General features: G+C 46.6%; 1 protein-coding gene across 3 annotated transcripts; it reads right to left on the reverse strand.

Annotated features, from left to right (window-relative positions):
• Positions 1-333: 333 nt before the first annotated feature.
• On the reverse strand, positions 334-40,931 carry LOC147098607 (ferroptosis suppressor protein 1-like). Of its 3 annotated transcripts, none has more exons than XM_085970519.1 (10): positions 40,708-40,926; positions 32,089-32,144; positions 27,747-27,928; positions 23,928-24,043; positions 20,591-20,683; positions 14,619-14,727; positions 11,462-11,614; positions 6,634-6,834; positions 3,229-3,401; positions 334-3,017 (listed from the first exon to the last, which is right to left on the reverse strand). In XM_085970519.1, the coding sequence occupies exons 3-9, from the start codon at positions 27,919-27,921 to the stop codon at positions 3,247-3,249; spliced, it is 1,002 nt and encodes a 333-aa protein (XP_085826645.1). In that variant the 5' UTR covers positions 27,922-27,928; positions 32,089-32,144; positions 40,708-40,926; the 3' UTR covers positions 334-3,017; positions 3,229-3,246. The 3 variants fall into 3 exon arrangements, with proteins under 3 accessions (XP_085826645.1, XP_085826647.1, XP_085826644.1); XM_085970521.1 differs by lacking the exon at positions 334-3,017 and adding an exon at positions 23,663-23,782 and having other exon boundaries at positions 3,203-3,401; positions 40,708-40,931; XM_085970518.1 differs by lacking the exon at positions 334-3,017 and having other exon boundaries at positions 3,203-3,401.
• Between the last annotated feature and the right edge of the window lie 20,277 nt (positions 40,932-61,208).

A 61,208-nucleotide genomic window follows, 5' to 3' on the forward strand; every position in this document is an offset into this window, starting at 1 on the left:
GATATGCCGGCTGGGATCAGGTGAGCACTGTGCAGCCAATCAGGGGAGGGGAAACTTCATTCATGAGTTTGATAGTAAGAACTGTCAAACTCATGAAAAGTACAGGCGCCCAAAAGACTAGTTTAACTTTAAATAAAATTTTAAAAAACATCCCAATAATTAAATAAACTATAAATAACTTTAAAAAACTATTTTAAACAATTAATCAAATTTTTGAAAAAAATAATTTTTTTTAAAATCAGGTCTAAAACTACACTTACCTTACTGTAAAGTCCTTAAAAACAATAAAGCTGTGGAAAAAATGTTATAATTTTAAGTAATAGGCCACTTACCTTAAAGAATGAAGTCTTTACGTCTCCTTTTTACATTCATAAAAAGGAGAGGCCCTTACACACGCGCAAACCTGTGGAAAAAAAGGAATTTCAGCGCGCACGCGCAGACTCCTGCACGCACGCGTTCGTCCTCTGAACCCCTTGGTTCAGAGGACAGGAAATGCTGGTTTCCCGCGCATGCGCTGTGCATGCTGAAAACTGGCACTTCCAACGGGCCCACGCGTGAGTACCCCGTCCGTACTCATGCGTTGGGACTGGAATTACTGCCCCAATATGTTAGGAGTAGCATTAGAAGTATATCATGACAGTATAAGTAGTAGCAAAGTATTAGCTGGAAGTAAGGGAAAAGAAATGACTGCTAAACAATAAAGGAGAAAGAAGACTACAGATGATAAACTGATAATGTACCCTAGAGGGCAGAGCCAGTGCACAGCAGAGGAAGATGGAACTGTTTTGACATAGTTAAACTGCGATCTACCAAAGAGGTCATTTGTCTTTTTATTAATGACTTAAAAAGGAAGAACATGATTGCTACCTGCCAACTTGTGAACTGAAAAGGGTTAACTTTGTCATACTGTAAACCACAAAAGTAAATGTTAATGAACCAGGCTATGCTCAATTTAAGAAAGAATAAACTTGCATTTATATAGCACCTTATCACAACCTCGGGACATCCCAAAAGGACTTCAGAGTCAATGAATTACAGTGCAGTCACTGTTTTTATGCAGGTAAATGGGATAGCCAATTTGAGCATAGCAAGATCCCAGAAATAGCAAATGAGATGAATGGCCAGCTAATCTGTTTTTGTTGTAACCTAATTAATTAAATTTAATCCAACTAATGCTATTATTTTATTTTCAAAATTAATAGATTTGTTCTGTTTGTGATGATTATGTTAACAATTGACTATGTAAAATAAAGCAGTTGTTCATAAAACTGTTCCTTGTTTTATGAAACAAATGTGAACCTGATCAATTACTTCCACTACATACTGCAGGAGCACAACTCCCTCGGGACCCTGGCAATAGCTTTCTACTTCCCAGAGTAGGCATGTGATTTCCAAATCATCAGGTTGGGTATTCTGCGGCAGTGGCTCACCCCGACTCCCCAAAGCCTTTCCACCATCTACAAGGCACAAGTAAGGGGTGTGATGGGATACTCTCCACTTGCCTGGATGAGTGCAGCTCCAACAACACTCAGGAAGCTCAACACCATCCAGAACAAAGCAGACCACTTAATTGGCACCCCATCCACCATCTCAAACATTCACTCCCTCCACCACCGGTGCACCGTGGCTGCAGTGTGTACCATCTACAAGATGCACTGCAGCAACTCATCAAGGCTTCTTTGGCAGCACCTCCCAAACCTGCGACCTCTTCCACCTAGAAGGATAAGGGCAGCAGGCGCATGGGAACACCACCACTTGTAAGTTCCCCTCCAAGTCACACACCATCCTGACTTGGAAATGTACTGCTGTTCCTTCATCGTCGCTGGGTCAAAATCCTGGAACTCCCTCCCTAACAGCACTGTGGGAGCACCTTCACCACACGGACTGCAGCGGTTCAAGGCGGCGGCTCACCACCACCTTCTCGAGGGCAATTAGGGATGAGCAATAAATGCTGGCCTTGCCAGCAACGCCCACATCCCATGAGCGAATTTTTAAAAAACAGTATTAGTGGTGTCCACAGCAGTAAATGGAGGCAACACATATTTGTGAGGTAACAGTAAGAGAGAGAACCTGAACTAAGAATATGAATTAAAATTACCCGATTGCCCGGCATGCAATTCTCCTGTGTTGAGTTATTACCATACAAAATAAAAGTATTTTTTAATGTTTTAGTCCATTTTGTTTGTTTGAAATGATGTAAGAAATGAATGTCTTATGTAATAGAAGAAACATTTTTGTCAGCTGCATTGTTAAAGTGAATGTGATGCAAGAAGACAGATCTGACTGAGAGTCAGCAAGGTAGGAGATAATGCTTAGTATTAGTATTGATGTATTAGGCGTGAATTGATGGGACATGCAGCTTTGGCTCAGTTGGTAACACTCTCGCCTCTGAATCAGAAGGTTGTGGCTTCAAGTCTCACACTTGAGTACAAAATGTAGGCTGGCACTTCAGTGCAGTGCTGAGGGAGTGCTGCACTGTCTGAGGAGCCGGCTTTCAGGTGAGACATTAAACCGAGGCCCCGCTTGCTCCAAGTAGACATAAAAGGCCCCATGTCAGTTCTCCGGGCATGTACAAGGGAAAAACCGACAGGCAGCTTTCCCCTCATCTTCACTCTTACCCGTGCAGGAGACACCATAACTAGACAATGTAGGAGCTATGTGAGGTGTGGGGGATGGAATCCATTCCAGCAGTCGAAAGCATTGCACATTGATGCTCCACTACCTTGCCTCCCCATCTACAACATATTAAAAATCTTACATCTACACGTATTTCCTATCTAGAAAACCTTTATTCTTGCACTTTGTCACTTTTGTATCACTTTTTTCCAGTCGAATTATCCATGCCCATGCTTATAATGCCAATGTAAACTTCTCGCACTGTAATTGCATCCTGCTGCCAGTGGTGACAATGAAGTATCTCAGATTTGTGTTTCCCAGCTCTCAATCCGTGGAGATACTCCTACGCTCCAACCAACTCCATCCACTCTGCTTCCCAAATTGTACAAGTTTTGCTATTACTACAAAAATACAAAATGAATGTCAGGACGGACTTTAAAATAAGCACTGAATTATGTCTGTATGTTCTGGCCCAATTATCCCTGACCTTTATTATACAACGCAAACTTTAAAAGTATATATAGAAATGAAAAGGATTCAGAAAGGAATATAAACGTTAGGCGCTGGGTCATTGACTGAGACACTCTAGAATGGGAGAATATATTTATATACTGTAGGGATTAAACTTCATCAGCGTGGCATCTGTTGGCCCATTTTTTTCCAGCTTGTCTTAACCAGTAGGTCCTTGCTTTTGACGTAAGTCACAATTAACTTCCCAACGTTGCAGCCGCACATATGGCCAACACCGTCATTCCGGCCCATCGTCACCAACATATAAGGAGCACCTAAGGTAAAGAAGTGCAGATAGAACCCAACATCAGTCACTGAGATTAGGAAATACATTCTTTGCATTGTTCATTTAAAAAAAATATTTTATATTCATAGGTCATTGTGAACACTTTGACAAGGCCGGAAAGACTCGAGCAAAAAAAAAAAGGGTGGTGAATGAAGTGCGGAATGTTTCCTGATGCAGAGCGACATTAAAACTTTGGGTGAGAAGAGATCATTTTCTTTCATGGCCTTCAGAATTTTGTGATCAACAATATGATGAATGTTGGTATGACTGGTGGTGAAACTGAAGATCTTCCTACACTTGAAACACAGTCTGCATTGAGCAGTCAGAACAGCTGCACAGCAAGATGCAAGGTAAAGTTCCCTCTATTTTGTCCGTTTAGCAGGAATAGGCCTGTATGGCTTCCTCAAGCACATAAAGGAAATCTTCTCTCATGGTTCCTTTAACCCCAGCCTCAAAAGTATCCCCTCCTGCACCAGTGTGGCATCTCCATTTCATTTACCACCCTCTGTGTGAAAAAATGTCTTCTCATCTCAGTCATGAATGGCCTACCCTTTATCCTGAGGCTGTGGCCCCTGGTTCTAGACTCCCCAGCCAAGGGAAACATCCTCCCAGCATCCACTCTATCAAGCCCTGTAATGATTTTGTATGCTTCAGTGAGATCAACCTTTCATTCTTCTGAATTCAAGAGAATACAGGCCTAGTTTACTCAATCTCTTCTCATACGACAGTCCCGCCATCCCAGGAATCAATCTCGTGAACCTTTGTTGCACTCCCTCTATGGCAAGCACAGTATATCCTTCCTTGGTTTACTGCAATATTTTGTACAAACAGAACAATAAATAAAAGGTTTGTGATAGGCCAAAGCTCCTGGGCAGTGTTTGAATCCTCAGACACCTTGCCTTGAGTACCCTCATAACATTTTTCTCAGGTTGGAAAGTCTGCTTATGGTCTCCTAAGCTCAGTAAGATTGTCACTGACAAACAGCAATAGATATCGTTGAATTAGGAGTAGTTTGTCCCATGATCTGGTACACACTGGGAACAGGATTAAACAACTCAAGATCACCGAGGATCTTTCCAGTTGTCAGATTGAGATGTTCATCCAATATGATGGCGGTGGATTCAAACCCAGATTCCAGAATTGAAAGGACTGACTCTTAACTCGTGCTCCACCCAGGGCCAAAAGACCTTGGACTAGAAATTCAGTAGGCTTTGCGCCCAGTTTTCGCCCAAAGAGGGCTTTTGCGCCACTTGCTGAGCTTTCCCCGATATTCAGCGCTGCGGTAATGGCGGCGTTAGCCAGTAGCGCTGCACCGCCACCGATGATGTCATCGGTGTGCGTAGTGCCCCGCTACCGCCCCGCTACCGGCCCGACCGCCATATTGAGTTGCGGCCGCCTCTTCCGCGGCAGCCGCAAACAGCGACCAGAAAACGGGGCCGAACTGATGCGGTAGTGGGGCGAGTTAAGGCGGAGGTGCAGCCGGCCGCTTTTTCGGCGGCCACCTGCCCGCACCTCCTTCCCCGGCCTCCTCCACCCCCCCCCCCCCGCGGCATTGCCGGCTGTTTTCCGGGAGCCCGGCACTTCTCCGTGGTGCCGGGCTCATTTGCCGGCACTAGCGAGCGGCGATCTCGCTGTTGCAGGCACCTCCCCCTTAAGAGAGGGAGGAAGGCCTGCAGTACCGCAGCCTGCCGCTCCGCAGCGGGTGGCGCTGCGGCACTTAGCGCGCCGATATTCAGTTTCAGCGCCCCAAGTGGGGGCGCCGAAACCCTTGATTTGCGGCCGGCTTCGACTTGGGGCGCTGAAACTGAATTTCCGGCGGGCGCAAGTGGCTCCGTGCGCAGCGGTAATTTCTGGGCGCGAGCGAGCTGGCTGCCCCAAACTCAATTTCTAGGCCTTTCCCTCTCTCTTTTCAGTACATGGAGAGAATATAAACTCCTTGAAATCCATATTTTTTTATTTTTTACAATGTGTGAACTTAATGAGACTTGGAATTGTGCAGTTTGCCTACTTATACAGCCTTCTGTGGAACCATAGAACATGGAGCTAAAACTATGAATCACACCTGAAGTCTACTGAAAAAAGATTTACCTATAACATATTTTCTATGACCACAGCACTATTTCCTCACAGAACTGATGATAAACTGTGCAATATGACTGGTATTTTTTTTGATTAGAATTTTTTGTTTAACATTCTCCCGTCTAGTTTTTTTCCCCTCGTTTCCTAATGATGGGCAATGGCTCCTCCCGCTTTGGCAACCCTCTAGTAGTTTGTCCAAGTGACTATTCTTCCTGTGTAAGCTTGGACACAGAATACTGGCAATCTATGTGACTCTAGTGAAGGACCACAGAGGAGTCCAAGCCTATTCACACTGGCCAGCAAGAGATTGCTAAGTAGTGATCAGGAACAGAAACATTGGCTGCTTCTTCCCTAACCCAGGTCAAATTTATCACACTTACTAAAATCAACCAATTAAACACAGAAGAGGAATTCAGACTCACACCTTCCAGTCTGTATGGCTAGGTTCCATATTAGGTGGTGCACTCTCCTCTTCCATCTCCATAACATCGCCCGTCTCCAATCCTGCCTCAGCTCATCTGCTGCTGAAACCCTCATCCATGCCTTTGTTACCTCTAGACTTGAGTTTCCAAAGCTCTCCCAGCCGGCCTCCCATTTTCCACCCCCCATAAACTTGAGCTTATCCAAGACTCTGCTGCCTGTATCCTAACTCGCACCAAGTCCCGTTCACCCATCACCCATGTGTTCGCTGACCTACATTGGTTCCCGGTCCAGTAACGTCTCAATTTTAAAATTCTCATTCTTGTTTTCAAATCAATCCATGGCCTCACCCCTCTGTATCTCTGTAGCCTCCTCCAGCCCGACAACCCTCAGTCCTACAAATCTCTGCGCTCCTCCAATTCTGGTCTCTTGAGCATCCTCGATTTTAATTGCTCTACCACTGGTGGCCGTGCCTTCAGCTGGCCATAAGCTCCGTAATTCCCTCCCTAAACCTCTCTAGTTCCCTCTCCTCCTTGAAGACGCACCTTAAAACCTTCACCTGTCCCAATATTTCCTTTTTTGGTTCGGTGTCAAATTTTCACTGATAACGCTCCTGTGAAGCGCCGTGGGCATTTTACTGTTAAAGGCGCTATACAAATGCAAGTTGTTGTTGAACCATCAGGAAAGCACCATCCTAGAATTTGTGCTTGCAGCATATTTACCTGGTTTGTATACTTCCATAGGCTCATTTTTAAGTTTATGGATGATATTTTTCACACATGCCACTGCTTGGAATTCAGCAGTGTAGGCTGACTTATGTTCGTTCACATTTGCACAGTCTCCTATTGCAAAAACAACTTTCATTCCCTTCACGTTCAGATGTTCATCGACCATTATTGCCTCATTTTCAGTGAGTTTATCTTCTGTTAAAAGAAACAAAGATCGCACAACTTACTCCTTTCAAAGGCAGCTGCCCTATAGTATGCCCTAATGGTTATTACAACACTTTACTTTTAAACATGGGGGATAGATTATCCTGGGTCTGCACTCAAGTGCACTGGATCACCCGGGCACTGGGAATATCCGAAAATTGGCCGGGTTCCATGAGGTCCAACCTGCCCGATATATTCAGATATTTGCTGCACCCAGGTAATGCAGTACAGACCCAGGAACATCTCCCCTTGATGTTCAGCAACAAGCTCTTGCTCTTGACTTGCATTCTTTCTAGTTTAGTCTGTTGGTCAAAGAGTAAAAGAAGGAAAGAAAACACTAGCATTTATACAGTGACATTCACGACCTCAGGATGTCCGAAAGTGCTTCACAGCCAGTGAAGAAATTTTGAAGTGTAGACACTGTTCTGATGTAGGGAAGTGCAGCCGTCGATTTGCACACAGCAGTGAGACTAATGATCAGTTAATCTGCAACAGCGATGTTGGTTGAGGGATAAATGTTGGCCGGGGCACCGGGAGAATTCCCCTGCTCTTCTTCGAAATAGTGGCGTAGCTGCACAGTCAGATTGGTAATGAGCGGTGTCCGTCCTCGATGGGTGCTCTTTGTATCAACTCCTCTGCCCAGCAATGAAAAGTTGCTTGATGGCTCGGAAAGGCTGTAGGTTAACAGACCAAGGAATGGTCAAATTCAATGACTCAAAATACTGCACCATTAAGAGAGATATTTGCAGGAAGACAGTAATCCCACCATTAACACTTTGCCCCACAAGGCACAAGTTCTATTATGCTCTCAGGTTGCTTGTGGTTTTCATGGCATGGTTATAACTTGAAAGGATTCCCATGACAACAAATCATCGCTATTAAGGTGAAGTATGTGGCTAACAAAGGCCTGGTTAAAATTAGACTATAGACACGAGATTAGAAGGGATAGAAAAATAAGCAGGAGAAACCTTTCAGACAGTAGGGAAGTATACAGTCATGTCCCTCGGGGGTATTAGGACCACTGCTCTTTTTGGTATATATTAATGACCTGGACTTGGGTATACAAGGCATAATTTCAAAGTTTACAGATGACACAAAACTCAGAAAATTAAACAGTGAGGAAGATAGTAACAGACTTCAGGAGGACATAGGCAGACTGGTCGTCGTCGTACGTGTCTTCATACTGTTCCCTTTGGGGAACTGTATGAAGTGGTGGAAGGATTTCTGATCGCGATTAACGCTCCTTCCATGACCGTAACCATCTTCGTACCAGCCATTAGGGTGGTTAGTCCTATGGCGGGAGGGTTTTACGGGCTCCCACAACCCATACGAGGGGGGGGGGCCACCCACACCCACGGACGCAAGTATCCCGCTGGATGTCAACCCAGAATTTAGAGCCGGAGCACCGACTCCACTTGCCGGGACTGTCTGGAGCAGGGTTCGAAACCCTATGCCTTCTGGCCCGGCAGCGGGGATGCTACCGCTACACCAAAGGCCCACTCCGGGAGACTGGTGAAATGGGCAGACACATGGCAGATTAAATTTAACACAGAAGTGTGAAATGATGCACTTTGGAAGGAAGAATGAAGATAGGCAATATAAGCTAAATGGTACAACTTTAAAGGGTTTTGCTGGAGCAAATGAGGAGAAACGGTTTCCAGTGGCAGACGGGTCGGTAACCAGAGGACACCGATTTAAGGTAATTGGCAAAAGAGCCCGAGGTAAGATGAGGAGTGACATGAATCAGTCATTCATGAAAGAAAGACTTATGAAATAATACTGAGCGGCCTGCGGGTGGCGCTGTCCAGGGAGAGTATAAATACTTGGGCACGGGCCCAGTTTGCGCAGGACATTCTTAACAGGAACTAGTGAAGGACACAACTAGACCTCCATGTTGTAAAACAGTTGATTAAAGCTTTGTTTAACGCTTAGACCAAGTGCCTAGTAGTTTCCTTCCGTCAAGGAGAATTTTTCTTCTTAAACGCAGCATGTTCTTCTGATCTGGAACGCACTGCCTGAAAGGGTGGTGGAAGCAGATTCAACGGAATTAGATAAATACTTGAAGGGGAGAAAGTTGCAGGGCTATGGGGAACGAGTAAGGGAGCGGGACTAATTGGACGCTCTTTCAAAGAGCCGGCACAGGCACAATGGGCCGAATGGCCTCCTTCTATGCTATATGATTCAATGATCCTATGAAACACGACTGTCAGGTTACCCGTAACCTCCTCCGTTCTAAGGCAGAGGCAATGGAAATCATTCAAAAGGAGGGCGACAAAGGGGTTTCCAGATTTGAGTTTGTTGAGCCGTGAAGAAAGGCAAAAGAAATTACATTGGGACAACATCTCAGTTTCCTGAATCAGAAAGGGAATCAATGGAATGGGTTGTAGAGGGATATTGTGAGCAGAAGGAGGAGAAGAGAACCAGGAACAGGATTAGTAGCAAAGAAAGTAACCGGTTAAATGCAAGTTAAGAATGAACTTATTTATAAAGAGCTGTAAACATCTGGAATTGGCAGCTACTTGGTTCAATAAAAAATGAACATTTAAATAATTGAAAAAGGAAATAAGCAAATTCTAATGCACTGTCCAAATATCTCCATTTCCCACACCAGCGATCCTTATAGCCTTCCTGAGTGAGCCTGTTAATTTATCTTGAATCATGGTTCATTTTGTGTTATGGGTTCATACTTGCTAAGAGTTCCTACAACCAACAGGGTCGGGGGGGGGGGGGAAGATATCTATGGAATGGATTGGAACTCAGGTCTCACAGGTGAAAGGACAATGTTCTAAGTCACTCCACTTCCCAGTCCCTTGGTGTAAAATCGTTAAAAAATTTAATTTCTCATCAAAATTTACAATATTTGTTTTAGCATAAATGTTTGTCTGAGTTAAGAAGCTAAATGCAAGGATGAACCCCTGTTGGTAGTGGTGCCAAGTGTCAGCACCTTCTGATAAGGGAAGGCTCAAACGAAAAGTGTGATCAAGTCAATATCACCACCGCTGATAGGTTAATGAAAGAAACTTGATATAACCCATCAAATTTCAGGGAAATAATTAGAGCAAAAACTATAAAATTGCAAACAATATAGTGACAATTTTAATTTCCCCTTCAAGGCAGGGTGAACAGTAAGGTCAACCATGCTAGAGGCAAAAAGGCAAACCACCCTGGTAAACAGGAAAGACTGCTCCGCTTTGGTCGTTCTGTATGTCTTACCATTTCCATGGACACAGGATAAAACAATGTATTAAAGGCTACTACCGGGGCTACGAGAAAAGTTAACTATTTCAAAATCAATCTGCTTCTTGCAGTTTGAGTGGATAGGTAGCGATGACTGAAATAACAAGATCAACATTCACCAACTGGTTGTCCCTGAGAGCAGTGACCCCCAAGGTTGTTTGGGAATTTAAGAACTTTCGTATCTTCTGTAACAGGATAAGCTTGAACAGGGGAATACAATTGGAATTATTGTGCAATAAGTACGTTACTAGGGCTATCATGTATCTATTCCAGAACAGGAAATAGAATCCATTTGCAAACAATATTTAATAATGGCATAATCGGTAGGGACTTGGAGACTGGAAATAGTCTCAAACAAAAGGTGGATGAGATTGGTGGCTCCATGTATCCCTAACTAATCAGGTGTGTGTTACAAAAGAAAAGGGTTGTTAGCATTAGTTCCAAGAACGCTGGTGCAAGTTGTAAAGTCTCCAGTCAGTGTAGGAGCTTATTGGATTGCTTTGATTGCCTGTATATGGACTGATCTCTGGATTTCAAGGCAGGAGCCAGAAGAGCTACAAGGTAGACCATTAATTTTACTGCCTCTTCCTCCTTCAAAGTTTCCGTCCATTTAGGACCTATTGTTTAAATTGGGAGAGTTTCAAACTAGAAGGCTGTCTTGTCTAATATCTAGCACCATTGAGCTTAGCGGGGCATCTGAACATCTGGCTATGATAACTGCTCTTCTGCTGGGTTGACTGCAACTCGAAAGGAGCGGTGATGACCTGAGCCATCATAAATCGGTTTCTGGGGTAACAATTGCAGCGCAGCTGTGGGATGGCTTCACGAAATAGTGACAAACAAGCAGAGGCAGTCTCATAACGTCAGCTATATTGTACGGAGATATTCAAAGGGAAAAGTCACATTCTTTATCCGGGTGTGCATACAATCCATGAATATTTTGTGCTTAATCAACTTCTCTTGATAAGTAACTGTGGGAGTTTTAAAAACTTCAAAGTTGCTATGGCTTCAAAAAATTGGAAATGTAATAACTCAATATTTGCATCATATACATCCAATTCAGGGAATACTTTTGCGGTAACATTAAAAGCAAAAAAAACCACACAGATGCAATTGTGCTGATAGTAAATAGGGAAACCATTAATATTTGACAAAGTTACCTTTTATACTTCAGAGCTGCTGAGGTTTTGATGGAGCAATTCCTCTCATATGTTTGTGGCAATAGGGCAAGTCACATGCAGCTAAGACTCTTTATTTTAACAGTAATAGTCAGCCAGTGCTTTGCACATGAGAGTGGAGTGTGCATCACCATGAAATAAAGAACAGAGATTCAGAAAAAGAGAACTTTTACAAACTATAACATAGCGTAATTAGAACTTACTGAGGGCGTTGGCATATGCGGAGGAATTAATCTTTATTCCAGTACAACAGATGACCATGTCTGCTGTGATCTCCTGCCCCTTGCTTGTCAGCACTTTAATGTCTTTCTCTGCCTTATTCACAACTAGTTCTGTCAGGTTATTGACTTTCTGTCCTTTTGGGAAAGAACAAAATGCAAAAAAAATATGCTGTGATTCGGATTGCCAGACAATCTTGCTTCTCGCAGCCAATTGTCATTTCCTGAACCAATACAAGATGGGAGTTATTGTTGGGGATATGTGGCAGCTCTGTGGCATAGAGTGGTGGGACACAGGTTCATGGGCACTACCCTCCATCAGTTGAGATACCAATCTCAAAAATGTTACCGCGGGAACATAGAGTGGAGGCCGGTGCTTCCCCAAGAGGAGGGAAGGAAAACCCGAGATAGAACCATCCTTGGCCTGTTGTCACGCACATACTAGTGGCCAGCTTCAAGAGTACCATTGAAAGAGGCATGGAGACAGTCATTCATCATCCTTTATGGCCAAGCATGGTACATGGTGCAGTCAAACCCAACTGGATCAAAACTGGCTTTAAAAAAAAAAATATATAGAAACAGCCATTATGAGGGTGTGGTGACACGCCACCACTGGACACAATCCGCTCACGGCGGTACGGACAGTTTAAGCAGACGCCCCCAACCGGGGGCCCTTTCCTCCAGCAACTTGTTTCCCACAGGGACAGGCTGCCGGGAGCACTTCCTGTCTGGGGAGTATTTAAGTCAGGCGCGGGCTCTTCCAGTTCCTGTTTTGCCATGAGGCTGAAATAAAAAGCTGTTCTGTTTTACTAGCTCTGGTCTCGACTCCCACGTTTGCCGCGGTATCTCAACACTGGTGACCCCGACGCTCAGGACGAATCCTAAGCTAGCATGGCGGATACAAATGCAGTCACGGTTAAATTACCAGACTTTTGGGAAAACTTGGCCGAAGCCTGGTTCGTTCAAGCTGAGTCCAGATTCCGGCTGAAAGGCATCACAGGCGACACCACAAAGTATGACTACCTCGTCTCCTCGCTCACGTATGCTACCGTCCCCAAAGTTTGGGCAGCGCTGCAGGACCCACCACAGACTGGCAAGTACGAACATCTGAAGGCTGCGCTCCTAAAAAATTTCAAACGTCCTCTTACCAGCGCCACTGCCAACTCCTTGACCTCCCCGGTCTCGGTGATGCTTCACCATCAGACCTGCTTTCCCACATGCTGTCCCTCGTGGACGACAAGCCCCCCGGCGCCCTCTTTCGCACGCTTTTCATTCGGCAGCTTCCCGCCAGCATCCGCCCGCTCATTGTGGAGTCCGGCTCCACGGACCTGAATAACATAGCAGAAAAGGCCAACCGGCTGCTCTCTGCACAGTCCGCGCGCGACGTCACGCCCGACCTCGCGGCAATGACCACGCGGTCTCCCCGGCCCATCAGGCCCGCCCGCCCTACCACTCCGGGCCACTGTTACTACCACACCCGTTTTGGCACTAAGGCCCAACGCTGCACACCACCGTGTACCTTCAATTCCCCCCCCGCACCGGCCCCCGCGATGGCCGTGGGGCAAAAGGGGCCTCTATTGTACGTCACTGACAACAGAACCAACCGCCGATTTCTGTGCGACACAGGGGCCCAGCACAGCATCACCCCCGCCTCCACCCTCGAAATCCAACGCGGCACACGAGGTATCACGCTGGCCGCCGCCAATGGCTCGGACATCCGCACATATGGCACCCGCATGGTCACGCTCGACCTCGCGGGCCGCCACTACCGCTGGGAGTTCCTCACCGCCGAGGTCCTCTGCGGGACAGGCTGCCGGGAGCACTTCCTGTCTGGGGAGTATTTAAGTCAGGCGCGGGCTCTTCCAGTTCCTGTTTTGCCATGAGGCTGAAATAAAAAGCTGTTCTGTTTTACTAGCTCTGGTCTCGACTCCCACGTTTGCCGCGGTATCTCAACAAGGGGATCTTTACGTTGTGGGTAGAAGGGGATCTTGTTAATGGATCTTCAGTTGGTTCAATCACCCCTACAAACAATTTTACAAAGAGAATAGCTTTTGAACGCAGAGCACTCTGAATAGCAGGGCAAAAAAATATGAAAAAGATGTATTTCTTTAAAATTTATAGCTACTCCATAAACCACCAATAGATCTCTAAGTCACAGCATTCCTCTCCTTCCCTATAGTATGCTACTCTGCTTACTTGTAGACACAAAACTATTTCCATTCATAAAAATACACACAAAAAGACAGGAATTTTTTTTTTTTTAAAGAGCATCTAATCAATTATATTGTGCTAAACGCCAGGGTTTAATTTCCTCGAAAGGGGAGGAGATTAACCTTTTGCTATTTAACTAAATTTCTCAGTTTGAAAAGGAAGGTGATACAGATCAAATTTAGGATAAAAGCTCGATCGAGATTGTGAGGCGAGAAGAAAGGGCACTGCAAACATAACTGCTCAAAATCTTTGTATAATTACAGTGGACCAGATACAGGAAACTCTTCGGTATCCGGCACCGACGGGACCGACGTGTTGCCGGTTGATCAAAAATTCCGGATGATGGAGAGGGTTATCTACCGAGGCCATTTTTAACAAAGAAAAATTAAAAAATCAAGAAATGTGCAGTATACAGTAATTGGGTACTCACCTACAGAATGTTGTGTTAAATGGATGGTGGAAGATGCTTGATTAAGTACAGTACTGCCAGTTGAGGGTAATGCAATGCAATGACTACCAGCAGCGTGGGAGACACACAGTACCCCTGTAAAATGGTGGATCAGAAGAGACTACCGGCAGCGCGGGAGAGTCAGACTCCTGTTATTGAGGTGTTCCGACTTCCGACAGCGGCAAGAAGCCGAGTAGTGGCAGTTTGGAGAACTACCCCCACTGACTAACTCGGCCACCGCGGGAGACTCGGACTCGGCAACATTGCCGGTTATTGAGGTGTTGTTTTCGGAGTGAGAATTTTGCCGGTTAATAGAGAATTCTGGATATATAGGTGCTGTTTAAACAAGAGTTTCCTGTAATAACTTCAGATTACAACAGAAGATCTAAGTTTCAATACAGCCATCACACAAACTGATTTAACCACTCCCCAAAATAGCAGCTTCATTCCTACAATAAGTATTGCTGACTAATGCGACTTTACCTAATAGAAGATGGGCACCTTTATTGACAAGAATTTCCTTTACTCCACGTCTTACACTAGGTAAAACCTCAGAGTCACCTAGAGTATAAGTAGAATGAATCAAGGTTACCTGGAAAAAAAACAAAAGAGGGTTAAGTGAGTTCTGTAACCATTAACCAGTTTAATTTCCTCTAGGCAGTATTTCGAGTGCGCTGGTTAATGGATTCACATTAAATTCCCGTCCATTATTTTAAATGGGCTCTATGCCTGCTAAAATCATGCAGACAGGAATTCAGCACAAAAGCATTAGTCAGTGCACTAAAGCTAGCACATAGAGGAAATTAAATCCTGAAGTTTAACACGTTAGATGCTCCAAAAAATGCTCAGAATTTTTTCCTGCTCTTTTGTGTGTCTTTTATGAATGGAAATAATTTCTGTATCAAAGTAAGCAGAGTGGCACACTTTAGGGAAGGAGAGAAATACATCTTTTCCCTTTCTAATGCCAGTATTCATCCCTTCCTTCTTCCCCTGAAGGCACTTTCAGCAGATGAAGGGATAGGTATGGTTTCACAAGTGCCAGATGTTCTCTGTTACCTCAGCTAAGTGGACCTTATTCATGTGGTGAGCCTTGACAGCGAGGATTGGCAGGGTATTCAGCTACTGGCAGGTATCACAGCTGAACCCTAAACATTGCACCTGACTCACATGGCATCTTAAAATGGCCTCTCCATCCCTCCAGAGATGGATCTGTTACCAGCAATATTGGAGGGTTTTGAAGCTGAAGGGAATACAAGAGCTTCAGGTTGTATTTCAGAGGAGGATTTGATTAAAACAAAAACACATGAATGGAAACATGGATGAAAAATATCGTCACTGAACAGATGTCCCAAAATTTGTCTGTTGACACCCATTCTGGTCAGGAAGCAGATATGGATCAGATTAAGAGATGGAGCAAGTGGCAGCTGAGAAAGTTCAGAAGGAATTGTTTTTTGCCAAACGAAACTCTACGGAGTAGAGATTTGTAAAATTTACCGTTGCCATGTGATGTAATAAAACTCACTACGCACTTGGTTCGAGTATAAAGCAAGGCTTTAATCAACTTGTTTCAAAACATGGAGGTCTAGTTGTTCTTCACTAGTTCCTGTCTTACAAAATGTCCCTGGGCCAGCTGGCCCACGCCCGAGTATTTATACTCCTTGGACGGCACCACCAGCTGGCCGTCCAGTGTTATTTCATGAGTCGTTTCTTCATGATGATGAGATTTATAACACCATGTCTTAAACCTTGGACCAAAATTAGCCAATTTTTCTTGTATGGTGGTGGAGTGACACCCTCACTCACAAAAAGACAAGGTACTAGAAATTTCCTTGAAAGTCATGGGAGTCCTTGTTTCTGGAAGAATTCCAGGTAGCATAGATAGACTACTTTTAGGAAGAACGGTTCCCATCCAAGTTCCCTCTTTCAAGGTTAGCGAGAAGAGCTTGTGCCCAATCAATTGTTTAACCCTACCAGCTCAGGCAACCTGTACTGTGATAAAACATTAGTTAAGTTTCCCTCTGATTTCACTAGAGCAAGATTTCACTCGTATTTTAGGTCGTACCCATTCTGCTGATGTGTATTGGTGTGTGCAGTAAAACATTAACCATGTGTATTGTTCCACAGATGTCCTGAGGTAAAGTGGTGGGTTATCCCAGAACAAGGCTTAAACCTGAACACTTGGTAAAAAATAACCCTAAGCTCGACGACTTTGTGCAATAGCAAATGATAAGAGGTATGAGCTGTGGCATCGACGTGACAAAGCCGCTGGAGGTAGGTGGAGCAGGTCTTCACCCCATGCCTCAACGCCTGCAAGAAATTACAAGAGAAAGTACAAGGAAGGTGAGCCATCTGGAAAGCCGAGTTAGTCACCAGCAGCTACAGGCACCTTCGCAAAAAAAAACCAGTCCCTAATCACTCTGCATAGTCAGGCCATTTGTGGTTGCATGCTTGATGTCATAATGTGGAACATATGGTACAGGGAACTCAAAGAACATTCATGCTGACTACATCTGCGCTGAAGCTGTCAGAGCTGAAAATAGTTGCAGTGATGGCAGCCCTGGCGTTAATCAGTGCTGCTGTTCTCTGTAATAACAACAGAAAACGCTGGAAAAACTCAGCAGGCCAGGCAACATCCGTGGAGAGAGAAACAGAGTCAACATTTCAGGTCGAAGACACTTCATCAGAACTGAGAAAAAAGCAGGAAATGAAACAGATTAAAAAGCCAGTTTGGGGGCTGGGAAATGGGGGAGGGGATGAAAGAACAAAAGGGAAGGTCTGGGAGGTGAAGAGACATTAAGAGATATTCAAGGTGAGACGAGATGGTAATAGGACAGGTAAAGAGACAAAGGATGACTCTAGATGAAGTGTGAAATGCGCTGGCAGAATGAGAGACAGCTGCCATGTGGGAGAGAAAAAAAAAAAGGAAAAGGCACAAACCAAAAGTGTGGATAAAAAATATATAAAAATATGATAGGGGCCGAGGTTATGATTGGAAATTGTTGAACTTGATATTGAGTCCGGAAGGCTGTAAAGTGCCCAATCGGAAGATGAGGTGCTGTTCCTCGAGCTTACGCTAAGCTTCTGTGGAACAATGCAAGAGGCTGAGGACAGTGAGGTCCGAGTGGGAATGGAGCGGTGAATTAAAGTGACAGGCGGCCGGAAGCTCGGGGTCACCCTTACGGACTGAACGGAGGTGTTCCGCAAAGCGGTCACCCAATCTGCGTTTGGTCTCCCCAATGTAGAGGAGACCACATCGTGAGCAGCGAATACAGTATACTAAATTGCAAGAAGCACAAGTAAATCGCTGTTGTTTGGGGCCCTAGACAGTGGGAAGGGGGGAGGTAAAAAGGCATGTGTTGCATCTCTGTGTTCTCTGTGTCAGGCTTACAGAGCTGATGGTCTCTAAGTTCCATGGAAATCCATTCATGGTGCCATAGGTTGACACCAATGGAGAGAAGCAGCATGTTAGTTCTCAACGTCCATTGTTGTGTACCTCAATACCAAGATGAAATGATTAAAACCCACAATTAGAGATATATAGACTGAATTGGAAACAGAAAATCACTCCATCAAACTGGGCAGGGTTCATGAAAATTAATGGAATGATCAAAATCAAGGTATTTTCACTGCTAGAGGCAATTAGGGAATAAGGGCTGGATTTTCATTCAGGAGACATGATGGAGGCGGAACTACAATTTTTGGGGTTGTAGTCCCGCCTCCATCGCGATGCGGCCAATCCATGCGATTTTAACTTGATTGACCTTGTTGAGCCCGCCCAGCGGGCTCAGCAGGCCAATTAAGGGCCATCCGGCAACAGGTGACGTCACAGACTGAAATTTCATCTGTCAAGAGCTTTTGACAGATGAAATATCAGCGTTTGACAGCTGTTTGAAGCTGTCAAACACTGAGTCTTCTAACCTGAGTCCTTCTCCACAGACTCAGTTAGAAATCTCTCCTGCACAGAAAGCTGCAGGCTGTCACTTTTGACAGATCGCAGCCATTCTGCTTTCTGTGCCAGTGAGATGAGGAACTCCCCGAACCTAAAGGAAGGAAGGCTGAAAAGGTAAGAAAATGTAATTTACACTTCTTTAATCACTTTAGCCACACCAAACACACTTACCTTTGCACTCATGCACACATCACTCACCTGAACACCAGCATCTCGACCCCTCCAAGCCCGTCAACCCGACGGCCCGACTCCTCCAACTTGGCGTGGTTTGGAGCCATCGGGAATCCCACAGTTCAAGTTTAAAAATAGGGGTTAGGCTAAAAACTGCTTGTTAACTACCTGTTAACAGGCAGTTAATTAGCACTAATCCCTTCCCGCCTCAGGGAGGCGGGTCCCAGTGCGGGGCGGGTACCCGCCTCCTTTGAAAGTGGCATGGAGGCGGGTTGGGGGCGGGATGGTGTCGGGACCACCAATTTCGGGAATTTAACCCCCCGCACACCTCCAATCCCGACTCCGCGGAACACTGAAAATTGAGCCCTAAGAGTGTATTTAGAAGCTTTGCAATGATGCTACAATTGTACAGTCAATGCAGCCTGAATCCAGTGTCAGGGGTCTATACAACTGATATTGGGACATCTGTTCAGGGGTTTGGCACATGGGTGATTCAATAGAGGGACATATCACAATCAGAACTCCCGGCTACACGGTTCTGATAACTCACAGTCACTCCCATATAACACACAAATAGAAGAATTAGATAGGTCAGCATTAGTAGCTTTTCATTTTTTTATGTAAACGGGGCAATTTTATGCCTAGCAGATGGATGGAAATCGGGTGGGCGGGCAGTTAAAATCAGCCAGGTGACTTACCCGCCGTTGTCCCATCTGCATCCCGCTATCTTCCATTTTAACCGGCTCCTGAGCAGGCGGCAAACGCACCCACCTGAAACCGACGGGGTCTTTCTTTAAATATGTAGATTGAGGTCCGATGACATAATGTGGGCCCAATCTGCAACTTTAACTCTGGCCTGAGTGTGGAAGCCGTTGTGGCTTTCATGCCTGACATAGACAGTGGAAAGAGGATCTAGGGGCCAAAGGAGGCTATTTAAGGTAAGTTAATTTTTAACTTTCCTTGCCAGGCCCGGAGGAACAGGAGTGCTCCTATGAGCCCCACACGGAAAGTTTAGGCTTTGCCTGCCCTGGACTCACACTCTTCTCACCTGTGAGACTCTTCCCGAAACCCCCTCCTATGGGGCTGGCTGGTGAACCTCCTGCTGTCAAACTTCCACTCGGTCCCCAGGTGCCGTTTTGGGTGGGCAGCTGACTGGCGGCTTGCAGATGAGGCCCGGGAAATAAAAAAATCAGCAAAGTTGGGCATGTTTGGTGCTTGCCCTCACCACCGCCCGCCTGAAGCCCACGCCCAGTTAAAACATAGAAACATAGAAGATAGGAGCAGGAGTAGTCCATTCGGCCCCTTGAGCCTGCTCCACCATTTAATGAGATCATGGCTGATCATCCAAATTCAGTACCCTGTCCCTGCTTTCTCCCCATATCCCTTGATCCCCTTAGCCTTAAGAAATATATCCAACTCCTTCTTGAATATATTTAATGAATTGGCCTCAACTGTCTTCTGTGGTAGAGAATTCCACAGGTTCACCACTCTCTGGGTGAAGAAATTCCTCCTCATCTCTGTCCTAAATGGCTTACCCCTTATCCTTAGACTGTGACCCCTTGTTCTGGACTCCCCCGCCATCGGGAACAGCCTTCCTGCATCTAGTCTGTCTAGTCCTGTTAGAATTTTATAAGTTTCAATGCGATCCCCTCTCATTCTTCTAAACTCTAGCGAATATAAGCCTAATCGACCCAATCTCTCCTCATACGTCATTCCTGCCATCCCAGGTATCAGCCTGGTGAATCTTCGCTGCACTCCCTCCATGGCAAGAACATCCTTCCTCAGATAAGGCGACCAAAACTGCACACAATACTCAAGGTGTGGTCTCACCAAGGCCCTGTACAACTGTAGCAAGACATCCTTGCTCCTGTACTCGAACCCTCTTGCTACGAAGGCCAACATACCATTTGCCTTCTTAACCGCTCCAGTTGTGCTATATGACAACGTTATACTTTTCCCATTAATATTGGGCACGTTAATTTAGAAGGGACTGAACAGGTAAGCATCTGTTGCTAGATAGGTGAAGTGCATGGGATGAAAAGTGAACATGGCTCATCCCACAGCATGTCTGTTGTCATCTAAGCATGGATCAAGGTTTCAATCCACGTTAAGGGTTTCTCACTCACTTGGCACTGAAACAGGCGGAGTAGAGGTGAAAAGTGGACCTATTTTTTAAATGTCACTGCGCCAATGAAACGCTGAAGGCAGCACCTTCTAAGCTAAGGTGTGCAAATGTATCAACACACACTTATGTTGGGAAACAACAAGTACTGCTGTGAGGTACTGGATCATCAAACAGAAGATCTATCTGAAACTTTATACAGCACCATATTACCTTTTTGCTGGGGTAGTCAGTCCTGATTTCTGCTGCTAACTCTACGCCAGCAAGCCCACCTCCAACCACGACAATTGTTTCAGCTTTCTGAATCTATACAGAAGAAAAAGAAGGAACTTGCATTTATATAGCACCTTTCTCGACCTCAGGACCTCACAAAGCGCTTTACAGCCAATGAAGTACTTTTGAAGTGTCGTCACTGTTGTAATGTAGGAAACGCACAATTTGTGCACAGCAAGGTCCCACAAACAGATCATCTATTTTGTTTTGTGATGTTGGTTGAGGAGAACCCGCCTGCTCTTCTTCGAAATAGTGCCATGGGATCGTTTACATCCACCTGAGAGGGCAGACGGGGCCTCGGTTTAACGTCTCATCTGAAAGATGGCTCCTCTGACAGTGCAGCACTCCCTCAGCACTACATTGGGGTGTCAGGCTTGATTATGGGCTCAAGGCCTGGAGTGGGGTTTAAATCCACAACCTTCTGACTCAGAGGCAAGAGTGCTACCCACTGAGCCACGACTGACACTAATAAGTACAATGTACCAGGGAAGACCACACCTGTAATATGACAAGAATAAACTGTAGTACAGGAAACTCTTTTTTATCCGGCACCGACGGGACCGGCGTGGTGCCGATTTATCAAAAAGTCCAGATTACAGAGAGTTATAGTTAAAAGGTACGAGAGCTCCGTACACAGCAACAATTCCAGGCTTCCCTGTTGCTTAGCAACAGGTGCAAGAAGCCCGGCCACAGACCAAGCGTCCCTGTTGCTTAGCAACAAGTGCAGGAACCCCCAGTTACACAGCCAAGAATCAAGAAACGGCCACTAATATGAAGAAAAACTTAACTGAACCTACTCCCGAATTTTGCCGGTTAACCGAGATTTCCGGTTGTTTGGGTGCCGGTAAATCAAGAGTTTCCTGTACCTCAAATACTTTGCAATAGTTTTCATACAGCTCATTTAAACCACTCCATGAATCACCACATTGTAAAAACTGAACACTACGGATAAAAGTTAACATTTTGTATATACTGTACTGGGAAAAGTTGACATGTAACCTAGCTGTATCGGCATTTATTAAAATATATATTTTAGCGCTCTCAAATTCAAATTGGTGAGACTGAGCCAGAAAGTAGTTCCGCACCTTGTGCAAATTAAGTGTGAACTATCAGTTTCACGCCACACCTTGCATACACTCTACTTGTGAGAATAAAAACATTTTCTTACATAACATATTTGGTGTGAATGGATTGAAGTCTGAACCCTACTTTTCTGTTGCAGTTTTGCAACTGAGTAACAATGTCTCAGTGGGAGAGCTCTATCTGTGCACCAAGCTAAAAAAGGAACAGGAACATTATAACGGGACCAGCTGTATTGCTTGTTTCTTCAGCGAAAATGCCAAATAATTGGCTCACATGTGACTAGTTCAAGTTCTGTCAAATTCTTAATCATTTTTGGAATGAGAATAACCGCACATTAGAAAAAAAATGAACGAATTTACTTTACAGATGAGGATAGGTTAACTAAACCACAGTAACCAACCTAGTTGGTGGTGGACACGTCTCAGACTCCCACCAAAAGCAATTGATGCTGTTTCAATTAACTCACAAGAATATAAGAAATAGGAGCAGGAGTCGGCCATTCGGCCCCTTGAGCCTGCTCCACCATTCAATAAGATCATGGCTGATCTTCTACGTCATCTTCACTTTCCTGCACTATCCCCATATCCCTTGATACCCTTAATATTCAAAAATCTATCGATCTCTGTCTTGAATATACTCAATGACTGAGCCTCCACAGCCCCCTGGGGTAGGGAATTCCAAAGACTCCTTCAATAAAAGGGCTTGATAAGCAGCTGATTAATCCTACAGATCACATTGGCTCCTACAGTGCTGGAGCTCAGTGGGGGTGGAGGAGAAGTTGGGGGGGGGAAAGAGGGAGAAATATTGGGGGTGATCTTCCCCTCCTGTCCCCGAAATGGGCACAAAGTGGATGGATGGCCAAGCCGCCCGCTCAAAGCCGGCATCAAGAGGCCTGAACCATTTTCGGTTCGGGCCTCATTTAAATGCTACTGGCAAAATGCAGGTGGCAGTGGAGACCATCCCAAAGGCGGGTGTTGCATGGACCATCAATGGGCCAGAATTTTCTCATTACAAAAATTATTCAGAATTTGGAGAAAGAAAGAGTGCTCTTCCTGGCACCCCCTCCCAAAAAAATTAAAATTAAAAACTTCTCTGTCCTTTTTTTGAGTGGCCTCCAAGGTCCATTGGTTGGCCGGTTCAAACCGTGGTACAAATGGACGGAGTGTGCGGACTGTACGCTCTACCTATTTGTATCTCAAGATTGCAATCAGGGTCCTACAACCAAAGCGCAGAACCCTGCCTTGCATATTTAAGCAGCATCCCATTGGAAACGGGCAGGCGGGCTGCTCACCCATTTAAAGGCCTGTCTGAAAACTGCATCAGTCGGGCATCAAATAGGGTGGCCAAGGTGTCCTCCAATTATCAGGTGAGAAACAGGCAGCCGGTAGATAAAAAATTGACCCCATTGGGCTTGGAGCACAACCAACCAAATTACCTCTTTTACTAAATCTTCATACATCTTGATGGCAATGTCCCTACTAACTGGTTCAATTAATTTCCCAGGAAATGGACCTGTGCTACCAGTTGCCAGAATAAGATGAGAATAATGTATAACCTTTAAAACATAATAAAAGGCAATGAATTAATTGGAATTGAAATGTGTGATACTTAGCTTGAAAACCAATAAAATCTGAACAGTGGAAGGTGGGGATGGATGAAGATGCCAGACTTTCATTGATGATCATGGAGCATTCCTACAGAACATTCCCTCAGGAGATTCAAAAGCTGAAGTACAGTCCACGATAAAAATGGATTGTATGAGGTTTCTAGAAGGACTGGGCTTGATGAGCCAAATGGACTTCTGCTGTTCCACTCTTTCTTATGAAGTGACAGCAAAACAGATAGCAATAGGTAGAATCAAACGCATAAGCAGGTCAAATAATCTAGCTGTTCTACAGAACGATTCCCTGCAATCTACATTAGTATTACCTCTTTTACTAAATCTTCATACATCTTGATGGCAATGTCCCTACTAACTGGTTCAATTAATTTCCCAGGAAATGGACCTGTGCTACCAGTTGCCAGAATAAGATGAGAATAATGTACAACCTTTAAAACATAATAAAAGGCAGAGCATTAATTGGAATTGAAATGTGTGATACTTAGCTTGAAAACCAATAAAATATTTGACACATCGCCTTATTAAAAGTCACTGTAAGGTCACAAATTTCATTCTTATTTTTAATGTGCTGACCTCTCCATTCTCCATAATGACATCCTGGTCTTCTAAATCAATATCGCTGACTTTCCCTTGTTTGAAGTTCTCTTTGAATGTCACATCATACGATATGAATGTTTTCTCTGCAAATCCTAATTTAAAAAAAAATGCAAGACAGTAGCTGCTATGAAAAAAATAAGTCACTTAAGAATATAACAAAGTACAGACCGAGGAAAATCATTCAACCCATCAAAGTCACGCCGTCAAAGAAATCATGCTCAATTAAGCAACAACAACTTGCATTTATATAGCGCCTTTAACATCGTAAAACGTCCCAGGGCGCTTCACATCATCATAGACTCCCCAATTTATTTAATCTCCTAAGTAAAGTGAAAAATCCACAGTCAAACTTCTGACAACATAGATCTCCGTGAAACTTCAACCTGAGCTTAAAACTTAACAAACAAAGCTGCAGGATGTTAATCTAAAATTAAAGTTGACGTCATTCATGAGCAGCTGCATCTACCGATGACAGCTCCAACGTCGAGTAGCAATGTATTTCCAGAGGGATCTGATTACCTGAACCCAAAACTTTACTTTTCCTTTCCACCCCCCCTTTTCCTTTTGTTTCTCTCTCACACCTGGCAGCTATCTCTTGCCCTGCCAGTACACCTTACACCTAATCTCAGCCTATTACCATCTCGTCTAGCTTCTAATACCTTTTATTGTCTCTTTTACTTCTTTTGTTTCTTTCACTTCTTTTGTCCGATCGCAGCCCTGCCTTCGATCTATTTTCTTTTCTTTCCAGTTTTGAAGAAGGGTTCGACCCGAAACGTCAACTCAAATTTCTCTCCACAGATGTTGCCTGACCTGCTGAGTTTTTCCAGCATTTTCTGTTGTTATTTCCAAAACTTTACTGCTGTTTCAGTGGCTCCTACTGTAAGACCAGCGGCAGTCTGCTGTAACAGCCACAAACCTGGCTGGGACCCCGCTATGCGGAGTCCTGGCCTTGTTCTGCCATTTCCTGTACGGCCCTGTGGGAGTGGAGCCACCACCTAGTCCTCAGCGTATGACTGGTGCAAGTTATACCAGCCTGATCCCAGCAGAAGGGGAATGGGGCGGGAAAGTGGAGTTGAGGTCGAAGATCAGCCATGATCTTACTGAATGGCGGAGCAGGCTCGAGGGGCCGTATGGCCGACTCCTGCTCCTAATTCTGATGATCTTACGTTCTTAGAAGTGGGGCCCACCTTTGGGTCCAGACCAGGGTTGGGGTCTGGATCCCCTAAAGGTCAGGGAGCAAATAAAATTTGGGGGAGTTTTGAAACAGCACCCAGATTCCTCTTCTGTGAGGAAGGTAACCCAGCAGCACTCTCAGTCCAGGGCTGCCAACTACTGTCAGTGTTTCCAGTGACTTTGCTGTGGGAACCACAGATGTGGCCCCAAACTGCTGGATGCACGCTTGTGGAGGTCCTACCCTCCAAGTCCGTGAGCTTTGGTGGGGTCTGTACTGGGGTTCCACAGCAGGCATGATCCCGGTGTAACTGCTGGGATCGAGCCCTCCTGGATTTTCTAGGCCCCTATGTCTATAGTTAAAGCCTTCAATTTTATTTTAAAGGAGTTGATTAACATAGTATTGATTACTCTTGCTGGGAATTTATTTACGATATACAGTACTCTGGCTAGGAAAATTGCTTCTAATTTCTGAACTCATTGAAGCCATGATAATATTGCAGTTATACTCTAAGTCCAATAACCTGCTTGCATTGGTATTGTCTATTCCTTCTTAGTATTCTAATGACCAGATTAGAACCCCATTCGATTGTTATTTCTCGACTAACAACAAGTCCTGTTCTGCATGTCTCACCGCTTTACTTTTGTTAAATCACAGAATCATCCCCATCACTCTTCTCTGAACCATCCTCAATGTCCTTTTGTAGATGGGGAGCAGTGCGTTACACACACGTTCCAATTATGGTCTTACCAATAAATTGCACAGAGTGAAGGCCATCCATTTCAGTTTATAATTAAATGTCCTTTGAGATGCATCTGAGCATCTGAGTAGCCTGGTTGATTACTGGCAGACTGACTGAATAGTTTAATTGTTTTAGCAGATCATTAACAAACCAGCGTTATCCTTGTAATTATACAAGCAGATATAATTTACTTGCATTTTCAGCGGCGTTTGATTAAATTCTGCCTGCAAGAGTGATAAACGCATCTAATCTTTGTTTCCGTTGCCACGTTTACCAGTGTTTCCACCCATTGTGTATATGTTTCACGTCCATGGCCGTACATTTATAACCACATTAAATTTCATATGCCATTCCTTAGCTTTTCCACTACATCAGTCACCTGGTCACACAGCTTATATAATAAGAACATAAGAAATAGGAGCAGGAGTCGGCCATTTAGCCCTTCGAACCTGCTCCGCCATTCAATGAGATCATGGCTGATCTTCTGCCTCAACTCCATTCACCAGCCCTATCACCATATCCCTTGATGCCCTTACTAGCCAGAAAACTATTGACTTCTGTTTTGAATATACCCAACGACTGAGCCTCCACAGCCCTCTGGGGTAGAGAATTCCAAAGATTCACCACCCTCTGTGTGAAGAAATTTCTCCTCAGCTGCCTTTGATTAAATTCTGCCTGCAAGGATGATAAATACATCAATTACAAGTAAAAAGAAAGAAAGATTTGCATTTATATAGCGCCTTTCACGACCACCGGACGTCTCAAAGCGCTTTACAGCCAATGAAGTACTTTTGAAGTGGAGTCACTGTTGTAATGTGGGAAATACTGACCTCGGTCATGTTGTTCATGAATAGTACAATCAACAAGGAACCTCGAACAGGCCAATGCAGAAACCCACCCATTGCTATCCGCCCAGGCAAAAGGCTAACAGGATCGGGTGCAACATTGGTTTTACACCGACCGCGCCTGATTTTACTCTCCATTTAACTCAGGGAAGGGTAATATTGCGCGGGGACGGAAAAGCAATGTTCCACCCGATCCCGTGGGGTTTCCCGCCCGCCGACTTAGGTTCAAATTGCCCCATTTGTCATCACCTCCTGCTTTCTATTGCCAAACCAATTTTCAAAACCAGACAGTTAATTGCCATTACTCCCACGCGCTTCTTCTTTGGAAGCCTTGCAGGCAGAATTTAATCAAACGCCGCTGAAAATGCAAGTAAATTATATCTGTTTGTATAATTACAAGGATAACTCTGGTTTGTTAATGATCTGCTAAAACAATTAAATTGTGAGACATATTGTTTCTAAAATCGTGCTGATAACTCCTTATGCTCTCAATGTTCTTTAGAACATTAATGGAATTGTGAAATAATCTTGAATGTATTTCCCAGTTCCAACATCAGCCTACAATTCCGCAATTCATGAACCACATGTTTTCCAATACCAGGGTCATTTTCTATCCTCCAGCTCTCAGCAGTAGGCTCTATATTATGGAGCTCATAAAAATATTCATGAGAAGCTTGGCTATTTCCCCATTTTTTTCTTTCTACTTTCTTTCAAAAGTTAGGAACAGAAACACAAAACACACAAGCAAAGTCTTAAAATGTGCAGTCAGCGAGGCACTTGGCGTTCATAACACTGAAAGCTGTGCAAGTGGCTTCAAAGCCTGAAATACTTTGGTACTTCACAAAAACTAGCACTCGACTCCTAATCGGATAGTAATAATGAACTCAAAGGCTTGCACGTCTCTTAGTTTTAGTGCAGCTCCGTGTCTTTCAGCACCCATTTTGTGCTGATATAGACCTTAATTTGCTGAAACCCACAGCAAACCAGTGCCAAAATAGATGTCGAGATTTGGGAATCATTATATTTCTCTGATTTACCATTCTGCACCGATGCTCTAAGAGCTCCCATGTTGTGATGGAAGGCAAACTTTATGTCGATCAGTGTGTAAGGGATCCTGTAGTATGATAATTGCTTTGCGGCTGCAATCCCTCCGAAACCACCACCCACAATGACGACATGGTCATTCTCACTGACGGATATTTTCCCTCCCATGATGTCTCTGATGAAAAAGAAGGAGAAAAAGTGTTTTAAAGTGGAAGTATCCAGAAAAAAGAAAGACTTGCATTTATATAGCACTTTTCACAACCTCAGGACCTCACAAAGCGCTTTACAGCCAATGACGTCCTTTTGTAGTGTAGTCACTGTCAATGTTCCCTCTAATTTTTTTTCTGTGTGCGGTCCCTTTAAATTTGCCGTGTAGCCATGCACGCGTGGTATCTTTGCCAGCGGCAACAGCTGGTGAGCGGCCTGCGTGAGATCTCCAGATCTGTTAGGGGGAACGTTGGTCACTGTTGTAAGGTAGCAAATGGGGCAGCCAATCTGCTCACAGCAAGCTATCACAAACAGCAATGTGATAATGACCAGATAATCTGTTTTTTTTAGTGATGTTGGTTGAGGGATAAATATTGACCCAGGACACCGGGGATAACTCCCCTGCTCTTCTTCGAAACAGTGCCATGGGATCTTTTACGTCCTCCTGAGAGCGCAGATGGGACCTCGGTTTAACGTCTCATCTGAAAGACGGCACCTCTGACAATGCAGCACTCCCTCAGTACTGCACTGGAGTGTCAGCCTGGATTATGTGCTCAAGTCTCTGGAGTGGGACTTGAACCCATGGTCTTCTGAGTCAGAGGTGAGAGTGCGACCCACTGAGCCACAGCTAACACAAAAAAGCAGTTCTTTACATAGTGGCTATTTACAAACATCCGAGATTCAAATTAAATGATGGCATTAATATAGGGTAGAAAAGTAGCTATTTTATAGCCTATTTGGGAGGGGCAATATTTTTACCATGGGTGAGCAGCTGTCTATGTCACAGCTTCTCACTGGCACCCAGATGAAATTTGGATATTAATGGTTGGATTTTCCGTAATAAACCTTATAGGGTCAGGACGAGACTTCCGCCCACAGCCCTGGTTCCCAGCCCTGTATTATGGGTTGGGAGTCAATGGCCCAGATTTGGTGTTAATAATAATGGTGAGGATAACAGCGTTCACCGTTATGATGGTGTAGATCAGACAGCAACTTCCGGAGTGGGCACATGTGCAGTTAAACGTAGAAATCAGAAGTTGCATTCCGAGTTACCCTGCTCCTCCACAGGTTGCACTATAATAGTACCTCGCCGATAGACTCAGCATTGAAATACTTACCACGGCATGAAGTTGGGGTACTTACCCATTAGTTACCCGCCAGAAAGAGTTAGGGCTGGTGCATTCAGGAGTAAGTGAACTTTTATCGCCGTGATAAATGATAATTACTGCCAACAACCTCTCTGGCCCTGAAAATGTAATTTCACAAGTGTGGAGTCTCATTCCTTCAGAAGTTAATTAGTGTTGGAGATTTTTTTAAAAATTCTGTCTGTCTCTTTTATCTCTCCCTCTCTTAATCTCATCTTCTTTCCGAATCTTTATTTTGCTTTCTGTACATGATTTAAATCTAATTTATACTTCCTGGTTTAGACTCTGCGGGCTGAATTTTCCGTAGTGGTAGCGGGTGTGATCGGTGGCGGGTCAGGTGTGAAAGTTTTTTTTTGACAGCGGGTCGGGAACCCACTGTCAACTCGCTCCCACACCCCTTTCCCACAGGCGCGTCTGTCAGCGTGGAGCCGACCCGACCTGCAGCGACGGGGAGCCCAATTGAAATCATTATGAGGTACTTTACAGGCGCTTAAGAGCCTTTTCCCCCCTGCCCCTACTTTTTAAATTTCCCTGCATGGCCACAGGATTCACACAGCTCAGGAACCACGCCTGTCAACCTGAGGTGTGAGTTCCGTGGCCATTGCTCCAGCTGATTACTGGACTGCATGGAAAACAAACCAAAAAGAAACATGTTGATTACATCAGCTAACAGATTGATGGAGATTCTGTTTTACTTGAAAAGCTACTGGTAAATGTTAATTTTTCACTGGAGATTCTCGGCTGTTGCCTTCCAACTGAACAGTAATTGCAGTGAATTGATCTGCACTATAAAAAATGACATATACCATTTAAATAATTTTTGTGTTGTTTCTGGTCAGGTTTTTCTCACAGTATATACTGTGATTGTCCAGTTACACATTAAATCAAGTCATCAACCATAACAATTTTATTCTCATCACTCATTCCACTGGTTCAATTTGCTTTTAGTCCCTGAATATGACTAATTTAATTTTTCAGTCTGAGACTTTAGGGTGAATTTCTGCAGAGGTTCTCTCACTTGTCCATTGTTAACTTCAACAGAAGAGCTGCAGAAATCCCAGAAACACATTGTAAGCACCACTTACACTGTTTGTCAGGGATTCCGCAGCTCTTCCGCTGAACTTGCATACGATTGTAAATCCACCCCTTTACAATTACATTTAAAATCTGCTTAATTTTATGTATTACCTACACAGACACATCTTTTATTTGTACCAGTTACTGATAAAAAAAAGTCTACAGATTTGTGACTAAAGCACCAATAACTTCATAATTAATGCTCTTTTTTATTATGTTCTTGATTGTATTTGTAAATGGAGTCATAGTACTTAATGATAATTTATTTAAATATTTTTTTGTCACTCATATATAACTTTTATTATATGATTGTACAGTAAAGATTCAACACCCACTATGTTAGATTAAACTTAAAATTTAATGTGGCCAGGGTCCCTTTAAGGATCCCAGTTTAAAACGCGTCATAAATGACGTCACCAGACCTGCTCCATCTAATTGGGCTGGGTATCACACTTGGCGGGCTTAATAGGCCCCATTAAGGTAAGTTCATTTTGTACAGCGGGATGGAGCCAGCAGCGGGGTCGGGACCCGACATGGCCACCGCCCGCAACCGACCCGCCCAGGTAAGGAAAATTCCAACCTGCGTGGCTCAGTGAAGATTCTTCAATCTGATTGGTTGAAGAGCCTTGCTGCTCACAGATCCCCTGTAGAGGGCGCCGCACTGGCTCAGACGCCCGATGACAAAAAGTCTCTGCTCAAAAGCCCGCAAAAACTTTGTGGGCAGCTGTCAGTGTAGTGGACGGCGAGCGTCATTCCTTCACCGCCTACTGTTAAAATCCGGGCCATTATGTATTCATGGCCCACTCCCATTGGGATCCCCAACAGCAAGCGGGAGGCTGTCAGTGGCCCCCAAGGATGGTCCAGATGGTGATGTAGCAGGACTGCACCAGAAGAGGTGAAGGACCAGACTAACAAGGTCACACAACGCCCAAAAACTCCTGCAATTCTTTTACAGAAGGCCTTGGTTGAGACTAACAGCTTTTATTTGGCAGCTTTGAGGAGCAGCGGTGAGGGGTGGGCAGCAGGGAAACGAGCCTGAAACCTGGGGTCCTCTACCCAGCTAGTATTTGCATGTGGCAGGCAAAGGAAGGATTGAAGTTGGGATGCTTCACGCCATGCTGTGCATTTATTTAGGAACAGCAGCTTTAGTTACATTTACGATGGCGGGGGAATCCAGAACCAGGGGTCACAGTCTAAGGATATCCAGAACCAGGGGTCACAGTCTAAGGATATCCAGAACCAGGGGTCACAGTCTAAAGATATCCAGAATCAGGGGTCACAGTCTAAGGATATCCAGAACCAGGGGCCACAGTCTAAGGATAAGGGGTAAGCCATTTAGGACTGAGATGAGGAGAAATTTCTTCACCCAGAGAGTGGTGAACCTGTGGAATTCTCTACCACACAAGGCAGTTGAGGCCAATTCATTAAATATATTCAAGAAGGAGTTAGATATATTTCTTAAGGCTAAAGGGATCAAGGGATATGGGGAGAAAGCAGGGACAGGGTACTGAATTTGGATGATCAGCCATGATCTCATTAAATGGCGGAACAGGCTCGAGGGGCCGAATGGCCTACTCCTGCTCCTATCACAGAATCACAGAATCCCCACAGTGCAGATAGAGGCCATTTCAGCCCATCGAGCCTGCACCGACACATATCCCACCCGATCCCCGTAACCCCTACACCAACACATATCCCACCCTATCCCCGTAACCCCACGTACTTAATCCCCCTAACACTAAGGGTCAATTTATCATAGCCAATCAACCTAACTCGCACATCTTTGGACTGTGGGAGGAAACCGGAGCACCCGGAGGAAACCCCTATCTTCTATGTTTCTATGTTTCAATAGTGCTACTTTGATTTTTACATATGTTGATCCAGGCCCAAAAATATTCAAACTTACCAATTTAAGATTTAGCTTTGCTTGTGTAGTTGATGGGAATATATCTCTGCATATGTCTAAAAAGGAAAAAAAAAGCTGATTAACAGTGATTTCTTCTTTCTCGTATATTGTTCAAAGAGAGAGAAGCTGGCAGCGATGTGAGAGTGGCAGTATAATTCCTGGCTCAGAGCAGCATGTTAAGGAACGAGGAGTGAAACCCCCGACAATTGGGGTTTCAAACCCGTCCATCAGTTCGCAGACAGCACAACTCCTGATTCCGTGCGTTCAGCAAGACATTAGATGAATGTCCAGTACTGCATTTAAGGGGAAGCTAGATAAGCAAATGAGGGAGAAAGGAATAGAAGGATATGCTGATAGGGTGAGATGAAGAGGGGCGTATGGATCATAAACGCCGGCATAGACCAGTTGGGCCGAACGACCTGGAACTGTGCTGTAAATTCTATGTACAGGAAACTCTCGATTTACCGGCACCTAAATAACCAGAAACCTCTGTTAACCGGCAAAATTCAGGAGTAGGTTCAGGTAAGTTTTACTTCATATTAGTGGCCGTTCCTGGATTTGTGGCTGTGTAATTGGGGTTCCTGCACTTGTTGCTAAGCAACAGGGATGCTTGGTCTGTGGCCGGGCTTCTTGCACCTGTTGCTAAGCAACAGGGAAGCCTGGATTTGTTGCTGTGTACAGAGCTCTCGTACTTTTTAACTGTGCCTCTCTGTAATCCGGACTTTTTGATAAACCAGCACCACGCCGGTCCCGTCGGTGCCGGATAAAAAAGAGTTTCCCGTAGTTCTAAGTAATACTTCAGCTCAGCAACAAAGTATATTGAAAGCGGCATCTTGTTTTGTATTTATAGCTTTGAATGTTCAGCAAAAACCATTTCCCTAAATTTACACTTTCTATGCTTGCTTTTGGTAGGCTGTGTAGAGGAATGTGCATGCACCATCCCACCACTAACTAGCTTGAGAATTGCTGAAAAATGAAAGAAGTCGAAAGAATAGTATAACTCCTGTCTATGCAACTGCTGCACACCTGAATATGAGCCAGTCCTTGATCAGTGTCGGCGGTATAACTACAGCCTTTATATCAGCTGCACTAAGGCGCAGGATTCTAGGTTCTTGATCTGCAGTGAATGCAGGACTGTTAAAGCACTGAACAGCAACATGTTTCTCAAGGACAACCTTCTCGTTCTGTCAGATGGGCCGTTGTTCCCAAGTCCCAGTACCATAATGCACACATGCCAATCTAGAAAAGCAACTAAAGATAACCAACAGCTTCAATAAACAAGCTGATGCAGGCCCCAGAAAAGCTGGCAGCTCAAAAAAACAGTTCTGAATTTAGGCCTTGGCACACGGGCCGGGATCTTGCTCCCCTCCTGGCCTATGCGCTGGATAGGTGAAGGGCATCACAACCGTGCTCTGCTTGAGGCCAAATTTGGTGAGCTGGGCCGCCTGGGGCAAAGTGGGGCCTTATGCTGGGAAATGGGGGTAGAATCAGGAGTGCAGCTGCCCGGTTGGCCACGAGCCTTGGGGGCCTTGTGAGTGTTGTTGGAGAACAGCAACTGGAAGATCTTCAGGCACCAAACTGCAAACCCGCCCCTACCGTGTCCTGCAACAAAAAAAAAATGGCATTTACCCATTTGCGCGCCTTCACTTTGTTACCGGGCCCCCTCAGACTGCCCTCCCCCGATCTGGGGGGGTGGGGGGGCGGGTTCTGGCATAAGGCCCTCCACCAGCATCTTGAGGCACTACTCTGAATGGGCGTGACCTTTGGTTGCAAGCACAGAAAATTGAGATAGAAAAACAGAAAACAGGAACAGAGATGCTGGCTCCAACCTCATATCCCGGCATTAGGACTGCAGCCTCCTGCACTCTTGAGAAGCCGGGGATATCCCGGGGCACCACACACGGGATTGGGAGGACCTAACATAACTAAGGTGGTCTATGCCTCCTTATCCTCTTCCCCGGTGCCAGGGAATGAGTCTGCCCCAGGTATTAGGGAGAGCAATATATGAGGCCATGGAGTCTAGGAGTTAGACAGAAAGTGCAACGTGTTGCAGACTTGTCATGACTTAGGCTACAAATATACCCAACATTTTATCACTTTTACTGCAGGAGTATAATCCAAAATGTACGAAAGTGCAGTTTGCAGCAGCGGTGAATATAGAAAGAGCTAAAGGAGGATGCAAGGACTGAAGATGTGAGACTTAGGGCTGGATTTTACTTACCGAGACGAGTTGGGGGCGGGATTGCTGCCTTCCGGGTTCTAGTCCTGCCCCCAGCGACATCTGACGAACAGACGCTATTTTGCCCTGATTGGCCTTGTTAAGCCCGCCCTGCGGGCTTGTCGGCCAATTAAGGGGAAGCCGGTGTCAGATGATGTCAGTTGATGACGTTTCATCTGCCGGTTTTCTTAAAGGCATATGCACCACACCTGTTTGACAGATGAATTGTCAGTGTTTGACAGCATTGAGGTGCTGTCAAACACTGACAATCACTGTATACAGGTGAGCCCTTGCACCCAATCTCTCCAATTACTCTCTCCTTAGGAAAAAACAGATGGCAGCTGCAGCTGAGATTGCAGAAGCCATCTGTCACTTCTCCCGATGAGATGAGCCTACACAAACACTTCAACGCTTGTCACCTGCAGAAACATCTAACCACATTAAAAATGACTTTCCCAACATTTCCTTACTTCTGATACTAACCATTGTTCAATTGCATCCTTCACACCACTTCTGCAGCTGTCATCCAAACACCAACATAACAACAGACCCACAGCATGCCTCACTTACCCTGGCGGGGTTCCCCGACGTCGGGAAGCCCACAGCAGCAGTTGAAAAACTGGAAAAAGCCTCTTAACTGCCTGTTAACTACCTGTTAGCAGGCAGTTAAGTGGCTATAATCCTCTTCCCGCCATTAGGAGTCGGGTCCCTACGCAAATCGGGGACCCGACTCCTGGGAAGATTGGTTGGAGGTGGGTTGGGAGCAGGTTCGGGACCCACTGCCATTCTTTTTGACTTTCCCAGCAGTCCCGCCTCCAAACCCACCTCCTCAGTGCTGGAAAAATCCAGCCCCTATTTTCCAACAAGCTCTGTAGCCCCTTCCCTCTGATTTTAGGCCCTTTATTTGGTGCTTTTCCAGGGTTTTGGAGCCAACTGTAATCCTGCCTTTCAAGCCAGAAATCATTTCTCTGAGGATTCTATGTTTTAAATATGAAAATAAAAGTAGCTTCAATACAACTTTACAGGGTCCAGTTCAGTGGGTGTCTGACACCAGATACATCAAAAGTTAACTTATGAACTGAAACCTTTTAGAGTTCACACCAACAATAAACCCAATCCCCGCTGTACTTTACATTCACAAGACACAACTGGCAGTCCCTGTCCCAACCCCATAGAGGCAGGAGAGAGGGGACTAACAGCATTGAGAGAACGCTGTTTTAAATACAGGGCCTTGGTGAGATCACACCTTGAGTATTGTGTGCAGTTTTGGTCGCCTTATCTGAGGAAGGATGTTCTTGCCATAGAGGGAGTGCAGCGAAGATTCACCAGGCTGATACCTAGGATGGCAGGAATGACGTATGAGGAGAGATTAGGTCGATTGGGCTTGTACTCGCTGGAGTTTAGAAGAATGAGAAGGGATCTCATTGAAACTTATAAAATTCTGTCAGGCCTGGACAGACTAGATGCAGGAAGGATGTTCCCGATGGTCGGGGAGTCCAGAACCATGGGTCACAGTCTAAGGATAAGGGGTAAGCCATTTAGGACTGAGATGAGGAGGAATTTCTTCACCCAGAGAGTGGTGAACCTGTGGAATTCTCTACCACACAAGGCAGTTGAGGCCAATTCATTAAATACAGGTAGACTACCCTTTATCCGAACTTCCGAAAACCGAAACCCTCTAAAAACCAAAGGTTTTTTCGGTCAGCGTAAGTCGTGCGCACGACATGACCAGAGTGGCGCACGACTTACGCTGAGCAGAGGGTCAGCGTAAGTCATGCGCACGACCCCCCGCGGACCCCCGCGGATCCCCCCGCCGACCCCGACCCCCGCCGACCCCCCCGCGAACACCCCCACGGACCCCCGCCGACCCCGACCCCCGCGGACCCCCCCGCGGACCCCCGCCGACCCCGACCCCCGCCGACTTACGCTGAGCAGAAGGTCAGCGTAAGTCGTGCGCACGACCCCCCGCCGATCCCCCGTGGAACCACCTGACTCTCTTCCAAAGGCTCGAAAGCAACGAGAGCTCTGAGCCCGCGGTGGTGCCGGCCCCTGTTCCGACCGAGCACGACGACCTGTTGGTGGAAATGCGGAACTTCATTGCATTCCAGGCTAGCAGCGACGGACAAGCCACGACTGCGGACCCCCCCGCGGACCCCCGCTGACGCCGACCCCCCCGCGGACCCCCGCCGACCCACCTTCCGAAATCCGAAATTTTCCGAAAACCGAAACACGGCTGGTCCCGAGGTTTTCGGACAAAGGATAGTCTACCTGTATATTCAAGAAGGAATTAGATATATTTCTTAAGGCTAAAGGGATCAAGGGATAGGGGGAGAAGGCAGGGACAGGGTATTGAATTTGGATGATCAGCCATGATCTCATTAAATGGCAGAACAGGCTTGAGGGGCTGAATGGCCGACTCCTGCTCCTATCTTCTATGTTTCTATCTATGTTAAACAGTTTTTATTTTTAAATAGTTTCAGGAGGGATACGGGCGGGTCGATGGGGCTGATTTTTGTCTCGCTACCACCACATTTATGCCGGTAAATCAAGACAAAAATGGCGACTTACTGCTGGAGGCCTGATAGTTAACAGGCAGAAAATAGGATTATCCCCTTTTTGCCCTCACAAGTGCGGGCTTCCCGAAGGTTCCAAAACCCGCCAGCTCAGCGAGGCGAGTACTGGGTCTGTGGGGGTCGGGGGGGGGGGGGGGGGTTGCAAAAGTGTGCTGTGAAGGTAAGTGATGGGTGCAAGAGTGGAGAGGTGAGTATCTGAGGTAAGGGCAAAGTGTTAGTAAAAGTGTACTTACCTTTGTTTCTTCCTGTAGGCTTCAGTCGGTGTGTATGCGGAGAGTCTCGCACCTCTGCGGTAGAGATGACAGATGTAGTCAAGACCTCATCAAACTACAGAGAATGTTAGTGTTTGACAGCTTCACAGAGCTGTCAAACGATGACAATTAATCTGTCAAAAATGAAAAGTCATACGTTGACGTTTTCTGCAACCGGCTTTCCCTTAATTGGCCTGCTAAGCCCGCTGGGCGGGCTTAACAAGGTCAATCAAGGGAAAATAGCGTGGGTTGGCCACAAATCGATGGAGGCGGGACATCGACCCGACAAGCAGCAGTCCCGCCTCCAACGTGCCTCCATTGGCAAAATCGCCCCAAGGACACTAATAGGTATGTTTTAAAAGCGTTTGAATATAATTTTTTTTATTTACTAAGAAACTGGCTACTGTACTCCAATATAACTAGGAATTGATTCTGCATATTTTTTTTAAGTCATTTTCAGTTATTTAAAATCAGGCTATCCACAGGTGGCACATTGACACTGTGATTAACAATGCTTATTTTTCTGCCATAAAGCCATTTTCTGCTGTATTAACCACACATCACCAAGTTACCACTCTTAAATATATCAAGGAATATTTTTTAAAGCAAATTAAACAAAAAACATTACATTTTAAAACGCTGCTCGATTGAGCTGGTTCATGGCTGATTTTGCGTTTGGCTGATATGCAAATGAGTTTGAGCAGAAACTTGAGAAAGAAAAGCACTTTCGGGTGCAATCTGCGCCTGTTCTGCCAACAGCGCTCAAAGTGGAAACTCTACCCCAATGTAGCAGACATTGTCGGGAAACCATTGTGGTGTCAATCACTGCTGCTTCCTCAACCGCCCACAAACCAGGGACGATTCAAGTCGAGAACGTGAATTAAAGGGATCCTCGCCGCCAGTCAGGGAAAACTACCACTCGTTTTTTATTCGGTGTCTTGAGAGTTTTGAGCTGCAAAGTCTTCGATAAGTTCAACTCCCTGCAGGGATGCGGGCTCATAAAATCTCCCCGTCACTGAAACCTGCTGCTCCATTTAACCGCCCTTTAAAGTGCTGCAGCAGCCCCATGTTGAGCATGCACATGGCCGGATGTCCTGCCCACCCAAACAGTGAGCTGCCAGTCAGCAGGGCGGCTAGCTCGCTCTGTCTAAATTAAGTCTGATCACCAAAGTCACTCGAGCCTCCCGCCAATGACGTCAGGCGAGCGTAGAACTCGTACCATCCACTGCCCTCCCCCCCACCCCTATCCCGGGATCTGCACTCCACACCAAAACGTAGGTAAACCGGATAGTGACTGGGCAGGAATTCCTGTCTCTCCAGCGCAGTTGAATCATTCTCTTTTTTCTCTGCACTTGGTTTACTGTAGCTAGGCAGCCAGCCAGCCATAGTACAGTGGGAGCTCCTTTGAACAGTTCAAGGCAAGCTTTGATCCACCTTTGTGCACACCATATGCCCCCTCCCCCTTCATTATCAAGTCTGAATGGAAGGTCAGAGGCAATTGTGATTCAAGACAAAACACAAACAGTTTTGAAGAAGGGTCAAACCCGAAACGTCAACTCAAATTTCTCTCCACGGATGTTGCCTGACTTGCTGAGTTTTTCCAGCATTTTCTGTTGTTATAACAGATTATTTGCTGTAATTTGCAGCCCAAGCCTGCCTACATGCCTGATTAGGACTGAACACATTCTCAGGCTCTACCTTGGTAAGCATGGGTTATTGGCCTAGAAATTCAGTGGGCTGCGCCACCAGTTAGCACCCAAAGAGGGCACTTAGTGGGGTTAGCGTCACTGGCCATGCCTCCAGCGAAATTTAGAGGGGCACTAATGGCGGTGTTAGCCTGTAGTGCTACGCCACCACCGATGACATCATCGGTGTGCGCAGTGCCCCTCTACCGCCCCAATCGCAATATTTGGTAGCGCCCCCCGCTGTAACGCCGGTCGCAATTTGCGACCGGTTCAGGGGGGCCTACCTGCGGCGGTAGAGGCGCTATTTAAAGGAGAGGTGCGGGGCGGCCATTTTTTTTGCTGGCCGCCTGCCAGCACCTCTCCGCGCTGCCGACCCCGGCCTTCTGAGCACCCCCCCACGTTGTGCCGGCTGTGTCCCAAGAGCCCGGCACTTCTCCTCAGTGCCGGGCTCTTTTGCCGGCACTCGCAATCTCAGATCGCGCTGCAACAGGCCCCTCCCCTTTAAGAAGGGGAGGAAGGCCTGCAGTACCACAGCGCGCCGTGCCGCAGCGTGTGGCGCTGCGGCACATTGCGCTGCGATTTTCAGTTGCAGCGCCCCAAGAGGGATGCGGGGCGCCTCGAGCAGCACCCTGCTTCCGTTTGGGGCGCTGAAACTGAATTTCTCGCTGGCGCTTGCGGCTCCTTCCGGGGCGGTACTTCCGGCGCCCAGGCGATTGGGGCGCCACCGAATTTCTAGGCCATTATCTTACATGCAAGAGAGAGACCCACATCTTTTCCAACCATTCATGTTGTTAAAAGCTCAATACCAGCTATACCGGGCTAAATCTGGCCTATTTGCACAAGGCATAAAATATCACAACTATGACGATCACTGTCTCGGCGTGGAATGAAAGGAGTGATTTAATCATTTCTTCATTCATGCTCTCTGCTGGTAATATCTGTTACTGTTTTACCTTGCAAATAAGCAGATCACTATGCAACTATCCTCTTAACATAGTGTACCATTTTACAATCATGTTCCTGCTTACATGTGTCACAGCAGTGAGCATTTGCATTTAAGAGCTTGACATAACATTTACTGATTTTTAAGCAATGGCATTTGTGTTGCAGAGCTTCTATATTCCCACCATTGTCACTCCACCCATGTGGGAAACTTGAATTATAAAAGAAAGACTTGCATTTATATAGCGCCTTTCATGACCACTGGACGTCCCAAAGTGCTTTACAGCCAATTAAGTACTTTTTTCCAAGTGTAGTCACTGTTGTAATGTAGGAAACATGGCAGCCAATTTGTGCACAGCAAGGTCCCACAAACAGCACTGTGATAATAACAAGATAATCTGTTATAGTGATGTTGATTGAGGGATAAATATTGGCCAGGACACCGGGGATAACTCCCCTGCTCTTCTTTGAAATAGTGCCTGTGGGATCTTTTACGTCCACCTGAGAGAGCAGACGGGGCCTCGGTTTAACGTCTCATCCGAAAGACAGCACCTCCGACCATGCAGCACTCCACTGGTGTGTCAGCCTATATTTTTGTGCTCAAGTCTCTGGAGTGGGACTTTGAACCCACAACCTTCTGATGCACAAAGCGAGTGTGCTGCCCACTGAGCCACAGCTGACATTCAATGAATTTGAAATGAGCCTGAATCTAATTTCTTGTGCAGAATAGGGCCAGGCCCAATCATTTCATTTTATTCAAACACTAATGCACCTCCAACCAGATCCCATTATTTAATTCATCATTAGTATAATTTTGATTGATGATAGAACAGTGATAACACTGAACAACCCAGTGTGACTCCAGCATTAAACACCCTGGAACATCTCCCATTAACATCTGCAGATTAGATTGTTAATAACAAACATCTCAGATAATGGGGTTTACGCACTTATTCACAGTCTCCTAGCTCATCATGTTCTGTTTGGTATTCACCACAGGAGTTATTGTTTCCCATCTCATGGGACACTGAAGATTTCCTCTTCCGATTCAAGTTTCACACTTTAGATACAACATTTTTCACTCTTCTGCCTCAATTATATGTTGTCCCACTGCACCATTGTACCTCCACGTAGTGTAGATGGGCTTCCTTAAACTACTAGTCCATACCCAAGTCACTGGCCGCTTACTATTCAGAACCTCTGATACTCTTCAAAAAAATCCATTGTCCCAACAACACCAGCACAGCCCATTGTGATGCAACTTCAGAACACTAAGCACCTACAAGTCAGCCCACAACATGTACCATTCACTACGTACAAAGGGGAGACAAACGGCCATTCCTTCAAGGGTGTGGCTACCACTGTGGCAAGAGAAGCAAGCAGGGATCAGATCACCTCAATAACAAATGGGCAAACACGCCGTATGTTTTCTTTTAAAGACTCCCTGCTGCAGTTTGTGAGTGCAGAACCAAAGGCACCATTTTGCTTTGATGTATCTACAGATTGTGACTACAGTAATTATACATTATGTTAATCTAGAATGATATCCATATTATTTAGCTTTAACATTACCCCGCCCCCCCCATTCAGTTAAGATAATTTGTGCAGTTAGAGACTTGAATGGTTCATTTATATTTGTCTGCAAAAGGTGCAGGGGAGAGGGGAATATCCCAACTAGATTTATTTTTTAAAATACAAGAGTCAATATAAGGAAACTTATAAAAGCTAAGATTTACTCTAAACCTTGGGACAAGTTCTATGGTTTCAGATTCTAAGTGGTTTGGTAAATAAAGACTGATTTTAGAGCCTGTGGACACATGAAGGTACAGAAATCCTTTGGCAAAACAATTGTATCTTTGAAGTTATCTTTTGATATTTTACAGCAGCAAGGTGCTGGAGAAAGTGCTTTAAACTTAACTCATATTTTTTTTAACTTCAAATGGAAATATCTTTTCGGAAAAGAATGATCAACACCTTGAAGCCCTACCATTGTCTGTAATTCATAAAGACCAGGAGAGGAAGGAACAGGATCCCTTCATCTCTGACTTTCTTAACTGCTTTAACAGACTTCCCACAAAGTGTAGGACTATTCTCCTCTCCGGTTTACACTCTGATCGACCTCACTATCATTCTCATAAAAGCCTCACTGTCAGACTTTTGGAATCATAGAATGATCCAGCACAGAAGGAGGCCATTCAGCCCATCCTGCCTGTGCCTGCTCTTTGGTAGAGCTATCCAATTAATCCCACTCCTCCTTTTCTTTCCCCATAGCCCTGTACATTTTTTCCCTTCAAGTATTTATCAAACCCCTTTTTGAATGTTACTATTAAATCTGCTTCCACCGCCCTTTCAGGCAGCGCATTCCAGATCACAACAACTCGCTGTGTAAATGTATGTTTCCTCATGGAGCCTCTGGTTCTTTTGCCAATCACCTTAAATCTGTGTCCTCTGGTTACCGACCCTTCTGCCACTGGAAACAGTTTCTCCTTATTTAGTCTATCAAAACCTCTCATGATTTTGAACATCTCTATCAAATCTCCTCTTAACCTTCTCTACTCTAAGGAGAACAAACCCAGCTACTCCACTCTCTCCACGTAACTGAAGTCCCTCATCGCTGGCACCATTCTAGTAAATCTCCTCTGGACCCTCTCCAAGGCCTTGACATCCTTCCTAAAGTGTGGTGCCCAGAATTGAACACAATATTCCAGCTGAGGCCCAACCAGTGTTTTATAAAGGTTTAGCATAACTTCTTTGCTTCTTTACTCTATTCCTCTATTAATAAAGGCAATAATCCCGTATGCCTTTTTAACAGCCTTCTCAACTTGTCCTGCCACCTTCAAAGACTTGTGTACGTACACCCCCAGGTCTCCCTGTACCTACACCTCCTTTAAAATTGTACCATTTAGTTTATATTGCCTCTCCTCATTCTTCCTAACAATATATCACTTCACACTTCTCTGCGTTAAATTTCATCTGCCATGTGTCTGCCCATTTCACCCGTCTGTCTATGTCTTCCTGAAGTCTGTTACTATCCGCCTCAATGTTTACGACATTTCCGAGTTGAAGTTACAGAGTATGAACCTACAGCTCCCCCTCCCGCCTCCACCACACTCCACTGCAAGTCTTCCAAAGGGATTCTCTTAACTACAAGTAACGGACGCCACATACAAACACACAGCAATTCTTACAGCAAAGAGCATCGTGGGATTTGTAGATCATAAATTTAAAATGATTGGGTGTGATGGTGGGCCCTGACTCGCCGGTAGGTCTATAACAATCCCATTTAAAATCCAACAAGCTGTACTCAAAAACAGCAACAATTTCCATTTAGATAGCACCTTTAACGTAGTAAAACGTCCCAAGGTGCTTCACAGGAACGTTATGAAACAAAATTTGACACTGAGCCACATAAGGAGAAATTAGGGCAGCTGACCAAAAAGCTTGGTCAAAGAGGTAGTTTTTTAGGAGCACCTTAAAGGAGGAGAGAGAAGTAGAGAGGCGGAGAGGTTTAGGGAGGGAATTCCAGAAGCTGAGGCAGCTGACAGCACGGCCGCCAATGGTGGAGCGATGATAACCGGAGATGCACAAAAGGCCAGAATTGGAGGCGCAGAGATCTCGGAGGGTCATAGAGGAGGTTACAGAGATAGGGAGTGGGCGGGTGAGGCCATGGAGAGATTTGAAAACAAGGATGAGAATTTTAAAACCTTAAATGAGAAACACAAACATTGTTGGGTTTTGATGGAGTAGCGCATGCTTAGTAGGAATACGCTTAAAAATCAAAGTCGACCTTACCCAACACTGAAGTGTTAAAATCCCTATGTAAAGTTATTAGCAGCATGTAGTCCAGCCACTCCCACTTTCTTGTATGTTTCTGGTTTAGTGATCAGGGTTGACATCATTACTCTCAACCATTCTGATTTGCTAAGTTGCTGTGCATCCATTGTTTATTGAAGTGTTGTTTAGCCTACCAGAGTGCTGGTTACATGCAGGTGGGAAAAATCTTAAAGCACTAATAACTGGGCAGTGCAGAAGCAGTAAAGAAAGGCCTAGTGCATTGAACTTGAAGTACAAGACAGTCGAGAGGCTGGACAATGGATCTCTGAATCTATAACAATGAAAACTACAATAACCACAATGGTTTTGACTGATCTGTGCCTGTGAACCATGTTAAAAGAGCCAATGCATTGTAGTTAATGTAGGACTCAGGCTGTAGGATTCTGTAGAGGACTGGAGGAACACCATATGAATGTTGATGAAAGAGAAAAGGAGCATAAATCCTCAGTCTACTTTCTGATAACATTTTTTGAATACTGCTATCAATACAAGTTTGGTTGTATATTTCACAAGAATGAGGAAGTCCACTTGACACTCTTGGTTTCATCTGCCTTAGAGAGATCCCACAGACCACTCCAACCACAGCATGCAACTAAAATAACAGAAAATGCTGGAAAAACTCAGCAGGCCAGGCAACATCCGTGGAGAGAAAATAGAGTCAACGTTTCGGGTCAAACCCTTTGTTAAGACTGAAAAAGCACAGGAAATAAAATAGATTAAAAGGCCAGGCTGGGAGAGAATAAAAGAGAAGAAGAGACATTAAGAGGTATTCAAAACGAGACGAGATGGTGATAGGACTAGTGGAGACAAAAGACGGCTCTAGATGAGGTGTGAAATGCGCTGGCAGAATGGGAGACAGCTGCCATGTGGGAAAGAAAAAAAAGGGGGGGAAGGGCCAAAACAGCATTCAACTGTTTCTTAAAGGATTCTAGTGTCTTTGCCTCCACAACTCGAACCTGGAAGTTCATTGCACATGTTGCTCACGCTCTGTGTGAAGACCCTCCTGACCTCAGTCTGAAATTTGCCTTTGATGTCAGCCTTGGCTCAGTGGTAGCTTTCTCATCTCTGATTAGAAAGCTTGTGGGTTCAAGCCCATTTCCAGAAATTTGAGCACATCGCCAAGACTGACGTTTCAGTGGATGACTGAGGGGACTGCTGCCATGTCGAAGGTGCCATCTTTTGGCTGTGACCCCCCCCATCTGCCCTCGCAGGCGGACGTACGAGGTCCTGTGGCACGATTTGAAGGAGAGCGAAGGAATTCTCTCAGGTGTCCTGGCTAACCGTTACCCTCAACCAACATCACTAAAACAGATGATCTGGCCATTTATCTCATTGCTGTTTGCGGGAGCTTGCCGTGCGCAAATTGGCTGCTGTGATTCCTACATTACAACAGTGACTCCACTTCATTGGGTGTAAGGCACTTTGGACATCCTGAGATCATGAAAGGTGCTATATAAATGCAAGTTCTTTTTTCTTCCTTCTTTCACTAGGTTGACCCCAGGTGATGATTTAGTTTGAATCAGTGCATCAGATGTTCATTTTCGATTCCATTTACTATCACAAATAAAGCCAGCCATCAATTGCCTTCTTTCGAGCCTGGAGAGCCCACGTTTTTCCCTATCACTCAATCTTCGAACACTATGGGCAGGAATTTACTCAGGAGTTGAGTTGGAGGCGGGACTACAACTTTCGGGGTTGTAGTCCCGCCTCCATCGAGATGCGGCCAATCCACGCGATTTTAACTTGATTGACCTTGTTGAGCCCGCCCAGCGGACACAGCAGGCCAATTAAGGGCCACCCGGCAACAGGTGACGTCACAGATTGAAATTTCATCTGTCAAGAGCTTTTGACAGATGAAATATCAGTGTTTCACAGCTGTTTGAAGCTGTCAAACACTGACAGTCTTACTTCTAACCTGAGTCCTTCTCCACAGACTCAGTTAGAAATCTCTCCTGCACAGAAAGCTGCAGGCTGTCACTTTTGACAGATCGCAGCCATTCTGCTTTCTGTGCTGGTGAGATGAGGGACTCCCGAGACCTAAAGGAAGGAAGGCTGAAAAGGTAAGAAAAGGTATGTAAAACTTATTTAATCACTTTAGACACACCAAACACACTTACCTTTGCACTCATGCACACACCACTCACCTGAACACCGACATCTCGACCCCTCCAAGTCCTTCAACCCGACGGCCCGCCTCCTCTAACTTGGCGTGGTTTGGAGCCATTGGGAATCCCACACTTCAACATCAAAAATAGGAATTAGGCTAAAAACTGCCTGTTAACTACCTGCTAACAGGCAGTTAATTGGCACTAATCCCTTCCTGCCTCGGGTAGGCGGGTCTCAGTGCGGGGCGGGTACCTGCCTCCTTTGAAACTGGCATGGAGGCGGGTTTGGGTGCAGGAAGGGGTCGGGACCCCTGATTTCGGGATTTTAACCCCCCCCCCCCCCCCACCCCCACGCCTCCAATCCTGACTCCACGGCACAATGAAAATCCTGCCCTATGGCTCAATCTCACGACTCTCCTAACTGCCTCCAGGGAAAGTTTAGGCCTCCCGTTCCCCGGAATGCCCCGTTCGCTCCCGCAACACCCTCCTAGGACCCCTTCCACACACTTACCCGAGTTGCTGGCAGGCGTCCATGGGCCCGCCCGACTTTCTTGAGGCCGGGGGGGGGGGGGGGCAGCGGCATGGCAACGAGGCCCCCCCAGTGGTTAAAATCGGCGTGGCCATATGCTGCCGCTGGGTGGGCCAGAAACAAACTCTGACTCCATCGGCGACCCGTTGAGAGTTAAAAATCAGGTCCTGAGTCGCTGGAGTGGTGCTTGAACCCTTAACCTTCTGACTCAGAGGAGAGGGCGCTCTCACTGGGCCAAGGCTGACAAGGAAGCAGGAGAAAAGGACAAGTGAATGAAAGACTCACATTTCTATAGCACCTTTCACGACCTCAGGACGTCCCAAAGCACTTTACAGCCAATTAAGTACTTTTGAAGCGAAGTCATGGTTGCAATCAAATCAATTTCTTTTTGTTTCAATAGTTATGGAATTTCTTCCTTTTTTTATAGCTCTCTCTCTCTCTACATACAGGAAACTTTCGATTTACCGGCACCTAAATAACCGGAAATCTCGGTTAACCGGCAAAATTCAGGAGTAGGTTCAGGTAACTTTTATTACTTGCCTTCCTCCATCTGTTGCTGTGCAAGGGTGTGGCTGCAGCTGTTGCTAAGCTACAGAGACGCTTGCAACTTGTGGCCATTGTTCTGAACCTGTTGCTAAGCAACAGGGTTTGTTGCTTTATACGGTGCTCTCAGCTCCGTATCTTTTACTATAGCGTTCGGTTATCCGGAATTTTTGATGAACTGGCACCACGTCAGTCCTGTCCATGCCGGATAAAAAAAAGTTTCCTGTACTCCATTACCCAGGAGAATGGTTGGGTTGGGATCAGACCTCCCCAGCTCCCCACTGGCATCAGTCCTATGCAATAGCAAAACACTGCAGATGCAGATTGTCCAGCAGATGGTGCACTACTGCGGTTAGAGGAGGTTAAGTCAACAATCTGCCAATCAGGAAGTAGCACCTTGAGGTCGGAATTAACGTAAGGCATCGTATTTTTGGAGCAGGTCCGGTAGGAACCTACGGAGAACTCTGGTAACATTTACAGAACATTTTTAGGGGCATTGTAAAATGATTCGAGAAAACGTTTTTGCCTCTGTTGATAAACGTGCAACACATGGGCATTCAACTTAAATGATACCAACATTAAAGGGCCAAACGGTAAAGGCAGTTTTGTGAAATTGACCAATCATGAGAAACTGACAAAATTTCGTATCCCAGCATAACATGAGGAACCAACGAGACTTTTAAAAGGAATTTGTAAAACACGCTCTGGATTAAACAGAATAAGAACCACAGACAACATGCCTTTTACTTCATGAATATGCTAACCAAGGAAGTGGCTGGAACAATCAAACCACACAAGGGCATGTGTTTGTGTAAATTCAACTGACTAGACTGTCCAGTGACACTCCTTGGTCCAGCTGTTAACCAGACTTACAATTGGTTCCATCGAGTCTGGAACGACTCCCTCATCTTTTGGAAATGTGAATGCCAGGATTGCCGTTGGATTGAAACCCATTCACTGACCTTTCAAAATGATGATAAGCAAGGAAGTGTCTAATCAAGACATTTCTTTGTGTGATAATGGTCGAACATCAAACAGGATGAAGACATTTCTTTTTGTATTGTATGGTGTGTGTTAGCTGTGTCTCAGCAGGTAGCACCCTTGCCTCTGAGTCAGAAGGTTGTGGGTTCAAGTCCCACTCCAGGGACTTGAGCACATAAAGCTAGGCTGACTCTCCAGTGCAGTGCTGTACTGAGGGACTGCTGCACTGTTGGAGGTGCTGTCTTTCAGATGAGACATTAAACCGAGGCCCCGTCTGCTCTCTCAGGCGGACGTAAATGATCCCATGGCACTATTTCGAAGAAGAGCAGGGGAGTTCTCCCCGGTGTCCTGACCAATATTTATCCCTCAATCAACATAACAATAAAACAGGTTATCCGGTCATTATCACATTGCTGTTTGTGGGAACTTGCTGAGCGCAAATCGGCTGCTGCGTTTCCCACAGTACAACAGTGACTACACTTCAAAAGTACTTCATTGGCTATAAAGTGCTTTGAGACGTCCAGTGGTTGTGAAAGGTGCTCTAGAAATGCAAGTCTTTCTTTCTTTTTGAAATCGAACAGAATGGCAGAAAGACGAGATTACGATGGTACAATCAAAAGGGGAAGGGCTTGCGTCAATCTATTGTCAGGGGTTTTGATCTTTATAAAAGAGTGTGTTTAGAAACAGAGGGTTGAAACTTGCAAGGGAACTGCGGCCAGATTTGATCACCGGTACAGATGGACACAGACACCTCCCCATGATTGCCGGGGTGAGTGGGGTTTGAAATTAAAGAGTTAAAGGGAACGATGTATGTTAGTATTGTTTGGAGTTATAAGGGAACAGTGTATTAATGCTTGTATGTTATTCGTAGTACTGTTGAGATACCGCGGCAAACGTGGGAGTCGAGACCAGAGTTGGTGAAACACAACTGCTTTAATCTACATCATGGCAAAGAGAAAGCTTGAAAAGCCCGCGCAACCACTTAAATACTCCCCAGACAGGAAGTGCTCCCGGCAGCCTGTCCCTGTGGGAAACAAGTTGCCGGAGGAAAGGGCCCCCGGCTGGAGGCGGCTGCTGCTGGCAGTGCGCCTGCGTAAACTGTCCGTGCCGCCATGAGCGGATTATGTCCAATGGTGGCGTGTCGCCACAGAGCTCCCCCCAAAATCCGCTTATGAGGAGTGGACGAGTCGTGACGGTGGTCTAATGGTTCTGCCGGAGCGGCCCTGAGTGGTCGCCGGTCTAGTTGGTGGGGCCGGGCAGTTCGCCGCCGGCTGTGCTGGCTTGCTGGCGGGACGGCCTCTAGTTGGAGGTCGGGCCACGGGGACCTGTTCCCCTGGTTCTGTGTGTGCTGGCTTGAGCCGGTCGATGGAGACTGTTTCGACCCTGTCGCCGAGTCGCAGCTTGAAGACCTTGTCCCCGGTTTGTAGTACCTCGTACGGTCCATCGTACGGGGGTCGCAGGGGTCTGCAGTGCGCGTCGTGTCGCACGAAGACGAAGCGTGCCTGCTGTAAGTTTGGCGGGACGTGAGGTGCGAGTTCGCCGTGTCGGTTGACCGGAAGTGGGGCGAACTGCTGAGCGGAAGAGAAAGAGTTGAGCCGCTGCTGTTCGGCCGACCAAGGCGTGGTAGCCTCCGGGAGGAATTCGCCTGGTACGCGCAGCGGTTGTCCGTAGACTAACTCCGCTGCTGAGGACTGGAGGTCTTCCTTGACCACGGTGCGTAGGCCTAGTAGCACCCACGGTAGGCGGTCAGTCCAGGTACTGTCCTGCAGGCCGGCGCGGAGTGAGGCCTTGAGTGACCTGTGGAAGCGTTCACAAAGCCCGTTGGCCTGCGGCTGGTACGCCGTGGTTCGGTGGAGCGTCACCCCGAGGTTGCGTGCTGTGGCTGTCCAGAGTTCGGAGGTGAACTGGGCACCTCTGTCGGAGGTTATGTCGGCCGGTACGCCGAACCTCGCGACCCAGGTGTTAACGAACGCCCTGGCGATGTCGGCTGTGGTGGTGGAGGTCAGCGGCACTGCCTCAGGCCAGCGTGTGTAGCGGTCGACCATCGTGAGGAGATAAGTTTGGCCTTGCGATGGCGGCAGAGGACCGACGATGTCGATGTGTACGTGGTCGAAGCGGCGGCTGGGTACCTCGAAGTCTCCCAGGGGTGCTTTTGTGTGCAGCTGTACCTTAGCCCGTTGGCAGGTGAGGCAGGAGGTGGCCCAAGTCCGAACATCTTTGCTGAGGCCGCGCCAGATGAAGCGCTGGGAGAGGAGTTTGACGGATGCGCGGGAACCCGGATGGGAGAGCCCGTGGAGCGCGTCGAAGATGCGGCGGCGCCAGGTTGCAGGGACGACCGGCGTGGGTTGGCCGAGTGAGACGTCGCAAGTGACTGCCGTGGCTTCGGGCCCGTGCGCAACCTTGGCTAGGCGTAGCCCTGGCAGGCTGGTAGCCGCCGAGAGGAGGTCTGGGTCCGTGAGCTGGGCCGCTGCTAGTTGCGCGTAGTCGACCGCGAGGTGATTCGCGCAGATGGCGGGACGGGAAAGGCAGTCGGCGACAACGTTGTCTCTACCGGAGACGTGCTGGATGTCCGTGGTAAACTTGGACACGGCCGCGAGCTGGCGTTGCTGCCTAGCGGACCAGGGTTCGGTGTGCTTGGCCATCGCGTATGTGAGCGGCTTGTGGTCCACATACGCAGTAAAGGGACGGCCCTCCAGGAGGAACCTGAAATGGCGGACCGACAGGTGGAGCGCGAGGAGCTCGCGGTCGAAAGTAGAGTATTTGACCTCCGGGGGGCGCAGTTGGCGGCTGTAGAAGGCAAGTGGCTGCCACGCGCCATTGACCCACTGCTCGAACACGGCTCCGACCGCATGGTCGGAGGCGTCGGTGGTGAGTGCGACCCCGGCATCGGCCCTCGGGTGCGCGAGCAGGGTGGCGTCGGCGAGCGCGTTTTTGGTGGCGTCGAAGGCGGCTGACGTGTCAGTGGTCCAGGCTACGTCCATCTTGCCGGATTTTCCTCGGAGGGAGTCGTATAGGGGCTTCATGAGGGCTGCTGCTCTGGGGATGAACCTGTTGTAGAATTTCACCATCCCGAGGAACTCCTGGAGGACCTTGATGGTTTTGGGGCGGGGGAATTGCTGGACGGCCTGCACCTTGTTGGGCAGGGGGACGGCCCCAGCAGGGGTGATGTGGTGGCCGAGAAAATCGATCTCGGCTAGGCCGAATTGGCACTTCGCCGGGCTGAGGATGAGCCCGTGTTGGGCTAGGTGCCCGAACAGGATGCGAAGGTGTTCGAGGTGTTCCTGTTGGGTGGAGCTGGCCACGAGAATGTCGTCTAGATAGACGAATAGGAAGTTCAGGTCCCAGAGGACTGAGTCCATAAGGCGCTGGAAAGCCTGGGCTGCATTCTTGAGGCCGAAGGGCATTCTCAGGAACTCGAACAGGCCGAATGGGGTGATGACGGCCGTTTTGGGGATGTCCGCGGGGTGTACGGGGACTTGGTGGTAACCGCGCACCAGGTCGACCTTGGAAAAGACGGTTCGTCCGGCCAGTCGGGCCGAGAAGTCCTGGATGTGCGGCACCGGGTATCGGTCGGGGGTGGTGGCGTCGTTGAGGCGTGGTAGTCCCCGCAGGGGTGCCAGCCTCCGCCGGGCTTGGGGGCGATGTGGAGGGGCGAGGCCCAAGGGCTGCTGAAGCGGCGGATGATGCCGAGTTGCTCCATGGTGGTGAACTCAGCCCGCGCAATTTCCAGCTTGGCCGGGTTGAATCTGCGGGCGTGGGCAGAGACCGGGGGGCCGGTGGTGGGGATATAGTGCTCCACACCGTGTTTGGCGGCTTTGGCCGAAAAGGTCGGGTTAGTGAGGGCGGGAAACTCGGCTAGAAGTGCCGAGTAGTCGTCCGTGGCTCTGGCGAGGCAGTAGGTCGTCAGGCTGGCCGAACGGGCCGGGGTGAATGCGCCAGGGATGGGGGCCATAGTGTTGATATCGACGAGGCGGTGCCTCGGAATGTCGACAAGGAGGCCGTGGGCGCGTAGGAAGTCGGCGCCGAGGAGTGGGCAGAGGACCTTGGCTGTGAGGAACTCCCAGCGGTAGCGGCGGCCTGTGAGGTCGAGCGTGACCATGCGGGTGCCGTATGTGCGGATGTCAGAGCCATTGGCTGCGGCCAGCGTGATACCTCGTGCGCTGCGTTGGATTTTGAGGGCGGAGGCGGGGGTGATGCTGTGCTGGGCTCCTGTGTCGCACAGAAATCGGCGGTTGGTGCTGTCGTCGGTGACATACAGTAGGGGCCCCTTTTGCCCCGCGGACATCATGGGGGCCGGTGTGGGGGGGGGTTTGAAAGTGCACGGTGGCGTGCAGCGTTGGGCCCTAGTGCCAAAACGGGTGTGGTAGTAGCAGTGACCCGGAGTGGAAGTGTGGTCGGGCCTAGTGGGCCGGGGAGACCGCGTGGTCGTTGCCGTGAGGGACAGCATGTGGGAAAGCAGGTCCGACGGTGAAGCGTCACCAAGGCCTGGGAGGTCGAGGAGTTGGCAGTTGCGCTGGTAAGAGGGCGCCTGAAATTTTTTAAGAAGCGTGGCCTTCAGATGTTCGTACTTGCCTTCCACTGGTGGATCCTGCAGCGCTGCCCAAACCTTGGGGACTGTGGCGTAGGTGAGAGAGGCGACGAGGTAGTCGTACTTCGTGGCGTCGACTGTAATGCTTCTCAGCCGGAATCTGGACACGGCTTGAACAAACCAGGCCTCGGCCAGGTTCTCCCAAAAGTCCGGTAGTTTAACCGTGACTGCGTTTGTATCCGCCATGCTAGCTTAGGATTCGTCCTGAGCGTCGGGGTCACCAGTGTTGAGGTACCGCAGCAAACGTGGGAGTCGAGACCAGAGTTGGTGAAACACAACTGCTTTAATCTACGTCATGGCAAAGAGAAAGCTTGAAAAGCCCGCGCAACCACTTAAATACTCCCCAGACAGGAAGTGCTCCCGGCAGCCTGTCCCTGTGGGAAACAAGTTGCCGGAGGAAAGGGCCCCCGGCTGGGGGCGGCTGCTGCCGGCAGTGCGTCTGCGTAAACTGTCCGTGCCGCCATGAGCGGATTATGTCCAATGGTGGCGTGTCGCCACAGAACAATAAATAGTTAAAAACAGACTGAGTTGTACTGAGTTTGTGAGCCTTGACCGTTTTACTCCACCCGGAAGGGGTTCACGTCGGATTCTGGAATTATAAGACGGGAGGTGTGGGTTCACCTACCTACAGGGCTCAATATTAACCCTCCCCACCCCGCCACGATAGGCAGGAGAGGGTCCGGTCGAGTCCGGGGTTAAAAATGAAAAGACGGGGAACGCGACCCCAACCTGCCGTATACGTGCCTATCGCCACTTTCATGGCGGCGAGTGTCCTGCCGTGGATGGGCGGGACACTACATTAACATATTTAAATCGGGCTCCCACCGTGCAATTGGGAGCTTGATTTAAATTTAACCCTTGCCGCGTGGGTTTCCCAGGGGTCAGGAAGCCCGGCAGTGGAAGGGAGGCGGGAGCTGCCGGCTCCACAAGGTGAGAGTCTGCTTTAGCACCTCCTTGTGGGCCAGACGGAGCAAGAGTGCTCTCCCCGGCCCCTCAAGGAAGCCTTCGGCCTCCCATCTGCTGGTCATGGGCTCTCTCTCCCTCCTGCCACGATTGCAGACCTCCCCTTCTCCCCCCGACCCAAGCACTGATCTCTGGCCTTCCCCCTTTCCGATTGCCTCTCTTCCCCTCCCTCAAAGCCCCGATCTCCTGCCCTTCCCCTCCTGATTGTCTCTCCTCCTCCAAGCCCCGATCTCCGGACCTCCTCCTTCCTGATTGCCTCTTTGTCTTCTCCTCCCCCTCAAGCCCCGATCTCTGGCCTTCCCCCCTCCCTATTGCCGTAGACCGTCCCCAAGGGTCCCCGGCTGCGGCCTCCTACCGCTGGTTTTCCCACCCGGCAGCCAGCCAGACTGTCAATTTGGCCGGTGGCCAGGTGGGAAACGGAATAAAAACATGATACAGGAAACTCTTTGGTATCCGGCACCGATGGGACCGGCGTGTTGCCGGTTGATTAAAAATTCCGGATGACGGAGAGGGTTATCTACCAAGGCTATTTTTAACAAACAAAAATTAAAAAATCAAGAAATGTGCAGTATACAGTAATTGGGTACTCACCTACAGAATGTTGTGTTAAATGGATGGTGGAAGATGCTTGATTAAGTACAGTACTGCCAGTTGAGGGTAATCCATAACTCTTTAATTACTTAACAGTAAAACAAAACTTATACAGTAAACAGAAAAATGGCGGATCGGAAGAGACTACCGGCAGCGCAGGAGAGTCAGACTCCTGTTATCGAGGTGTTCGGACTTCCGACAGCGGCAAGAAGCCGAGTAGTGGCAGTTTGGAGAACTACCCCCACTGACTAACTCGGCCACCGCAGGAGACTCAGACTCGGACTCGGCAACATTTCTGGTTATTGAGGTGTTGTTTTCATAGTATGAATTTTGCCAGTTGATAGAGAATTCCGGATATTTAGGTGCCGTTTCAACGAGCGTTCCCTGTAATGAGGCCCGGCCGTTAAGTTCGGCAGAAAAATGCAACAATGCAATCTGTGTTACTTCATAAAGTCATTTGTGTCTCTTGTGCAAGGCATCACCATAATGAATGGCTTTTCCAGGATATCCAAGAATAGTCACAGACTCCTTTAACCTCATCTAAATGCATTATCTTCAATATAATCCACCTACCATCTGCTCCCATTAATTATAATTGCACGAGCCATTAAAACAGCTGATTCCTCTTCAATGGGGCTGGAGGTTTCTATGGAAACAGCAGCAACCTGAGGAAAATGGCCGCCCTCTGCTGCATTTCTCTTTGTGAATGAAGAAAAATTACATGTAAAATTATTTCAGCTGCAATAATCAGACAGCATTAAATTTCACCAAATGTTTTACACGGGATGTTCAGCCCAAGCAGTGCAACAGCAATTCTAGTAATACTTTTGAGACAAGTTCAGAGTGACTCCATTGCACAAAAACGAATTAAATAGCAATGAGCAACAATGGAAAATGAATTGGAGACGAGGGCATCGCTGGAAGGTCAAGCATTTATTGCCCATCCCTAATTGCCCTTGAGAAGGTGGTGGTGAGCCGCCGCCTTGAAGCGCTGCAGTCCGTGTGGTGAAGGTGCTCCCACAGTGCTGTTAGGGAGGTAGTTCCAGGATTTTAACCCAGTGACGATGAAGGACCGGCCGATATACTTCCAAGTCAGGATGGTGCGAGACTTGGAGGAGAACTTGGCGGTGGTGGTGTTCCCATGAACTGCTGCCCTTGTCCTTCTAGGTGGTAGAAGTCACGGGTTTGGGAAGTGCTGTTGAAAAAGCCTTGGCGAGTTGCTGCCGTGCATCTTGTAGATGGTACGCACTGCAGCCACGGTACGCTGGTGGTGGAGGGAGTGAATGTTTTAGGTGGTGGATGAGTATAACAAAAATAGAAATTTCTGCTAACTTCGCCTAGCGCCCCGAAAAAGTTAGCACCCCTGCGGCCTAAATTCATCAGTAGCGCCCCAAGAGGGAAGCGGGGTGCTACTGGATGCACTCCGCCTCCCTCTTGGGGCGCTGCGAGGGAATATCACGGTGCTACGTGCTGCAGCGCCACGCTCTGCGGCACATCGCGCTGCGGTACTGCAGGCCTTCCTCCCCTTATTAAAGGGGAGGAGCCTTGCGCAACGTGACCTGGGGCCCAGCTGGGCCACCAGGGATCAGAGTGCTGGCAAAAGAGCCCGGCACTCAAGAGAAGTACCGGGCTCACGGAGCGCAGCTGGCACTCCGCGAGGGGGCTGGTCAGGAGGCCGGGGACGGCAACGGGGGCAGGTGCTGGCAGGGAGCCAGCAACAAAAATGGCCGCCCAGCACCTCGCCTTTAATTAGCGCTGCCCCGACCGCAGGTAGGTCCCCCTTGACCCCGTTGGACATAAGTCAGGGGGCGCTACCGAAGATCGCGGCCGGGGCGCTGCGCATGGTGATGACATCATCGCTGGCAGCACAGCGCCACGGGGCGCTAACGGTTACCGCCGCCACTAACCTGCCGTTGAATTTTGCGGGAGGCGTTGGCGGCGCCGCGCCCTCTTATGGCGCTAACAGGAGGCGCAAAGCAACCGAATTTTTAGGCCTAAGGGGCTCAAGCAATATGGGGATAGTGCGGGGAGGAGGAGTTGAGGTAGAAGATCAGCCATGATCTTATTGAATGGCGGAGCAGGCTCGAAGGGCCGAATTACCTACTCCTGCTCCTATTTCTTATGTTCTTATCAGTAGGATAGATCCCACTGCTGATCCACTTTGAAAAAATAGATTACCAGGAACCATAAATCATAAGTCTGCAAATCTCTGAAGTCCATAATAAATAGTCATTGTGTTTCATGCATTTATAGCAAGATGTCTTCTACAATGGTTTAAGTAAAGAAATACAGATACCACATCCTGTAGGCCCTGATAATGTCTTTATGTGGGTATTTAAACCTGTGATCAATATTGTTATTTTACTGAAGTCTAAACCTAATTTTTTAGAGCACAAAACAGCCGATAATCAAGGCCAGAGATTTGTAGTTTTCATGGCAAATTGGATGAAATTGTGTCCCACTTGCATTTAATGAACCATCACAAAATATTTGCTCCCATAATCTTTGCTGTGCCAGGCCTGGGGGCATTCGATGTAAACACTGGCTGAGAAATATAGGAGACAAATTTCCAGTCCTCAGAATGTTGCATCCTTCATCATGCTGATAAGCAGAAAAACCATTAAATATATTAGTTCACAAGTGGTGCCGTTTTCATCTAAATTACTAATTTATTTGCAAGCATTTCGACTTAGAAATTCTGAACCTTGATACCTAATACCTTTTAAGATATTGGTGAACAAGATGAAGCATGAGGCTGGTCTTGGATTTAACCGATGAGCAGATTAGGCTGATCTGTGTCTCAGGATAACTTAAAGAGCAAATGGCTTCAGCAAAGACTGCTCCCTCATTGGCTGGTTAAAGCTTAACAGCAATGTCATCCAAAGGTGAACTGAATTAAGACTCTGGACACAACAGAACACAATTCTGACTCCAGATTAATGAAACATTATTCAAATATACTGTTCTTTATCAAAGGCAAGAACAGAGGTTTTCAGGGGTCTGGTCCCTCCACCGCCCCCCCACCTACAAATTATTACTCTGCCCCCGGGACCATCTAGAAATTCCCAGGGATCATCTACAAATTATTAAAGAAGAACGACATGCATTTCTATAGCGCCTTTCACAACCACCAGACGTCTCAAAGCGCTTTTCAGCCAATGAAGTATTTTAGAAGTGGAGTCACTGTTGTAATGTGGGAAACGCAGCAGCCAATTTGCACACAGCAAGCTCCCACAAACAGCAATGTGATAATGACCAGATCATCTGTTTTTGTTGATTGAGGGATAAATATTGGCCAGGACACCGGGGAGAACTCCCCTGCTCTTTTTCAAAACAGTGCTTTGGGATCTTTTACATCCACCTGAGAGAGCAGACGGGGCCCTCGGTTTAACATCTCATCCGAAAGACGGCATCTCTGACAGTGCAGCACTCCCTCAGCACTGCACTGGAGTGTCAACCTAGCTTTATGTGCTCAAGTCTCTGGAGTGGGACTATGAACCCACAACCTTCTGACTCAAAGGCGAGTGTGCTGCCCACTGAACCACAGCTGACACTGTCCCAGGGACCATCTACAAATTATTAGACTCTCCCAGGGACCATCTACAAATTATTACACTGTCCCAGGGACCATCTACAAATTATTACACTGTCCCCAGGGACCATCTACAAATTATTACACTGTCCCAGGGACCATCTACAAATTATTACACTGTCCCAGGGACCATCTACAAATTATTACACTGTCCCAGGGACCATCTACAAATTATTACACTGTCCCAGGGACCATCTACAAATTATTACACTGTCCCAGGGACCATCTACAAATTATTACACTGTCCCAGGGACCATCTACAAATTATTACACTGTTCCAGGGACAATCTACAAATTATTACACTGTTCTAGGGACAATCTACAAATTATTACACTGTTCTAGGGACCATCTACAAATTATTACACTGTTCTAGGGACCATCTACAAATTATTACACTGCCCCAGGGACAATCTACAAATTATTACACTGTCCCAGGGACCATCTACAAATTATTACACTGCCCCAGGGACAATCTACAAATTATTACACTGTTCCAGGGACCATCTACAAATTATTACACTGTCCCAGGGACCATCTACAAATTATTACACTGCCCCAGGGACCATCTACAAATTATTACACTGCCCCAGGGACCATCTACAAATTATTACACTTCTCCAGGGACCATCTACAAATTATTACACTGTCCCAGGGACCATCTACAAATTATTACACTGCCCCAGGGACCATGTACAAATTATTACACTGCCCCAGGGACCATCTACAAATTATTACACTGTCCCAGGGACCATCTACAAATTATTACACTGCCCCAGGGACCATCTACAAATTATTACACTGTCCCAGGGACCATCTACAAATTATTACACTGCCCCAGGGACCATCTACAAATTATTACACTGCCCCAGGCACCATCTACAAATTATTACACTGTTCTAGGGACCATCTACAAATTATTACACTGTCCCAGGGACCATCTACAAATTATTACACTGCCCCAGGCACCATCTACAAATTATTACACTGTTCTAGGGACCATCTACAAATTATTACACTGCCCCAGGGACCATCTACAAATTATTACACTGCCCCAGGCACCATCTACAAATTATTACACTGTTCTAGGGACCATCTACAAATTATTACACTGCCCCAGGGACAATCTACAAATTATTACACTGTTCCAGGGACCATCTACAAATTATTACACTGTTCTAGGGACCATCTACAAATTATTACACTGCCCCAGGGACCATCTACAAATTATTACACTGTCCCAGGGACCATCTACAAATTATTACACTGCCCCAGGGACAATCTACAAATTATTACACTGTTCCAGGGACCATCTACAAATTATTACACTGTCCCAGGGACCATCTACAAATTATTACACTGCCCCCAGGGACCATCTACAAATTATTACACTGCCCCAGGGACCATCTACAAATTATTACACTGCCCCAGGGACCATCTACAAATTATTACACTGTCCCAGGGACCATCTACAAATTATTACACTGTTCCAGGGACCATCTACAAATTATTACACTCTCCCAGGGCCCATCTACAAATTATTACACTGTTCCAGGGACCATCTACAAATTATTACACTGCCCCAGGGACCATCTACAAATTATTACATTGTCCAAGGGACCATCTACAAATTATTACACTGCCCCAGGGACCATCTACAAATTATTACATTGTCCCAGGGACCATCTACAAATTATTACACTGTTCCAGGGACCATCTACAAATTATTACACTGCCCCAGGGACCATCTACAAATTATTACACTGCTCCAGGGACCATCTACAAATTATTACACTGTACCAGGGACCATCTACAAATTATTACACTGTCCCTACTGATTTTTAGATGTCATTTAGATTAGTGAATTGCCTTTATCAAGGATCATACTTTGTGCAGAAATGTTACAGGGATAGCATAGCAAGTTGCCAATTTGTACAATAAAATCTCCGGGCATTGGCACGTCTGATTCTTCTTAATGTAACACAGCACGTTATGCAAGAATGAGACACTTAAAAATTTGAAACAAAAATAAAATCCCTTTTATTGCGATGGTCTTGTAAGCTTAATTAATCAGAAACCAATTCTAAGTCAAACAACTAGTAAGAGCTTTTCTCTCAAATTAAAATGAGACACAAGCAGTACTCAAGATGTACCACAATTTATGAAGAATATTTTAAAGCTTTTAGCTATACAAGATGATCTTGGCGGTGTTGAGCAACTATCGTAAGGAAGCACACAGCGCAACGTCAACAGAGATTGGGTATGAATCAGCGTTTCCATTACTTTCAACCTACGGTGCTGCAAGATTAGACTATTATTCATGATGACATCCAACAGTTTCCTCTGTCTTTACATCCTGCATCATTTACAGTCACTGCTACGTTGTGATGGTGCTACAGTCTCGGAAGAAATCCAATCAGCTTCTTCCCAGCACCGACATTCAGGTTTAGATTTAAAGTGGCAATGCTCAGATGAAAAGCCACGTGAATCTTCACCAGCCGAGTGCATTACACTGAAGAAGGTGGTTGGGGAGGGTTTGAGGGAAGATTCTGTCGAATTCAGATTGTTATGTGCTGACAGATCAAAATGCGACACTTGGTGCAGTTTAGTGAAAAATGCTGAGAAATTTGAAAGTTAATTTATGAAGTCTATCCATTATTTCCAAATAGGTGTCAACGTGAGCTGCCATTTCCAACCGTACCTTAATTCTGCATGAAAAAAAGAATACCTTTGTGGAATTCTGGTATCAACACAGGACAAACATTGCTCTTATTGTTCAATAGCTGTATCCTGGCCCTGAGTGACTGACCAGAATCAACTGAGGGCAACACGTGTTTCTATAAAGGGTAAATATTGAAAGGTCTTTGGCACCCTGAATCTAGCAGTAAGTTGCTAACAAGTTAAAATGCTTCTACTTGATTAGTGTCTGTTTACATAGGTAACTGTTTTCTTCAACTGTACAGGGTGTTGATGAGACCACACCTGGAGTACTGCGTACAGTTTTGGTCTCCTTATTTAAGGAAGGATATACTTGCATTGGAGGCAGTTCAGAGAAGGTTCACGAGGTTGATTCTGGAGAAGGGGTTGTCTTATGAAGAAAGGTTGAGCAGGTTGGGCCTATACTCATTGGAGTTTAGAAGAATGAGAGGGGACCTTATTGAAACATATAAAATTCTGAAGGGGCTTGACAGGGTAGATGCAGAGAGGATGTTTCCCCTCGTGGGGGAATCTAGAACTAGGGGACATAATTTCAGAATAAGGGGAAACTCTTTTAAATCAGAAATGAGGAGGAATTTCTTCTCTCAGAGGGTCGTGAATCTTTGGAATTCTCTTCCCCAGAGAGCTGTGGAGGCTGGGTCATTGAATATATTTAATGTGGAGATAGACAGATTATTGAAAGGTAAGGGAGTCAAGGGTTATGGAGAGCGGGCAGGGAAGTGGAGTTGAGGCCAAGATCAGATCAACCATGATCTTATTGAATGGCGGAGCAGGCTCGAGAGGCCGAATGACCTACTCCTGCTCCTACATCTTATGTTCTTATGTTCACATCCACCTCAACAGGGCCTCAGTTTGACGTCTGATCCATCATTCAAATGGGATGTTGAACCGAGGTCCCAACTGCCTGTTCAGATGAACATAAAGGTTTCCGTAGCACTATTCAAAGAAGAGCAGGGGAGTCCTGGCCAACATTCATCCCTCAATCAATCAATCGCCAAAACAGCTGATC

Source organism: Somniosus microcephalus, chromosome 29 (assembly GCF_052327205.1).
Source record: "Somniosus microcephalus isolate GS21.2 chromosome 29, FLI_Smic_1.0, whole genome shotgun sequence".
In the NCBI taxonomy this organism is placed as follows: Eukaryota; Metazoa; Chordata; class Chondrichthyes; order Squaliformes; family Somniosidae; genus Somniosus; species Somniosus microcephalus.

Coding starts and splice junctions, on each gene's coding strand:
- LOC147098607 (XM_085970521.1), bottom strand. CDS start 27,921: ATGGGAGGGAAAATATCCGTCAGTGAGAATGACCATGTCGTCATTGTG. Junction 23,783..23,927: donor TCATTATGGAGAATGGAGAG/GTCAGCACATTA, acceptor TATGTTTTAAAG/GTTGTACATTATTCTCATCT. Junction 14,728..20,590: donor CTGACTACCCCAGCAAAAAG/GTAATATGGTGC, acceptor TTTTTTTTCCAG/GTAACCTTGATTCATTCTAC.